The 70,432-nt window shown below is 48.5% G+C and overlaps 1 protein-coding gene and 1 non-coding gene across 3 annotated transcripts in view; one reads left to right on the top strand and one right to left on the bottom strand.

The window, feature by feature from the left end:
- Nucleotides 1–55, bottom strand: part of LOC118151956 (small nucleolar RNA SNORA40) — a 129-nt gene extending 74 nt beyond the window's left edge. The window contains exon 1 of the small nucleolar RNA XR_004740348.1: nucleotides 1–55. This exon is cut by the window's left edge and continues 74 nt beyond it. This is a non-coding gene — a small nucleolar RNA (small nucleolar RNA SNORA40).
- A 16,468-nt stretch (nucleotides 56–16,523) lies between these two features.
- On the top strand, nucleotides 16,524–57,537 carry TENT4A (terminal nucleotidyltransferase 4A). Of its 2 annotated transcripts, none has more exons than XM_035291795.3 (13): nucleotides 16,524–17,758; nucleotides 37,673–37,796; nucleotides 38,798–38,844; nucleotides 39,795–39,915; nucleotides 42,513–42,620; nucleotides 43,779–43,907; nucleotides 46,260–46,473; nucleotides 48,665–48,791; nucleotides 50,129–50,229; nucleotides 50,907–51,079; nucleotides 51,604–51,759; nucleotides 53,432–53,596; nucleotides 55,257–57,537. In XM_035291795.3, the coding sequence occupies exons 1-13, from the start codon at nucleotides 17,037–17,039 to the stop codon at nucleotides 55,446–55,448; spliced, it is 2,379 nt and encodes a 792-aa protein (XP_035147686.3). In that variant the 5' UTR covers nucleotides 16,524–17,036; the 3' UTR covers nucleotides 55,449–57,537. The 2 variants fall into 2 exon arrangements, with proteins under 2 accessions (XP_035147686.3, XP_035147685.3); XM_035291794.3 differs by having other exon boundaries at nucleotides 55,254–57,537.
- Nucleotides 57,538–70,432: the final 12,895 nt, after the last annotated feature.

Genomic DNA, 70,432 nt, shown 5'->3' with positions numbered 1-70,432 from the left:
ACACCTATTCATAAGACTTTTGTCCACAAGTTAAACAAAAACATACCTAAGTGCAGTTTTTTACTTTTTAATAATGGCCATTCTGGTTGGGGTAAGGTAGTATCTCACTGTAGTTTTAATTTGCAATTCCCTGATGATTAGTGATGTTGAGCACTTTTTTCTATATTTATTGGTTGCATGTATGTCTTGAGAATTGTCCATTCATGGCATTTGTTCACTTTTTAATGGGATTTTTTTTGATGATTTGTTTGAGTTTCTTATAGAGTGTAAATATGAGTTCCTTGTCAGATGCATACTTCGCAAATATTTCTCCCATTATGTATGCTGTCTGCTTACTCTGTTGATGATTTCTTTTGTTGTGGAGATGCTCTTTAGTTTCATCAAATCCCATTTATTTATTTTGGTTTCTGTTACTTTGCTTTTGATGTCTTAGTCTTCAATTCTTTGCTTAGGCCAATGTGCAGAAGAGTTTTTTTCTAGGTTTTCTCCTGGAATATTTTTATGGTTTCATGTCTGAGATTCAAGTCTTCAATCCATTTAGAGTTAATTTTCGTATATGGTAAGAGATAGAGATCCAGTTTCATTCTTGTGAATGTGGCTGATTTTCCCAGCATCATTTATTGAATAGGGTGTCCTTTCCACAGTTTATGTTTTGTGTGCTTTGTCAAAGATAATTGCTTGCAAGTATTTGGCTTTATTTATGGGTCTTTATTCTGTTCCATGGGTCTATGTATCTACTTTTATACTAGTAACATGCTGTTTTGGTTACTATAACCCTTGTCATATAATTTGAAGTCAGGTAATGTGATGCCTCCAAAGTTGTTCTTTTCAGTTAGTATTGTTTTAGATATTCAGGCTCTTTTTGTAGTTTCATATAAATTTTAGGATTGTTTTTCTAATTCTGTAAAAAATGGTGTTGGTAGGAATTGCACTGAATCTGTAGATTGCTTTAGGCAGTATGGCCATTTTCACAGTATTGACTCCCGTACTCTGTGAGCATGCAACATTCTACTGCTTGTATTATCTATTACTTCCCTCACCAGTATGTTGTAGTCCTTCTTGTAGACATATTTCACCTCTTTGAGTATATTCCTAGCTATTTTGTATTTATTGTAAAAGGGACTGGGTTTTTTATTTTATTCTCAGCTTGGTCATTGTTGGTGGATAGCATTGCTCTGGATTTGTATACATTGCTTTTATAACCTGAGAGTTTACTGAATCTATTTATGAGATCTAGGAGTCTTTAGGGTTTTCTAGGTAGAGAATTATATCATCAATAAACAGATAGTTTTGACTTCCTCCTTTCCAATTTGAATGTCCTTTTTTTCTTTATTTTTCCTGATTGCTCTGGCTAGGACTTCCTGTATTAATTCTCACATATACGGAACACAAGTTGATAGAATCCATTTGTAGAATCTAAAAATGTAATATAATACTTTTACATTTATAGAACTCCACTGGGGTTTTGTTTTTGAACTTACCAAAATTATCCTGATTTATCTAGAACAATACATTTGTTTGAATATACAAGATTTTTTTTTTTTGGTAAAATAACATTTAATTTTGGAGGAGGAGTACACTCTTACTAGATATTAAACATATAAATTTACAATCTAATAATCAAATAATCAACGTAATGACCAGTATGTTGCTGGTCAAGGAGTAAATAGACCAATCACTGGAACTCAACAGAAACTTCAGAAACATATTAAAGTTTCCGCAAGAGTTTGTGATATCATAATCTCAGGAACCGGAGAAATAGTATATTGGAATGCATTATCATTAAAAAACATATTTCTTATCTTACGTCTTGCACAAAATAAATGTAAAGTGTATTAAAGTTTTCTTCCCCTCTCTGGAGACAAGGTCTCGCTCTGTTGCCCAGGCTGGAGAACAGCAGCGTGATCATAGTTCACTGCGGTCTCAAACTCCTCAAGCAGTCTCCCCCCTCAGCCTCTGGAGTAGCTGGAACTACCAGTATGTGCCACCACATCTGGCTAATTTTTTGATTTTTATTTTGTAGAGACGAGTTCTCACTATGTTGCCCAGGCTGGTCTTGAACTCCTGAACTCAAGTGATCCTCCTGTCTCAGCCTCCCAAAGTGCTGAGATTACAGGCATGAGCCACTGCACCTTGTCTGTATTAACATTTTAAATGTGAATTGTAAAGGTAGATGGTGAATATATATATTTGGTTGGGTGAGAAAATTCTAAGCATGACTCACGGTCAGAAAAAGTACTCCATGAATATTTTTCCCCTTCACGGAGGTTGGTTATTATTCTTAAAATGTTATAAACTGTCACTTTATGTTTCATGATCCACTAGTTGGAAACATTTTTTTGCCTTCAAATCTTTCTCTCATAAAAAACTTACATATTTAGAAGATTTTTCCAATAACGGGCTCAAATTTACCATAAATATCACTTTTTCTCCCATGAAATTACAGGTCACATTTTAGTTATCAGGAGACTTTCAGTCCTAAGAAGTTACAATTTGAAATTAAACTTACCTAGTTTTTCAAAACTCCTAACCTAGCAGGATACAAATAATGTGCTAGGGTTCATAGCCATTTCAAAATTTTGAATTCTGGAAATGACTTTCCCTCAGCAGCGTGTTTTGCTTGCTTCAGGCATTTTGCAAATACAATACTTTTAGAACACAGCTTTCTATCGCCCCCAGGGAATAATTTGAGAACCACCTTTATAGCTTGTCATTTTATTGTTTAGACTTGAAATGGATTCATCTGTCTGTCAGTAATCAAGCCTTTAACTAATACTGTAATTATGGCCATTTATGCATGTATTTCTTATGACACTCCAAACCTCACAAACTCCTTCTTAGGAATTAGTGTAAAAGAAAGACGTGGAAATTCCTCCCATCTCCCTCCAATAGCTGTGTGCCTTCTGGAAAACATGTGCTGTGATCTGTGTCTCTAAAATATGCTGAGTGCAGTGTCCAGAAAAGAGTCAGCTTCTCTGGGAAAAACGTTAGCCAAGATCCCTCTCTAAGTGTATGATGAAAAGCATCATTCCAGTTGAAAAGCGCAAGTCCCATTCGAAAGGAATGAAAGGGAATTTTACAAAGATGATGTGATCGGGCTGAAGAGGAAGACAAGTAAACCGAATTACCTTCTTGTGCCCTATGTGACAGTTTCTTTGAAAGTTTTAGGGCCATGAATATGACTTTCCTAACTAAGCAACCTATTTCAATTTTTTTTTCGCCTCGTGAGGTAAGGCCTCGCTCTGTCACCCGGGCTGGAGTGCAGTGGTTGCAAACAACTCACGGCGGCCGTGACCTCCTGGGCTCAGGCGATCCTCCCGCAAAGCTGGGGTTACAGGTGCACACTACCATGCCTGGCCTATTTAAAAAAATTTTTTATAGACACAGGGTTTTGCTATATTGGCCAAGCTGGTCTCATAATCCTGGCCTCAAGTGATCCTCCTGCTTTAGCCTCCCAAAGTGCTGGGATGAGCCACCACACAAAGCCAGTCTTTTAATTTTTACTTAGTAACTGCTTATGTTTTCAAACAAATGTGAAAACCTAAGTCTTTTGTGCTGTACGCTGGTCTCTTCCTGAATGTGGTTAGGCTCCGAGCCCAGCATCCTTGGCATTGAGTGGTTGCTCCTTAAATATTTACAGTCCTGAATACTTTTCTTGTCCCCAGGCTCACTCTTTTGCTGTTTGGAGCATTCGGAAGTGAATAATGTCTCTCTCAGTCTAGTCTGAGGCTTTTGCGGAGAGTTTCTGTCCTGTGATGCTGGACACGCCCATTGTACTTCCCCTCCTGGGAAGTACGAAGGAGCAGAGAGGCAGGGTGGTGAATTCACACCACGCCGGCCCGCGTGCACTGATGGCCTCCTGCCTGCAGGCCATGGAGCTGGGTCCAGTGAAGGGCTCGGATTCTGGGAGGCCAGGCTCCTGCAGGGACAAAGCCTAGAGTCCACTGGGGCTGCTGAGCAAAAGGGTGAAAATTAAAAAGTGTGAGAGCGAATGCAATTAAAGGCAATAAGAAAAGCCCTATTATTCACTTTCATAATCACCATCGTAATTTTCACACTTTTTACAAATTTCTCTCTCCTCATTTCATTATTTTAAGGGTGATGTGGACAGGAAAGCCTGTCAGAGGTTTTGGTTGGACCCGGGTCTGGAAGGCTGCGACTGTGCTGGGAGAGGCAAAAGTGATGTTGGGGGGCGTCCAGGAAACAGTGCACCCTGAGCCACAGGTCAGAGATAACGCAGCCCGTAGCTTGTGCAGGACTCTGGGCAAACCAGCTCTGGTAGGTTCCGGGCTTCAGCAAGTGGATGAGTGGCTGAAAAATCAGGCTGGTCTGGAGATGGAGGTCTAGGGTTAGGGAGTGTCAGTGGCTTTATTTTTATTCAGTCAACAACTATGCTTTGGACATGGCTGTCTGCCAGGCCCTCTGCTGAGCTTTTCCATACAAGAGTGGACAGAGTTGGCGTCATCCCTGTCCGCAGGTACAAGGTAGCTAGTGCAGAGACATAAGTGAGTAAACCTGCAGTGATGTGACCAATGTCACAACAGAGGGGCTCCCCAAGGACAGCTGAGCCAGATGCCAGGGGCGACGGGGTGGCTTGAGCGGCTCCTGGATGGCTTTTCCGGACAGAGAGGGCAGCCCTCAGGCCCTGCAGCATGGAAGCCGGCTGCAGCCGAGGGTCTGGAGGGGCTCGGGTAGCTGGGGGGAGAGTGCCAGCAAGGTGGTGACAACACTAGAATGTAGAGCGGGAGGAGAGAGTGGGATCGTGACAAATGGACCCAACGGAGGTGTCCAGGCAGGGGCTGGACCACTGACGGTGAGGAAGAGGCTGTGGAAAACACCCCTGAATGAAAAACCGTGCAATGCATGTGACCATTTGTGTCAATGGTGCATCTTTTCTGCTGTTTCCAGTCTGTAGAAACTCCTTTATTACAGAACAGTTGCGAAGAACACAAAGCCAACATCCCTCTGAGGGACGCACATTCTACCCGCTGCTCACTCTGTTAGTAACGCTGACGGTTTTTACACAGAACATTGAACGTCTGCTCTGAAAACCTTGCCTTTGTGCCTGCTCTCAGGTACAGGAACGGTGCTGGAGCCATGGGAGGTGGCCGACCCTGAGTCCTCATTCTGAGCCCATGATGGGAAGCACCCTGGGGCTGGACTCCTGCCATCCATTGCTGGCTACGTGCCCTGCACCCACCACATGGGGAGAACCACAGACAGAGTCATTGAATAACTGAATATTAAATGCACAGGAGATGAATTTAACCATCTAAGAACCAAGAGGGAGCTGGACACAAAGACAGGACAAAATTTTTGAGAGTGTTGAAATGGTTTTTTTTTTTCCTCTTGTTTCTGGACATCTTGAGGTCAGAATATCCAATGCTCTCAAGGATTTTTATCATAAAAAGCAATCACCTTGTTAGTGGCTGTGTTTAAAGCTGGCCAGACCGAGGCAGTAAACAGTACTCCATTTATTAGCGTAGGGGCTGCAAACCTGAGCACCAACTGGGACCACCCTGCGTGGACTGGGCCATGGTGAGAGGCAGAGGGGCGTGGTGTGTGGGAGATGCATTCTTGGTCTAAAGGACTCTTGAGGATGATATTACAACCTCCCTTCCTGTTGCATTAAGACTTCAAGAAAAGAAATGAAACAGAGCCCCCATTTGTTCTCCAGTGCTGTCTGTCTGTCTTCTCGGTCAGAGGCCCACACAGCCCACCTCACCACGTGGCTTGCAGGGCCTCCCTGGTATTGCGTTGGCTAATGATATGGAATTTGGTCTGACACTGCTATATCCAGCAGAATCTTGAGGGCCATGTGCAGTTTCACCATGTCTCCCCTTCCTTTGCCATGTGACTGAGATGGGCACTACTCCAGCCTGAGTGCCCAAACATGGGAGCCAAGATGTGGCATAGCCTGGGAGGAGAGCTGCCACCAATGTCCTATGTCATTCCTATGAGCCGCTGAGGTGTTGGGGTTGTGTGTTACTGCAGCATAAATAAGCAAGAGCTAACTAATAAATAGATTAACATTTAAACATTAGAAAACAGAGTGGGCTGAACAAAGCATGCCCTGGGCCCGCATGCTCTTTCATACATCATGACCACTTCCCATCATCCAGAGGGGTGCATGGGATCTTCCACAATGCCAGGCAGGCTGCCCCTTTCCTTTCCTTCCCCCTCACCTCGCCTTACCTTGCCTCTCCCTGCCCCGCCCTGCCTTGCCTCTCTTTTTCCAGGCAGGGCCTTGCTCTGTTGCCCAGGATGAAGTGCAGTGATGCCATCATAACCTACCACAGCCTCGCCCTCCTGTGCCCAAATGCTTCTCCCAGTGCAGATTACTAAGTACCTGGGAACGTAGCGTGCACCACTACACCTGACTCATTTTTTAAAAAATAGAGATGGGTTCTTCCTATGTTGCCAGGGTGGTCTCCAACTTCTGGGCAACATAGCAAGACCCCATCTCTATTAAAAAAAAAAAAAAAAAGGAGGCTGGATATGGTGGCCTATGCCTGTAATCCCAGCACTTTGGGAGGCTGAGGTAGGGAGATCACCTGAGGTCAGGAGTTTTTGACTGGCCTGGCCAACATGGTAAAACTCTGCCTCTACTAAAAATACAAATAAATTAGCCAGGCATGGTGGTGCACATCTGTAATTCCAGCTACTCAGAAGGCTGAGACAGGAGAATCACTTGAACCCTGCCTCAGCCTCCTGAGGCAGAGGTTGCAGTGAGCTGAGATTGCACTGCTGAACTCCAGCCTGGGTGACAGAGTGAGACTCTGTCTCAAAAAACCAAAAACACAACAAAAAAAGGAAAAAGTGACCCTCTGCCTCAGCCTCTGAGCCTGGCCTAAGACGTGTTCCCAAGACAGGCAGGGACCAGTATGCACTGTCCTTTTCAAGGCATCTGCAGGGAGAAGTAAGTGCGCCGCAGGCAGCCTCCTGCAGTAACACACCTCCAAAGCAAACCCCTTTGTGTAGGTGGATGCGTTCTCCTGGCCCCACTCCTTTGAATACCAACATTTTGAACTACAATTGCAAACCAGAGTCCGGATCCAGGGTTGAGGTCCTCAAATACTCCCATGGAAGAGCCCATGTTCTCCCAGCTACATGGAGGCATTTCACAGCTAAAACCACTCTTCCAATTCAAAGAAGGAAATGAGTGGACAACAGCCGTGAATAGTGACCTCTCCTGTATTTTTCCCCAAACAGCGGTTTTGTGGTCATGCCTTTGTTGGTACTGAAACACTTTTCGCAACGGATGATTATGCACGTGAGGAAAAGCTCGGAAGTGGACTCCCTGGTCACTCGCTCATTTTCAGGGCTGCCACCATGTGAGTCTGGTGCTTCTCCCCACTCCTGCCTGCCCCGGCCTTTGTGCTGCTGTGGCCTTTGTGATTTTAGCCAGCAGCTGTGTAATGGCTAACATTCAGAAGGAAGTGGCTAACATTCAGAGGGAAAGTAAAATTACAAGCAGCACTCTTCTCAACAAACAGCTCACTGTGTCCTAGTGAGGGCACCAGCTGTCACCTACCCCTGTCCTTCTGGTGGCACAGAATTCACTGGAAAGGTCTCGGCCAGGCAGGCTCTGTGTCCAGCCTCTGTCTTGTCTCTAAGGGCGGCCTGTGCCTCCCGGGCTGCCTGGCAGGGCCTGTGAGGCCTCCCTGTCATGAGAAAAGAATCCACAGGTCTGTAAACTTGCTATTTTTAGGCCTCAGTGGACTTGTGCCAGTTTCCTGAGTGTAGTAATTACCCAAATATTTTATTGAATAGGGCCTTGAAAACTTATAACACACACCTCAAACCTATTCAGAAATTTGAACGGGTTTAAAATGCCATGCAGCGAATTCTCATAGACAAATGGCAAGCCCACTTCCCCATCCGCCCCCCGCCCCCACCCCGCAAACCCTCAGGCTGCTCCCACCCTGCTTCTCCACGCTTTCCACACCCATCCCCGCCCGCCCGGGTGAGCTCACCCCATGCAGCTCTGCTACATGCCAGCCAGGCAGGGCTTGCTCCCGGACAGCCTTTTCCAGACCGGTTTCTCTTCTAAATGCAAGCCTCTGTGTCCAGCTCTCTCCTAGGGGTGCACAAGGGATGTTTTCAATTTAGCGTTTCCTAAAGAGGAGTGCTTCCTGTCTCGCCCAGTATCCCCCATCTCAGGAAATAAGACTTTCATCCATGGCTGAGGCCACTGACCCAAACCGATGCTTTGCTCACTCTTCGCCCCCCTCCCTACTCAGGCCCCATGGCAGGCTCCACTTCAAAATCCATGTTGCATCCCAATCCACGCTGCACCCCATTTAACCCCCGCCTCCCAAATCTCCTCCTGCGCGACTGCCATACCTCCTAACCGGGCTCCTGTCCCAATGGGTCCCTGCCCAGTACTGTTCCGCAGGGCATGCAAGAGTATGTCAATTTGACCTTGATCGCCTGACTAAAAAATCTCCAGGTCTTCACCTTCTTACCCAGGGGGAAGGAAAGCCTGGCCTGAGATGAAGGCACACAAGTCTGTGGTTTCCTTTCTGAGGCCCGAGAGGCTGGGCTTGCCTCTGGTTTTTGTGTCACGTATAGAAGATATGACCAAGTGCATAGGTTAGCAATTATTGGGACTAGCGATGCCCCCAGCCTACCCTCAAAGTCCAGGCCTGAACAATAGAATAAAACAGACACCCAGAGGGTTTGGCAGGGAATAGAGAATGATTAGAGAAATAGAAAAATTAATTAGCTCATTAGAACTGGGAGCAGGGCAGCCATTGTCTTCCATTAATGGAGAAGTTGGAGCGCAAACCAAGAACAGAAAGCATGGAGCAGAAGCCACCGACTGCCTCCTCCCTCAATTAGAGGATGCAATAAGAGGAGCAGAAGACTTAAAGAAAATTCCACCTTCTTTAAGAATCAAGGAGAAATAACAGCGGGCAGGTGGCATACACAGAACAGGTCCGCCGTGCCGGTCAGTCTCGTAAGCACTTCAAGGACATGCCTGCTTTTCATCTTCACGCAATCCCAAGTACAAGTTACCACAATTTGTCCCCATTCCGAGGCCAGCAAGGTTAATCAGTTTGCCTGAGGCCACACAGCCAGGAAACGGCAGAATGATGGTAAGTCAGGCAAATTGGTTCTACAGCCCCTGTTCTTAACAAAAACAGAAATCTAAATTTGAGAATGGGTTGTACACCCTGTTGAAAGACTCTTAAAAGAGAAAATCCAGCAAACTTCCCCTGAGATGGACGGTCTGAGTTTATTTTCATTTCCCAGAACTGTTTATCTGCGGGGAGCCATGCTTAGTAAACCCTTTCCCTTGGTGCCAGTGAGGCTTGGTGCTGGGCTGCCAGTGACCTCAGTTAGGGGCATGGCAAACTTGGTGATTTGAGCTGCAGGAAGTGTCTGGGGTGGCGGTGCCTGCAGTCTGGTGTGTGGTCATGTACACACTCAGGAAGGCTTCTGGTTATTGCTTTAGGCCCAAGGTAGGGAGCCAGGAGAAAGAAAGGAAGAGGTCTTTATTAGATAAGAAACGAATATTGAAAAGGGAGGATTTTTTCTGTTTCACTTTCATGTTATTCAATCTTTTACATTGTAAATTATATTCATTTAAAAAAATAAAGAAAAGGAAACATTTCTCCAATACATGGAATGCAGGTCACACGTTAAACTGGGCAGTGAGTGTTAAGCTACACACTGATTTTTAAATGAACGCATCTTACTTGCTAAGGCAGTGGCTCCTGTATTCACCATCTAAGGCATCCTGTTCCGAATTCCTTGGTGGAAACCTGGAAGCTCTCTGGTTTTTCCTCTCTCCGTCCTCCACGTTGAATCAGTTATAGAGCCGCAATGATGTTACCTCCTAAACATGTTATGGTAAAGTCAGTGTGGTGCGTTTGCCAGACCCCGCTCCTTTTTGTTCTGGTTCTCAGCAGGGCTACGTATTCCAGCCTCCCTCAGGTTAGATGGGGCCACATATCTGAGTTCTGGCCACGAAGATAGGCGTGTGAGTGATGTGCTGGCCACCCCCCCAGGCCTGAACCCTGATCCTCCAGCAGGATGCTCCATCCTATTTCTTCCCTTCACCCCTTTGCTGACCCTCTGCAGAAAACTAGCTGAAAACTCCAGGGCCTAAGGGAATGGCAGAACTTTTGCATGAAAGGGCCAGGATCCCTGACTGACTTTCTGGGGCAGAGTTCTCCTTCCCCAAACCCTAGGCCATGGCAGGCCCACAGCGGACTGGGAAGTGAATAAGAAATAGACTCCTAACACATCATGCCAGTCCGATTTGAGATTGTTTCTTACAGCAACTATAATGACTGATCCTAATTTATTTTCTCCTAAATAATTTTTTCCATGCCTAATACTGTCCATAACATTCCATAGCATTACTGATTTTACATTCCTCTCCACCAGCCATCCCCCAACCTTTATCTCCATCTTTAATCTTGCCTTCTCATAACTGCATCTGTTAAGACAAAGTGAACTTTTCTTAAAACGCATGTCAGACCATACCCCTCTTCGGGGTACAGCTTTAACTGGTACCCGCAAAACTGCTGTCACGTGGCACACTCTACCTGTGCCTGGCCTTGGTCCACAACCTCACATTCGATTTCTGCTGCCATGCATGGGCCCTGGCCACTGAGAGCCCAAGGCATTTCTGTACTCAGGGCTGCTTCTCTGGCCATTCCTCGTCCTGGAAAGTCCTTCCTCTGTTAGGCTAATTCTCTGCATCTTCTGGGATCAGTCCAGCAACACCTCTGGGTCCCCTTCCTCTGTCTCCCACAAGTACCCTGCACACATGTGTACGTCACACACATCTCCATCTGTTGTGCTGAGAGCTTCTTTGGGCCCTCACTCAGAGACTGAATTTGTCATCTGTGCGTGCTTGACCCTGGGACCCAGCAACTACCCCCAGTCTTGACGGTCCACAGTGTCTCCAGATATTGCCACATGTCCCTGGGAGACACAGTCAGCTCTGGTTGACAATCCTGCTCCAGAGTGATTGGAAGAAGAGGCTATTTCTTGTGGGTTGCACTCTCCTGGTGGGGATACTCTATTCAAGGTTGAAAACTGAATTTCATCAGAACATTGTAGCCTCTGTAGTAGGCCAGAAAGTGTCCTTCCAAAATTTACATTCACCCAGAACCTCAGAAGAAGGCCTTATTGGAAACAGGGTCTTCGCAAGCTCTCAGAACCAGACTCGTACACACTGAATTCAGAAGAGACTGCGGGCAGCAGACATTGGCGCTATATGAGACCCACTCTCGGCTTCTTTACTAACAGACCCAGTTCCTTTCAGCATAGTCATAAGCCCAGCATAAACAGTGGCTCACGATTGGTTTAGGTCATTCATGATCATTTTGTGTCTCATCCTGTGTCTCAGTTTCTCAGACTTTCTTGCACTCGGGGTGGCCTTAAAACCAGCTCTAGTCAACAAGATTTGAGGACAAATCTAATGCAAGTTTTCTTGGAAAAAGTTTCCTTTTCTGATACAAAGGGTCCCAGACAGAAGACACTGTCCTTCTCCCCCCACCTCCTTTCTGTGGACATGAGGGCTGGAGCCGCAGCAGCCATTAGGTAAAGGCCAGGGGAATGTCACACAGGTCAGCTCGGACATCCTGGGGCACTGGGCCACCATGCCAATGGCTCTCTCTTGCTGGATTTCTTATTATGGGAGCAAAATAACTTTTCTGTTTTATTGAAGCCTCTGTAGTACCTTGGACATTATGCAACCTGCTAGTGCCCACCCAGAACTTCAGAACAAGACCTTATTTGGAAATAGGGTCTTTGCAGGTGTAATTAGTTAAGAATCTTCAGATGAAATTATCCTGGATTTAGAATAGGCCCCAAATCCAATGACTGGTGTCTTTATAAGAAGAGAAGGCACAGAGAGACACACAAGGGAGGATGTCATGTGATAACAGAGGTAGAGGTTAGCATAATTCACTCCCCATTCTCCCCCTTCCACTGCCCCATTTGCCTTGCAATGTGATGTGGCTCCTTCCATCAAGAGGTGGAGGCTTCTTTCCCACCCCGACTTGTCAAGGCCTTGCCACTTGCTTTGGCTCATAGAATGGTAAGGACGTGATGGCATGTCAGTTCTGAGCCTTGTGCGTGTCTGCTTGCATTCTTGTTCTCAGCCACCTGAGAACAAGCCTGGGTCAGCCTACTGGATAACAAGAGACTCATGGCCCTGTCAACTCTGGTGCCCCAGCTGCCGGCCAGGCTACTGTAGCTCAGCCAGCCTTCACCTGATGGGCCAGCTGAGTGCAGCAAGATCAGCTGTGTTTGACCCAGAGCAGCAAAACCATTTAGTTGATTTGTAGACTTGTGAGCAATACCAAACACTTATTTTAAGTCTTGAGCTTGGGGTGGTTTCTTACCCAGCAGTAGCTCACTAATACATACACACTTTGTTTTGGTTACCCATTTGGCACCTGTGGGCAATTGAATTTGGGAACCCTGATTTAGGTAGAGGTTTTCAAACTTCACTGTGTTTTAGAATTTCTCAGAAAATTTACTTAAAATAGAGATTCCTGGGCTTGCTCCTAGAGAGTTTCAGTAGATTGGGTGAGCTCCAGGTGTCTGCATTTTAACCAGCATTGCTAATTCTGGCATGGGTAGCCCATGGAATACACTTTGTAAGCCATTTTTTTCCCACAGGAACAAATCACTAAAAACTTAATAATATCTCTAATATTACTCTTCCTCCAACATCAGAAGACAGAGAAGAGTGGGTTTTGGCCCAAAAGGGGAATGGGAAATTGATAAACAAAGAGAAAGATCTCCCTTGCCCAGCATCTCAAAAACTGCATTTTATGCTCAGTATGTTTCTTGATTGCATTAAGAAATATACTGCAGCTGGGTGCAGTGGCTCAGGTCTGTAATCCCAGCACTTTGGGAGGCTGAGGCAGGTGGCTCACTGGAGGTCAGCCTGGCCAACATGCTGAAATCTCGTCTCTACTACAAATACAAACATTAGTAGGGTGTGGTGGTGCACACCTACAACTCCAGCTACTCAGGGTGCTGAGGCAGGAGTACAGCTTGATTCTCAGCCTGGAAGCGGAAGTTGCAGCGAGCCAGGATTGCATCACTACATTCTAGCCTGGAAAATTTTATATATACATATATATGTATATATAGGTAAACATATATATATATGTATGTATATATGTGTATATATATATATATATATACAGCTTTTAATTTACATAAAGATATTCATGATCGCATAAATAACAAAACCTTGGCTTTGATTACAAAATGTTGTGTGGTGGCTGGTGAACCAAATTAAGGAGGACTAGCTAGAAGCAAATTGCAAAGACAGAGCATGAGGCAATCAAGAAAAACTTGAAGTACGTAAACAATGACAACCTGTGGAACAGATCCTGGAAGCTGGACAAGGGCAAGTGCCCGTGCCCATTCCCACTGGGCCAATGAATCAGTTGCCAGTCATTCTGCCAATGTTCACTGAGGACTAACGTGTCAGACAGTCCTTGAGCTGGTGCACAGCAGGCAGAGGCCATTCCTATCCTCGCTTTATGGGGCTTGCATTCTAATGGGGTGTGGGGGGGACACAGATGGTGAATGAGATAAAATGTATATGAGGTGGTAATAGTGGCCCCCAAAAAGGTATGTTCAAGTCCTAACCCTGAGTGCCTGAGAACGTGACCTTATTTGGAAACAAACTCCTTGCAGATGTAATCAGGTTAGGAGGAAGACACGAGGGTGGCCCTAATCCAATGCCACTGGTGTCTTTCTGAGAAGAGACAGAGACACAAGGAAAACGCCATGGGATGATGATGCCAGAAAACAGAGCTGTCCATTTTAAAGCAGCGTCTCCTAGCTGGTTTCCCACATTCCACACAGCTGCATCTACAAGCCAAGGACAGACACAAGGAAAACGTCATGTGATGATGTGCCAGAGAGTGGGGTGATGCACCAACAAGCCAAGGAATGCCACGGTTTGCCAGCAATACCAGAAGCTGAGAGGAAAGCATGGGACAGCCTTCAGAGAACACATGGCCTTGCTGACAACTTCATTTTGTACTTTCAGCCTCTAGGACTGTGAGAGTGTGTTTGTTGTTTTAAGCCACCCAGTTTGTGATGTTTTGTTACGCAGCTCCAGGTAACTAATGGAGATGAGTGCTAAGAGAAAAAGCAAACAGGGAAGGGGAACAAGGGGTGCTCAGAGTTATTTATGCCTTTTAAAGAGCCCCCTGGACGTCCTCACTGAGATGGAAAGCGGGGAGTGCATGCCAGGCAGATGGAACAGCACGTGCAAAGGCACTGAGGCAGGAGTGTGCCAGCTGTGCGTTTGGCTGGCACAGTTTGGGTTAGGGAAAGCGCTGGGAGGTGAGGTTGGGGTAAAAAGGGGAAGGACCGGGAGATAAGGAACTTGCAGGTCATAGTAAGGTTGTTCCATTTTGCTGAGTGAGAAAGGAAGCCACTGGAGGGTTTTGAGCAGAAGAGTGGCATGAGTTTTTCTTTTTTAAAGTTCTGGGATACACGTGTAGGACATGCAAGTTTGTTACATAGGTAAACGTGTGCCATGGTGGTTTGCTGCACCTGTCAACCCATCACCTAGGCATTAAGCCCTACATGCATTAGCTACGTATCCTGATGCTCCCTCTCCCTCCAGCCCCCAACAGGTCCCAGTGTGTGTTGTTCCCCTCCCTGTGCCTGTGTGTTCTCGTTGTTCACCTCCCACTTATTACTGAGAACATGCAGTGTTTGGTTTTACGTTCCTGTGTTCGTTTGCTTAGGATAGTGGCTTCCAGCTCCACCCATATCCCCGCAAAGGACATGATCTCATTCCTTTTTATGGCTGCATAGTATTCTAAGAGTGGCATGAACCGATTTTTAACAGTAACGTCTTTTTCCTTTTTTAAAAAGGATCACACAAGCAGCTGTGCGGAATGTGGGAGGCCCTTTAGGAGGCACTGCTTTAAAATGCGCGGGTGGAAGGAAGGGAAGTAGAGAGGGGTGGAGGGAGGAGGAGGGGTAGCAGTTGGGTTCTGGATGTTTCTGGCAGTGGAGCCAAGAGGATGTGTTCATTAGGGACAGAGAGGAGCCAGGTATGACCAAGGATTTTGGACTGAGCCACTGGAAGCAAAGAGCTCCAGAATAATGGATGTTTGACTTGTGCGTGATTTTTCCGTCGTTTACTGAATGCACGTTCTAATCCTTGCTCATGATTTCCACCTGTACAACATTCATTTTTATTATTAAACACCGCCACTTGCCCCAAAGCCTTTGTATGCAATACACGGACCTTGATATTTGGAGGGTCAATCGCTTAGTAATGTCTACTCATCTGTGCCAGAGACGAGGGGGCATTTACAACACTCCGGTAAGCAGGCCCAGTCCCGTTCTACCTAAAAGGCTTGGAGCCCGGGCGCCCCTGGGCTAAGGCAGTTTCAGGGACGCCCCGAGGACAGGGCGGCAGCCGCCGGGTCGCCCAGGCTCGCAGGGCACCGCGATCAACCACAACGACGCTGGCGTTTGCTTTGGACCTCACGGGATGTGTGGTTGGCGCTGCATTCCGAACAGTGCCACGGACGACCCGGCTTCCATGGCGCTCGGGACACCCGGATGGCAAACCGCAGGCTGCGGGCGGCGAGCAGTTTCCCAGCCTCCGGCCCGCTCCGTGCAGCTGGAAAAATCCAAGCCCGGGCCGCGACGCGCCGCCCGCGAGCCGTTACTTTCATGGCGAGCACTGCCCATTTTTCCCAGGGAGTTAACTTGGAAATTTTCACTTCACTTTTCGCCAAGAAAATCATTTAAAAAAGCAAACCAAACGCCTGTAAGCAGACTCGCTAGGGAGAAGGTCTCCGCCGCGCGTCCTTCCCGGCTCCGGAGAGGCAGAACCAGCCGCCGGGCGCTGCCTGCGGGCCGCTCACCCGCGAGGTGCAGGGAGCACGTGGGTCGGCGCGCGGACCCCAGTCGCAGCGTGACCCGCTGCATAGCCCTTCGGCTGAGAGATCTGGGGCGGGATCTGCGACCCAGGCCCGCTCTTGCGTCAGGGGGAAGGGCCCGCCAGCTGGGGAAGCGCCTGCGGTGGCGTCCGCTGCCCCGCCCGGCTGCACGGAAACTTCCACCGGCGTCGGCGACGGCCGCGCCCATGCGCACGCGCAGCAAGGTCAGGCGGCAGCAGGAGACCCCGGCCCTAGCACGCATGTCTGCACGCCCTGGTCTGCGCGCCGCGGCGGATCTTCCAGCGGCTGCCTCTTCCACCCAACCCCGGCCTAGTCTGGAAGGGCTCATGCCGCCGCCGCTCTCTCCAGCCCCTCCCAGTCGCGTAGCCTCTGACGCCGTCCCCACCCTGCCCGCGCCCGACGGGGCCCCAGCGCGCAGGCGCGGTAACTACGGCGGCGGTGTCTAGTGAGGATTTGAAATCGGCCGCGCGTGCGTACTGGCGACACGGCCCGGCGAGGGAGGCCCCGCTTCCTACAGCGCCCCCGTCCCCGCCCCCGCCCCTCATTGGAGCGGAGGCGGCGGCGGCCCCCACCTTCCTCCGGGCTGTCTCCGCGGAGAGCGTCTTTTCACCGCCACCACCGCCGCCGCCGCCGCAAGAGCGCGGAGCCAGCGGCGCGAGCGTGACTGAGGGCTGGGCGCACGGGCGGCGGCGCCCCCGGCGGATCCCTCAGCAGAGCGGCGCCTGGGCCCGCCCCCTCGGCCCCGCCGCCCGCCCCTCTCCGATGGCCTCTCCCCGCGGCCCAAGTGGAACGCCGCCGCCGCCGCGGCCCCCGCGCCCGCCCCGCGCCGCGTGAAGCGGGAGCTCGGAGACCGCAGCCGCCTGCCGGGACGCGCCAAGCGCCGGAGCCGCCCGCCGCGGCCTGCCGGGGCCCATCACCGCCGCCGCGTCCCCACGCCGGAGCCCGACGGGAGCGCGGCGCGAGCAGGAGGCCGGGGCTCGGCCCGCCCGCCGCCGCCAGCCCAGACCCGTCCGTCCGTCCGTCCGTGCGCGCGCGGCCGGGCCTCGGGGCGCGGCGGGGGCGGGGCCGCGGCGGGGCGGGCGGGCGCGCGGGCCCCGCGGGGGCGGTGCGTGGATGGATCCGCGCGTGGCCTGGATCCAGCCCGAGCAGAAGGGGCCGGCCAATGCCCTGTGGATGCAGATCTGGGAGACCTCGCAGGGCGTGGGCCGCGGCGGCTCGGGCTTCGCGTCCTACTTCTGCCTCAACTCGCCGGCGCTGGACACGGCGGCCGCGGCGGGGGCGGCCGGGCGGGGCGGCGGCGGCGGCCTGGGCCCCGCGCTGCCCGCCGCGTCGCCCCCGCCACCCACCCCCGGCCCCGCCGCGCCGGCCGCGCTACCCCCCGCGCTGCTGACGGCGCTGGGGCCCGCGGCCGAGGGCGCGCGGCGCCTGCACAAGTCGCCGTCGCTGTCGTCCTCGTCGTCGTCCTCGTCCAACGCGGAGTCGGGCACCGAGAGCCCCGGCTGCTCCTCTTCGTCCTCCAGCAGCGCCTCCCTGGGCCGGCCGGGCGGCGGCCGCAGCGGCGCCTTCTTCAACTTCGCCGACGGCGCGCCCAGTGCCCCCGGCACGGCAAACGGGCACCCCGGGCCTCGCGGCCCCGCGCCCGCCGGCTCCCCGCCGCAGCACCAGTTCCACCCGGGCCGCCGGAAACGCGAGAACAAGGCCAGTACCTACGGCCTCAACTACCTGCTGTCCGGCAGCCGCGCGGCCGCGCTCAGCGGAGGGGGCGGCCCCGGGGCCCAAGCGCCGCGGCCCGGGACCCCGTGGAAGAGCCGCGCGTACAGCCCGGGCATCCAGGGGTGAGTGCGCGGGGCGGCCAAGGGTGCCGGGGGCGGGGGCCGCGGTCCTGTCCGGAGCGCCGGGTGCAAACACCCGCTCCGGGCTCCCGGGCTCCGTGTGGAGGATGGATGTTGAAGGCCAAGGCCCCACTCTGCACCGAAAGTTTTTTTTATTTTTATTTTTAAATATCAAACTCCTTTATAATGGAGTGACTTGCCCAGATCCTACAAGTAACAGTGCAAGAAAAGGGTGCTGAATAGAGGACCTGCAGTTATTTGCCTTTTCTGTTGTTGACGCTGGAAAGGGAAATCGACTCTCTCCCCTTCCACCCACCTCCAGGCAAGCGGGGAACTCCTTGTCAAAGTGCGGCACAGATAAGTGTGGCTGGAGTTTCATGTAAGTTGCAGCATAATTTAGCGTTGCCAGGAACTCAGATCACATCGAAAGTAAATATTAACTTCTTTTTTGTTTCTTTTTCTTTCTTTCTTTTTTTTTTTTTTTTTTGAGAAATTTCCTTTAAAAGATAATTGAGTTTTTGGTAGTGTTACGATTTAACCATCAGTAAACTTAGAGGAAATTTTTTTGCGGGGGCTGTTTGTATGGTTTAATTTCGTGCTGCAATGAACACAAAAAGCATCATCTATATTTTATAAAAATTGGCTTTATTCAAAGAAAATAAAAACAGATTTGTCATACATGCTATTCTTTGGAAGATGCCATTTTTATTTTAAGTATTTCCACATCCTCCTGGAGGGAATTAGAGGTTCTACTTAAATTTAGTGCACCTACAGACGGCAAGGAATGAAAGGAAAGGTGGTGTGTGGGGTTGGAATTGTCCCAGGTGAGGCTGCTCAGGTGTGATGCTATTTACACAGCCCCCTTGTCATTTTGGGCTTTTCTGAGCGTCTGAAAATAATTTATATTAGGTTGTGTGTCAGTATTTTAAGACTTAAATGATGTTTTCCTTACACTTTTTTTTTTGTCAATTTAAAAAACAAAGATTTGTCGGAGTATGAGGTTACGGGCATTGGAGTCCTACAAATACCCGCAATTGCTAGGTGTTGCAGTTCCTCCTTACAGTACACTTTTTCTTATAACTTTCTGTGTGTTGGCTTAAGTTGATGTTTGTTTAAAGCGTGTGATGCACTGTAATAGCTGCCTGTTCTGTAACTTATTTCACCTGGTTTGGGCTCCAGGTGTTACTTTCTAAATTCCCCGAAGCCTAAACTTGCACTGCAGACTCTGGTGGGAGTGCAGCCTCCTCTTCTCTCTCCCTCCGGTTCTTTTTTGTAGAAGTTTATGAGAGCAGGTGGTTGGGAGCAGTTTTTTCTTGATGTAGAGCGGTACATACCTAAGGACTCGCTTGGGTGGATTTTTACTTTTACAGCCTGTTATGTAACTGGAATAGACTCCGTGTCTCTTGGCGCTAGAAAGAATAGGAAGACTCATGGTCTCTGCCAGTCTTGGGTTGTACCTCTGCCCTTGGAGAGCAGCAGCGCATCAGGCCCCATGCACCTCCCTTGGGGTCCCCAAGATCCTCCTGGTAACTCTAGTCAGCCTCAGTAGGTAGCGTTGCTTTTGTTAGTGAATGAGCCCACTGGGCTAGGATCTGGGGTTTTCTGGGGTAGGGACAGCATGGGAGACAAAATCTCGTAATCTTGACCCACCCTGGAACTTGCCCACAAGCCCCCCTGCCTAGTGCACAAGAGACTGCTCCGTTGTGCAGTCTCCTCTCACCTTCATCCCTCACGTCCAGTCACTCATCGATGTTGTTTGGCCCTTTGAATCTCTCCACACCTTATCCTCCACCCTCAGGCAGGCTCTTGCCACCTCTGTGGAGATTGCTCAAGCAGCCAGAGGTACCTTTGATGCACTTTGGCCCTGCCTGGGTCCTTTCCCATCCCTGCCAATGGGGCGATCTTTTCAGCCAGCAAGTCTGGTCAGGTTCCCCTTCACCCTCTGATGGCACCTCCCCCATCTCCAGTCCCCCACATTAACGACTAAAGCCTAAAACTCAGCGACACCTCCAGGGCTCTGCTGCTCTGATGGCCCTGGGTCCTGGCCCCTGGCCCCAGCCCTTGTCCACCTAGTAGAATCCAGCTGTAAGGCAGTATGATGTAGGGCATAAGAGAGCGCTCTGAAGTCTGCCATGAGCTCTGATTTCATAATGCAGACCTGCTTTGAACCTTCCTTTTCCCCTTTGCCTATCTGGGTGGTGTGTACCATGCTTCCAGTATAGCCCTGGGTGCATCCACTTGCTGCCACCTCTGCCCATAGGGGCCTGTGAGGATTACTTGCTATGTGCCTAGAAGGGCAGGGTGACCTCTGCTTGGTAAGCTACTGAGCTGCTCTTTCAGAAGGAAAAGGAAGTAGTAAACCTGAGCAGTGGTGGAGTTGGGCTTGTGATTAGAGGAAGCAGGGTGACCCTGGTGATCATTTCCACATGGCCCATTGGTCCTATATGAACTAATCTTTTGGTATCAAGAAGTAGTTCTGTCTGGAACTTGCTTCTGGCCACCAGCTTACCCAGAGTGTTGGGAAAGGCCACCAAAAAGTTTCATTTGGGACTTAGAGAAGGAAATAACTGCGTTAAAGACACACCTGGCCTGGCCAATAGTAAAAGGACCTTGTTGCTGAAAAGCTGCTTGGAGTTGTGGCACAATCCCAGTATGTGCACTTCTGAAAATGCAGTGTGCAGTCCTCAGGGGAGGGTGAGCCTGCTGTGGCATATCGGCTGAACCCAGTTGGGTTTTTGCCTGGTAGCCCATGTGGCAACCCACACTATTTGTCCTTTTCTAGGGAGGAGTTTTCTGCCCTTGGAAACTTTGCTTGGCGGCTTGGTCTTGTGAGACTGCCAGTCTGCCTCAAGTAGGATGAAGAAAAAGCAGGTGAAAGAGGACAGGGATTGGTGCAAGAACCTTCAGAGGAGAGGAGGTGAAACGCTAGTTTTGGCTCTGGTCTTATTACATTATTTGATTGAAATCCCAAACCTTTGTTTTGGCAGTGGTGTGCTTAGCGTGAGCCGTGCTGTTGACCTGGGCTTTTGACCTACGGACATTGGCAGGTGTGTGGACAGGCCCTGGGCCCTTTGCATTCCAGCCTCTGACTGCTGTCACTGGCGCATGCTCTCATCTGACCCAGCAGTGCTTTGGGCTGTTATTATTTTGCCATGGTTCTTCTAGCAGCTTTGGAAACCTTCAGGTTAAAAGTCCTGTTTAAGTGACAGTGGGAGTGTGGCTGTCGGTTATTTGATCACGTCCTTACTAGTGTGTTACAGAGACCCAGGAATAGTGTAATTGAATGAAAATCCGTGATGGTGTCCCGGGCCTTGAACAGCTTCTATTCAGTTTGGCCTTTCGAAGGCTGTGCCATCTCAGGTGTTCCTGCAGTGTGCAGCAGGTGTATGCACCTTCCTCTGCAGGTTTCTTGATGTTATTTAATCTCACTTTCTAATATCTTCCATTAACTCAAAGGATATTCTCTTCTTAAAATCTGAGAGAGACCGACAAATGTCGGCATCGGGATGTGGTCAGCGGTGCCCCAGGAGCCCCTGGTGAGCGTCATTTCCAACTTGGGGCATGTTTGTTTTCGATACTTTCCTGAAGGCATCAGAGCTTGGAGGCGCAACCAGCATCCCACCCTTCCTGCAGCCTGACTTCACTGACATAAAGTAGAGCAGGTGTGACCTGCCTGAAACATCCTTGTGATGCTGGGTAGGGCCTGCTGCGGAGTGGGGAGGCATCACTCTAGGGGCCTCTCCCTCGCATTTCTTCCTTTGCATGTCCAGGATGCATGGGAGAGATTCTCGCAAAACCTGCCTCAAAGGGCAGCGGTGACACGTGTGGGTCTTGCTTTCTGGGTTTCACTCTCAGAGTCCCAGAGGTATAAGCTTGTGGAGAGAAGCATGGATGATCACACTAAGCAGCTGATACTTGATCCTGTACTGTTGGAGGCAGAGTTAATTTCATAAATGAACTCTTCCAGCACTCCTTTCATTTAGTAATAACATCGCTTGTTCCTGCCCATTGTTCCATGGCCCAGCTCCACAAGGTGAAACTGAAAATCGAGTGCGAGACGCTGGCTTGCTGGGGTTGAGGAAAGTTGTGCTGGAGAACTGCTTGCACCGCATGTTTTGCCACTGCTGGACGAGGACTGGCCAGGTCAGGACAGCTGACACTTGGAGAAGGGCTGCCCAGGAGGGTACGACAGACTCTTTGGAAAAGGAGGGTCAGAGGATTAAACTGGCTGGGAATGAGAGGCCTGCAATCCTTTCACGAACAAATAACTTCATGCTCATACTGTGGAAGTCAGAGTGAAGTGGGCTCTGTCTTGCTGCTGTGACCATTTGATGGAACAACATAGTTTGCTTTTTCTCAGGAATAATTCATAACTCATGTTTGTGATGTAATTTTTAAAAGTAATTTTAAGTAAGTATTTTAAAGTAAAAAGTTCTAAGATTTGTGTCTAAAGGTAAAGTCTCAAACTTCCCTTGGTCACTATTTAACATGCGATTTTAATCTTCATTTTAAAGGGATTCATGTAAGCATCCTGTGGGAGAAGAGTTAGTAGTTATCCTTGGAAAATAAGGATTTTTATGCCTCGGTTAGGTCATAGGGTTTAGGATCTGATTTTGTAGTTGTGGAGTAAAAAAGGTCGTTATTTAAGAAAAAAATCCTTGATACTCAAATTTAGAAACTTGATTTTTGAGGATTCAACCAGAATTTGGACTAATGGTGGGGGGGGGTAGCAGAGTCAGACCACCCAGACTTGAAGAAGATTGAAGAAGCCACAGTGTTGCTGTGGAGAGGCCCTTTCAAGGTGTTGCTGGCTTGCCAATGGTGTCTCTTCTCTGCAGTGAATTGGATGGCAAGCCTCGCCCTCTCTGAAACATGCCACTGCAAATCTGCCTTGGGAGCCAGGCACCTCAGGGAGGGCAGGCAGGTGGTCTTGGTCAGTGCTGACAGGGGTCCAAGACCCCTAACCTCGTGTAAATATGTGCCCGAGTGAGGTGGCAGGATGCCTTTTCTCTCAACACTGGGGGTATACACTAATACAACATCCCATTTTTGAGATTTTTGTGTTGTAGTAGTTCTCTGTTGCTGTGTAGCAAGTTAGCATAAACTCAGAGCCTTAGAAGAACACTCATGGTCTTGCGGGCTGTGTGTCAGATCAGGGATGGCGGGTCTGGGTTCTCTGCTCAGGCTTTTGCAAGGCTACAGTCAAGATGTTAGCCCCCTGTGTTCTAACATCTACCTCCTCTTACCAGCGCATTCCTGTTATTGTCAGAATTCAGTTCATTGCAGGACCGAAGGCCTTAATTGCTTACTAGCTGGCAGCAGGGGAAGTGGGCAGGGCTCTCTCAGCTTCTTAAGGCCACCTGCATTCCATCTGCAAACCAGCAAGATACTTTCAGTCTCCCTGAAGTTTCCCACCAGCTGAAGGAAGTCCCCTGCTTCTATGGGTTTGTGTGATTGGGTCAGGCTTCTGCGGATAACCTGCCTACCTTAAAGGTCATGTAGTCATACAACATGATCATGGTGTGATAACCTCACCAGAGCCACAGGTTCCAAGAAGAAGTGTGTAGGACCTTGAGGGGAGGAGGCTCTGTTGTGGGTAGACTTCCCCTGCTGTGCAGTCGGTTGACGAGGAGGTTGTGGTTGTTCTTGTCCAACACTTTTCCCCTGACTGGACTCCAGCTCATCACAATGACTCTTAGAGATTGCTGGCTCCGTCCTCTGGCTTGGTGGTTACTACTAAACTCAAGCAGCCACCATAACCAGGAGAGCCGTGGGAACCTTTCTGTACTGCTCTCAGATGGACGTTCTTTAAAATACGTCATTTAAGAAAAGTTTGCAGTAAAGTCATGTGAATACAAGAAAATACGGTGATTGCTAAGTTCTGTTCATGAGGTATCCTGTTCATGAGGTGTCCTGTGTCCGCTAGCTTAGGAAAGGTGTCATTCCTATGCAGGTGGCGGTTGATGACTCACCCAAGAGTCACCTTTGGAACACAGTTCTAAGGTCGTAGCAGTCCTCTTTGCTTTGCAGAAGATGTGGGCAACACTTGTCCTGCCAGCCCAGGTTTGTAGGAATGTTGGCTTCCCCAGAACCTTGGCTTCAGAGCACAGGGCCTCCTTTAGGAGGGACAAGAAAACTGCCACCCAGTTCTCCCTCTGTCCCTTCCTGAGCCCGCTCTGGTTTTTTTGTCTTTGACTCTCGTGGGGTTATTGCTGCTCCTATAAAGCTGACCCCACTGCCCTCCTGAGTCTCCTCAGGGAAGGAAAAGCTGTATGAGGAGCTGTATTATAGCCCACACTGAGTACCATTTTCCAAAGAAAGAACAGCAGAAAGAGGATCTGCCAGCTCAGGCGAGCAGGTGGGGGATGGCACGTCGATGGAGTATTCATAAACCAAATGCTGAGGGAAACTTTTGTTGTTTGTCTTAGAATCTAAAAAAATAAAGTCTGCTGCAGTTTATCTGCTTCCTTCCTGGAGAGTGACCAAACTAGTTTTGTTTTACAACGTAGAATGCAAAAGCAGAAAACACTCAAGAAAACTCTGCATTTGAAAACATCATTTCGTTTTAACTGCTCTTTGTTTCTTACTCTAAAAATTAATACCTATGAAAAGTTAGCCTGGAGAAGTATAGAGATGAATTGTCCACCATCGGGCCACCTAGCAGGTGCCCTGTGAGCCTGTCCCTCGTGTCCTGGACTCTGGTGATGTGCACTTCGTTGCTGGCAGTGAGCCAGGGGGTGGGCCCCATCTGGGCCTGGTTCGGGTGGACCTCTGCAGGAGTTTGTCCATCTCTCGGCTGACAGGGCGGGCTGGATGGGAGCAGCTCTGAGGGTCCCTGTTGGCAGAGAATGTATTTGATTGTCAGCAACACGCCTTTTCTTGTGGGCTTGTGATCTTGTTCTTTCCTAAATCAGCTGCTCTGCATAACCAGTTAGGCTCTCCCGTGGCTTAAGGTTGGAATTAGTTTCCCAAATGCTAGGATGTGGGAGTTAGGTGGTTTCTGTCCTTTGATGTTTGAAAGAGATTTCAGATCATTGCAACGTTTCTGGAATCCTGTCGATCTGAAGCAGTGGCTAGGGTGGAGTAGTTTAAGGGAAATGAAAAGTCAAATTATTTCGATGTTTCTGCTTCAGACCTGCTGGCCACAGTCCATTGCGCAGCATTGGGAGCCACATGCTGGCTCTCGAGAGCCTAGCTCGGTCACCCCATGTCATACTCACAGGTGTGACTGTGGCTGGTTTTGTCTCGGGTTCTAACTTGAGCCTCAGTTTCCCCACCTGTGAAGCAGGAGCCTGTGGCACCCACCTCAGAGGGCATATTTAAGATTTGGAAGCATTCTGTGAACTGTCATGTGAGAAATTAAAAAGGCCACTGCTGCCCTTTTCTCCTCCCTTTAAGGAAATTGAAACCAAAAATTAAGTCTTTCTTGTTGCCAGCTGGACGCGAAAAGCATTTTTCTTGGTTTTTGAAAATACAACTTTTGCTTTTAGACCAAAATGAAAACTGCTAAAGACGGAAAGTTCTGAGTCTTTGGAGGGGTGTGAAAGATACCTTTCTATTTAAAAAAAATGTTTAACAGTGCCTCAGTAATGTCTGTTATAGTTTTTTTTTTTGAACTGTTCTGAAGGTGCATCAGCACTGATCTACAGCTTTAAATAAGAATCTCATCTCCCCAGAGTTAAGGGTACACTTGATGTACTTTGTCAGGGCTGTGTGTGCTGCTCTGTGTCACTCGTTTAAAGTTGGTTAAGGTTTTTTTATTCCGTACACATAGTAGAAGGAGTGGATGAAGTGTTTTCTGCACTCTTTGCAGCTTCTAACACAGCGTTCTGTGTAGAGTGAAGGAAAACAAAATGAAGGGCCAGGGCACTGTAAGGAGGCAACTAGAACAGTGCTGTTCAGTGGAACTTCCTGTAGAGATGGAATAATTCCATTTTTGCACTAATACAGTAGCCACTGTCCATATGTGACTTTTGAGCGCTTGAAATGTGACAAATGCAACTGAGAAGCTGAATTTTATTTACTTTTAATTAAAATTTAAATGGCCATATATTTGGATAGCTCAGAACTGCAGCACCTTCAGACTCTTTTTGAAACTGTTTGATACGGTAACTGATGCTGAAATAAATCGAAACTCACAACAGTCAAAGTGTGTTACTCAGCAAGTTACCACTGTGAAAGCTCTGGAAATTGTTTGAGTTTCCAGTGCAAATCCTTTTCAAAAAGCCGCTGTTAGAATAGCACATGAAGCACAAAATAGGTTCATAGCAGAGCACCACACAAACGGAGCAGCTGTTGTGACCTGAAGCGTCTACTCCAGCATGCAGGTGATGGGTCTCTCAGCTTTTTTGCATTTTTGCATGTGGGTTAATGATGGTGCAGACGGTCACTTCCTTCCTGGTCCCCAGCACCACTGTGGCTCATGTGCGTGGGGCTCTTTTGGCTTAGCTCTCTCCATGAGTTTGCTCCTTGGGTTCCCAGAGCTGACCCATGAAGTAGGTGATATTATCCCTGTTTTGTACACAGAAGACTGAAGCCTTGACAGGCTGATGTGATCTGGCAAAAGGTGCTGCACTTGGAAATGTCAGTTCAGGGCTGACATCTGGGCACTTTCCTCCTGAAAGTGTTCAGTTGAACAAGACATCGCCAGCATGCGGAGCTGGAACCTAGCAACTCATTCTAGGGACGTGGTTCGGATATGTTAGTAGAGGGCCTTTCACTTTGTTTACCTAAAGAGATCAGATTCAGATGTGGTGGGGTACTTTGACAGCCACCATGGGACAGAGTCGACAGCTCTGGGTTTGGGAGTGTCGGGAGGATTTCGGCGGGAAGCCAGTCTTGCATGGTAGTGCGCTTGGGGTTTGTGCTTTCTCGAGGTGTTGCAGAGCTGGCCTGGAGGGAGGCTGCAGTGCAGAGCGGGATTTCCGTCACCTGGAGTCGTCTTAGAAGTTGCACTCTCTGAGAAGTGGAGCATCTGATGAGCTGTTTACTCGCTGTTGGCCATTGAAAGACAAAGCAGGACTGGGAGCACAGCTGCCTCAAAGTCAGCACTGCTGTGTGGGGGCTTGACATGCAGTCTCGCAATCCTGGACAAGAACTCATTTTCAAGAGAGAAAAATTAAGCATTAAGAGATCCAAGCATCTTGCCCAAGGCGCTCCTAGAAAATAAAGGCACTGGTGCCCAGATGGCAGCCTGTGTGTGCTCAAACCCAGGCTCCTTCCCACTTCCCTGAAGACAGGACGCTGGTGTGATGGAGTGAAGAGCGACGCAAGGTCTCTATGAATTGGCAGAGATGGGCCTGTGGAGCAACATGGTAGAGTGTATTTTGGTTATAGGCATCTTCTCTGAACTTATGGAAAACATTATAAAAAATGAACAACTATAAAATGATGGCCAAAAATTAGAAGAGGATACCTTGCATGCCCTGTGAAACGCAAAGAAATTCTAAAGTGTCATTACAAGTTACCTCATGGGAGAAAGCTAAAGGGGAATCTGTCTAGAGTTTGTGGTTCTGACTCACAAGAGACATGTTCATGCTGAAGTACAAGCGTGATGGGTGGAAGGATAGCGCACCGAGACACACTCAAAAGGATGGGAACCTGTGGGAATCTCCAGGGAGATGAAGGCGCGGAAGGAACTGAAGCTTGCAGATTTGTTGAGTGAAGAGGGTGTTTTAGGATTGGTTTTAGAATAAAGCCATAAGGCCTGTGATGGGGAAGATGACTTGCTGTTCACAGAGCCACCCTTAACTGGTGGGGACCTCAGCTTTTCCTTTGCTGCCGTCAAGCAGGTGGTATACAGTCCTCGCCACATAGTAATCACTCCTGGCCTGACTTGAGACCTCACCCTTTATGCAGTGTCTCCGCCACCCTCCTGGGAGAGGCTGTTCTCGGCAGAGGTGGCGGGGGTCACACAGCTGGTAGGTGCAGAGCCGGCGTTGGAATCCAGGTAGTCTCAGCCACTGAAAATGTTGAGCAAAGCAAGATTGGCCAAAGGGGTAAGCTAATGAAGAGGAAAACAGTTATGCTGAGTTCCAGTCTCTGGGTCCACAGAAGTGTTGTCTGGCTTCTCAGGAGAGATGCCGATGCTATCTGAGGGCCTGCTCAGTCTCCGAATGATTCAGAGACTCCAGAGATGGACAGCTGATGCCCTGATTTTCCCAAGAGGATTCTGAGGGCGACTTCTCTCAACCGAACAGGAAGACCTGGTGCTGTCACCACCAGTTGGAGAGAGGCTCCTTTGTGAGGCTGGGGGCCACCTGGGGTGTGTGCCCTCTTACACTGCCATTTGCTGATTGCTTTAAAGCTAGATAGAGGTTGTTTCTAAGAGTGCTTTGTGCTAACTTAAAAATAATGACATTGTTTTTTAAAAACTGATTCATGGTTTGTTTTTTAAAGCTCTGAAGTCACTCAGTCCCACCACCCAGAAGCACAATTAGGTGACTGCCACTGTAGGACCCCTCTAGGGTCCTGTACACGGACACATGGATTGGTCAGCAGAAATACTTACATTAAAAGTCTTATCTTTACATAAAATTAGCTGAATTATTTTGCTTGAAAGCGACAAATGTCCAACTTCAGTTGGAAATACTAGTTTCTAAGAGATACTGCTGAGACTAAGAACATAAAACATGGTGAAAAGCCTAAGTGGCTAAGCGCAGAAGCATCAGAGTAAAAGCTTTGATGAAGTCTTGGTTTACTTGGGCTGTGTAGGTTGGAGCCCAGCGTTAGGTTTCTCCCCTCCTGCAGTGTGTGGTGGTGTTTCTATGTCCGTGAACCTTCAGCATTCACAGTTGGTGCGTATGTATGACCACTACTGCGGGGAGCCCTGATTGAGGACCAGCCCCTGTGCTGAGCACCTGCCAGTGAGGATTCATTAAGTCCTCATCACAGCACCATGTTGGGGAGCCACGTCATCATCAGACCTCAGGCACTTTGGGCTCCTGAAGGGTCTGCAGTCTCCCTCCCTGCCTGGGAAACCAGGATTTGCAGCACATTCCACAGACCTCACACTCACTACCAGCAGGCTTCCCAGGACTGCTTCCCGAGATTTCTAAGTTCCTGACGTGGTTCACGCTTCTGGTGAGTTTCTTTGAGGCGACACCCCCAGCATTACCTCTGGTCAGCTCTGTGGGATCAGCCCTGTGCTCCTGCGGGGCATCCTGCAATGTCCTCTGGCTGTGACCCGTGCTGTGCCACCTCAACCTGGCTGGCATCCACTGTCCTCCGCTGTGTTTGCAGATAGGAGCCGCTGTCGGTGCCTTTTTGTCATATGCATTGAGTGGTCAAAGTTCCCGAATAAGAACTGATTGAGGGTGCACACCTTGAAGCTGCCATGTGCCTGGGTCGCAGGTGACTGGGCCACTCTTTGCTTCAGAACCCATGCATGTTGCCTGTTCCCTCTGGCTTGGAGGGTTGTGTGCAGTTAGAGGGGAGACCCAGTCCCCCGGGATGGGCAGTTGCCTTTGGTTGCCCAACTGTCCTGAGCACCCTCCCTCCAGCGCCCTACTGCTACCTCAGTTCCATGAGATCCGGTGCAGACTGAGGTTGGCCTTAGTGTGGGAGGTGCTTCTCTTAAGTCTTGGATACTTTGTTACTGGTGCCATATTCCCATGGGTGGTAGTGTCTGTCCCGCCTGGCCCAGCCTCCCTGGGGTGATCTTAGCTCTCTTAGTATATGGGCTCTACCTGGTCCCCAACTTGCCACCCTAGCGCAGTCGCTTCTTCAGGGCCTCTTGTACCACTCCTTGTCGCCATCTACCCTGTGCTTTCTTGATGATAATTTTCCGAATAATTGGAGTTATATTTACAACTTCTCACTCTTTATGAAAGGACTGGCCTATTTCGGTGTTGCGTTCCTTCCTGAGTGTGGTTTCCAGCTCAGTGGCTCAGAGTTCAGGTTGAAGACGGGTCCTGGTTGTGTGTGGTCTCAGGCCAGTTACCATATGTCTAATGAATACTTAGTTTTGTCATCTGAAAAATGAAAATAGTAGCATTTGCCTCAGAGACTATTTGGGACGATCTAGTGTGCATGCTGGTCATGTGGATATTGTGTAGTGTCCCAGGATATTCATGTTTTTAGCCTCTTGGCTCTTATTTTGTATTGTCGCCGCAAAAGATGATGCTCACTTGTCTTTCATGCAGTGTAAGCATATCTGGAAAGACAACAAAGTATAGCTGTTTCCATTTCAAAAGCGATCAGATGCTTGAGCTAGCAAACAAGGCCTGCGCTAGCTTCCAGCTGCAGTTCCACAGCTTCACAGCAGGCGTGCTTCCCTCGGAGCACCCAGAGGTGGCCTTCGGTAGTCAGCAGTTGTGCTATGGCTGCACTGCCAGGCTGGATGGCAGGTGGCTCAGAGCCAGCAGCTGGGGCTCACGAAGTGCCTTCTTGGTCTCTCCTCAATCTCTTGCAGAGTCTGTGGGTCCTCGATTGCACTGTGGGGTGCCTCAGACTCCAGTGTTGGGAGACTGAACCCCTTGGTGTTTTTCTGCCCTGAGCTGGGTTGAGGACGTGTTAAGCAGGTAGGGTAGCTCCCCTGGATTTGCCCTGGGTGGTACCTGTGGCGTGGGGTGCTTCTGAGTAGTTCTGGCCTCACTGCTTGAGTATCTGCTCACTCGGTTTGTGAAATGCAGGGCTTCATCCTGGTCTGGTGCCTCATTTTCTTCTCAGCAGTGGGTTTAGAACCAATGCGGAATCCCAAGTTAAGTATTTTTTCTGTGGCTTAATTACTACAGGCTTCTGGTACCTAAGCCCTTTCTTTCTTTCTGTTCTGAGGAGAAGAGAAGATTGTGGCATTTCTCCTCTGAGCAGTCCCAGGACCTTTTCATGGGATTTGCAGTGTGCTTGGGTTTGCTCTACCTGGGTGAAGAGTGTTGTGCCCCCCGGCACTTGCAAAGGCACCCTCTGGTCACCATTCAGTGAGGCTGACTGGCCCTGGGACATCACCTGCTCCAGGATTTTATGTGGCTCATTCCAGGAGGGATGTGGGAGGGAAGGGGAAAGAAGGCTTACATTTGCTGTGAGTGGAATTCATGTAGATCTGAGTTCTGCATTGATTCCTACGCTAGAGAGCCCTTCTGCCCTGGCTGTTTTGTGAATGTTAGTCGGTCTTAACTTTAACATTTTTGGTTGAGTTGGCATTGGCCGTCTCAGGAGGCTCACAGCTCATGCTCGTTTTCCAGGAGAGTGTGCCCCCTCCTCTTTCTGTAGCTGTCAGGTGCCCCCTCCCTCTGAAGCATATTCTCCTGGGGACTTGCCTGGCCTTGTCTTTAACTGAGCCGGCAGCTTCATTCACAGCCCCTGTGTAGAAAGATAGGCACACGGATAGGTCCCTGCCCAGAGTGGGAGGAACTGAGGCAGGCTCCAAAAGCAGCTTACTGGCAGCCCTAGAAAATGAAGGGTTTCATTCACAGTTTCAGTGCTTTTTCTTCTTTCCAGCCTTGATTTTAAAAAAGCAGCCTTGAAGACCTGCTTCTGGGTTTTCTAATTTGTGCAGGTATTAGTTTCCTTGTAACATAATTAAAAATAAATAAAAATGATTTATAATTAGCTCATTTACTGTATCAGTAAATGGATGCTTTAAAGAGGATCATCGATCCCCCAAAATAGTAGGAGCAGTGCAGTCATTTCCTCATTATGCTCTACTTGTGATTTGCTCAGCAACCTGCTCTTCCTAGTTAAAGTGAAATACTAATCCGGACCCCATCAGTGCAACGCGGTGGTTTCTGAAGCAGTTGTTTTGGTGTAATCGCATCAATGCATGTTATAAAAGCTACAAAATTGCAGTAGCTAACTCCAGATATTTTCACTAAGGCATTTTGTTTTTTAAGCAAAAATGCATAGTGAACATTGTGGAGCTGAGGAGAGGAACTTTGATTTCTGAGAAACCACTAGTTTTAAGGCTTTTGAAGGAAGAGTTGGAGAAGGAGAGGGAGAGAATAAATTAACAGTTAATGACAGTTTCCAGTGTTTTCTGTCGCATTTTAGGTTGTAATGGAAAAGACTGGGAACTGAATTAACATGCAGTTTGCTAAAATCACTTTTTCCCTAGCATTCAGAATTGATGAGATTAATAGGGCATTAAAGGTAAACTGAGGCACATAATTAACATGGGCAGAGCTGCAGAACTGAGTGTTGAGAGTTCTGAAATTTCAGTGAGTTGGGAAGACTGGAAGCGCCAGTTCTTCAGAGTGTGGCTCATACTCAGTGGCTTTAAGGTGCTGAAACAACTTTTTTTTTTTTTGAGATGGGGTCTTGCACCATTGCCCAGGCTGTAGTGCAGTGGTTAATCAACACTCACTGTAGCTTCAAATCCTGGGGCTCAGCCTATCCTCCCACATCAGCCTCCTGACTAGCTGGGACCACAGGCTTAGGCCAACCCTCCTGGCTAAAATTTCTTGTAATCAAATCAGAGGAAGGCATCTTCATTTTTGTGACATTTCCTTTCCCTTAAACATTGAATGAAATCTGACCTTTGACCATCACTTTGCTTAAAAAGAAGCTATTGGATTTGAAATCTAGGGGAACGTCCTAGACAGGCAAACCCATGGCATGCTCCTGTGTGTTCCCCACACAGAGTCTGGCGTTATGGAGTATTTGGTGTGTTTTCTTTGGCTCCTCTGTTCTTTCTAAAGTGCTTTGTTTTATATACACTGTCCTGGCTTCAGGGCTATGGCCTTTGCCTTTGTGCCCCTTAGCTCCTTTGTCCTTTATACCTACTGCGGTGCAGCTGCCTGTCCTCCTTGGGTTGACTACGAAGAAGTCACCTTTGAACAACTTAGAAATTGTGTTTTGTGGGGAAGGCAGGGCAGAGCTTTGGGGTTGAGATGGGGGAGGAGCCAGCTCTGCCCTGGGAGGGATAGGAAGCGCCCCGGCCTGAGTGAGGCAGAGGACGGTGGAGTTGCTTCACCTCTTTGGCCTCAGCTTCAAAAGCATTCAGTCCACTCTGGCTTTGGCTTTAATTCAAATTTAGACAAAGTTGAAAACCAGTTAATCCCATTAGGTCATCTTCTAAAGCATCTCTAAAGCAGAAAATCATCCCCTGAAATGGGTCACCTGTTTTCATCAATAGCTTTATTAGCTATGGAATAATAGAGTTTTGTTCTCTAACTGTAGGATCCTTCTTTTGCTCTTGGAATAACTCAGTAAGTTGGGTCTCATAAATATGTACAGCAAGCATATACCAGATACCAAAATACAAAAACATTGCCGATCTTGCTTTTTAGTACTAAAAGCAGAAAATCGGGAATTTACTAAATTGAGAAGTTAGTAATTACCTTTCTATGGGTTTGAACTCTTACAAGGTAGTGATTATAAATGAGAGTGATCTTTTGTTTTTCAGTGAACTTTATTCTCTAATTTTTAGTGAAAATGTACACTAGGAAATAATATCTCAGAATTCTGTTTTCTAGTAGCTTCCTGATTACAGTGAAAATTCACTGAAAAACTCTGCTGTCACCATTTCCTTTTTTCTTCAGATAATCAGACACTGAATTATTTGGGGCTTGCTCCATGGCAATTGTCAGGAAGCTGCCCTGCTCTGTGTGGGGCAGGAGCCTTGCCAGTGTCCCAGGATTTCACTTCATGGAGACAAGTGTCAGAGGCTTGCTTCATTCATAGATCCCGCTCCTTTTCTACACCACAGCCAACTCCAAATGGTGACAAAGTCTAAGATGAGGCTGAAAGTCACCACCATGGAGCAGTGGAAAGCTTTGCTCCCGGTTCTGGGTGCAGTGTTCCAGGCGTTGTGTCCTTTGGCCCCACCTCAGTTGGTCTGTTTAGCTCCTCAGCTGAGAATGAGATTTGTATCATCATACAGGAGTTTCTGGGGCTACTAACAGCCCTCAGCTGGAGAGCAGCAGCCTAATGTGATCTCCTTCCCCAGAAAGCCTCCTGAGAAAGCCCTCCCAGGCACTTCTCAGGTCTCACTGGTGCCTGAGGCTGCAGGGAGGATAGTCAGGCTGACTTTTGGTTGGCACTGCTTCCCGAGGTATTGCAAGCCTTTCCCTTGGGGAGGGGACTGATGGCATGTCTTGGGGGCAGCAGGGTCCTGGAGCTGCCTAGGGTTGTCACTGTGTCCTACTTGCTTTGAGATGCCACCTCCGATCCACTGTAGAGGGGTTTATTGTTTGATGGTCAATGTGTAGAACTTTCTCCGATTTGGAGACTGAACACTAGTGAGCAGAACTGAAATTGAGCTCTAAAAGGTATTGATGACTGGTCTGTGGATGGGAGACTTCAGTGTGGTTTTATGTAGACGTCTTGCCAGCTGTAAATTCCCTGGAGGTTTGGTATGTCAGAACATAAGAATAAATTTATTTTGCTGAGTAGGAATGATTAAAAGTTTTCATTGATATACTCTGCAGCAGACTTTTGGAGAATTGAACCAGTGGATATATTGAGTATTTGAAGTCATAGATGAGGAAAGGAGGTGTGTTGTAACTGACACTGGCGGCGTGGCCTGTGGTCAGCGGGGTTTATCTGTGAAGGTATGTCTGCAGCTTCCTCAGACAGTGAAAAGTCCTGGCAATGTTAGTATTGAATGAGATCATCCAAAATGCTTAGTGACTGTTGAGACTTTAAAGGGATAGATAGTTGGCCATTTAAGTGGTTTCTGCTAACAAATCAAGTTATTCAGTGCAGAGGTAAAATATTTTCAGAATGTTAATTTTAGATGGTATCTTAAGAGAATGCACATGAGCAGTGACAACAAGGTCAGCATAATACCTTAGCAAAACTTGGTGAATTTATTCCATGCACAGCAAGCACTGTTCTGGGCACTGGAGATGGAGCAATGAACAGTTGGGTCCATCCACAGATGGCCTCCAGAATCGTCCAGCTGCAGGGAGGCTGAGGGGCTGGGGAGGCCACTGGGTGGGCACGGCAAGGCGGTGTCCTCATGTGGGTAGGTTTGGCTGGGCTGCTCTTACTGTGCACTTTTCCTCAGTTTGGTCAGTGTTCCACCTGGCCCCCACCTGTTGCGCTCTGAGGGCCTCACAAAGAGCCAAGCAGAAGACAGCTTGGGGGCTTTTCCTGGCCAGCCCAGAGGTCGTTATGATGACGGTTGGTACTGCCCCGAGGCCATCATCAGGCTCCCACTCATCCTTGTGGGCAGTTCTAGAGTCATGTGGCACCTGGCTGGTCCCCGCTGTCTTGGAAGAAGGACCCTGGGGCGCTTCGCCGGGCCGCCTTGTGCGACTCCCTCATCTCAGAGGCATGGCTGGGCTGGTCCCTCAGCAGTGTTCCTTCTGTTCTGAGAAGGCAAAACAAAAACATTCTTGGCTCTTATTATCTAATATTTGTTACAGCAGTTGCTCACTTTTAGGTCCATTTTGTTAAATATTTCAGACAGGTGCGGCTATTAATGTGTCTTATTGTTTGGACACAATGCCAACATCCATAGACCTGTGTTCCCCTGAGCACCACTTCTGCTAAGAGCATGGGCAGGCCACTCTTTGTCATTAATCTCTCCTGATTTAGGGGAGGAATACCTAGCCACCCTCTCTTACATCTGCGAGTGAACGGACATTTGACAAAAACAGATACCATGTTATGCAAATTTTGTGTGTCTGCGGCAGACTGCAGCAGGTGCTACCTCCATGCTCTTCCTCTCCTGGAGGGTGGAGCATGACTTGATAGTCAGGGATGCCCCTGAAGGTGGAGAGTGTGGCTGTACAGGTCCTGAAACCTATTTAATGTTACTGTTACTTCAGGTACAGCTTAGAGTTGACAGTACATTGTACTCTGCAGGTGGAAACCTGGAGTGGCATTTTGGCAAATTGGAACAACCTGTTTACAGTATGCTTTAATGAGTTAAATTTGGGGGATGTGGATAGAGTTTTAGCATGCTAGCTTTGGCTTTCTCCCATGACTTTGGGCCAATTATTTAATAATTTCAAGCCCTCATCTTTATTAGAATCTCTCTAAATTTCCCTATTCCTGTTACTATCCTCACAACAGGACTGCAAGGTGCAGGAGGCCACGTGGTGTAGTGGTTTAGGTGGACAGACTTCCCAGTGCTGTTCTCATGGATAGCCCAGTACTGTCTCCACCCTCCTTGTACCCCTACTCACCAGCCCCAACAGCTGCCACAAGCTCTGCAATGACAGTGATAATGACTGGTGAAGGTGAAGAAGTCCACCCAAGACACTCTTGCTGATGGAGAGAGACTGGCCTATGGCTCTTCCCTGGTGTGGATGTTAACCTGCTAACTTGGCATATCTAGTCCTGCTTACTTTACTAAGTGGTAGGAAATTTTAGATAACACCTCAGACTTTAAAAAGGCCTCCTGAGCTGGAAGAAAAGATAGTTAAATGCCTAGTATGTAGTTGGTGTTCAGTAATTGTTGAAAAGATAGAAGCTTTACTTCCAAGTTCTTGTAGTTTGATCAGTTTGGAAAAAAATATTTTAATGTTGCGTGGTCCTTTTAGGATTCATTAACAGCTGGACTGGTGGCTGTCTGAATTGGGACCATGCTTGGGGTGAGGTTTTTTTCTTATTTTTAAAAATTAAACGTGATAGATAAAATTAGGCTCCAGGGAGGGCCTGATTTGCAGGTGCTTTGTGAGCAAGGGTGCCCAGCATGTATTTGCTGCTACTGAAGTCTCGCCTTAAACCCTCTATGGATGGTTTGGAATGCTTACTCCAAATGACTTTTTTGGCGGGGTGGGAAGTGGCGATATTCCAGGTGAGAGACAGTTGAAATTAACCTTACTCAAGAGCTGAACCGTAGGCTGATGCAGGTCCACTCAGCTTTGGACTCACCACTGGGAGGTCATGTAAGAGGCGCTGCATGCTTCCACTTGGCCAGCTGCTGGCTGGCCCTGTTTTGTCTTCTGTTGCTTTATTAATCAAACTTAGGATGGAAGTAGGTGAATTTGATTCGTTGTAATTCCTAGGATTCTTAGAATGGAAGCAGGCCAGTTTGATTTGTTACAATTCCTAGGATTGGATAATTTGCCTTCCCCTCTCTCCATCTTTAATTAATCCCTTAAAAGAGAATGAGGGCACTTTTCCCACAGTCATTGGTGTAAGCGCTGGCTTTAACTCCTGACAGCCTGGTGCCACTGGCCACAGGGCTGACCTCAGCTCTTGGAGCCCCCGGGGTGAAAGGAGATCAGCACCTTTGAGGTGGTGGCATGAGGCATCTTCCAGGCCGTGCTCCTGGTGCTTGCAAACACTGCTTTGGAGCTTGTTTAAGAGAGAGAGGCCCTACTTACTTGGGTCACACAGGCATTTGGGTGTTAACCTCCTTGTTGGCCTCTTAAGGAGAAAATACTTGAGTACTGAATTAGATCAGCTTTCTGCCTCCAGGGACCCTGTTTCTCTCTGCCGAGACTGTGGTGGGTGAAACTTGGATTTAGTGGATGGTCACCAGGTAGCTTGGGCAGACTTGGGCTGCTGGGACCCTGAGGACTCACAGGCCTTTTTTGCTGTTCACGTGTTCCTTCCCCACATCTTGGCCCATCTCAGGCCCTTCCATGCTCCTTAGTGTGAGGCACTCAGGGAGGTGCCAGTGGGCTTGGGGCACACACTGGAGCTGGGTCCTGCCCTCAGAACTGTGCCTGACTGTGCCACATTCATGGGAAAGCTGCTTTCACACTTCCTGGATGGACTGCTCTCATTTTTCCCATGGAAAGTCCCTGAGGTGATTTTTGTCGGATACGTCTTCAAAGGCCAGTTGTAAATTTATTAATGTTTGGTATTGACAAAATTCAGTTGTTCAGTGGTACCAAGTCATACCAAGTCATACTGTGTAATTTTGTTGGACACAATTTTCATTTCATTTTATACTTCAGAGGAGAAATGAAACTGAATTTGAGTGGTCAGGAATATGTTTGAGTGTTATCCTGATGTAAAAACAGGAAATGTGAGGAAGTTTCATTGTGACTCTAGTATGTTTTCTCTTTTGTCCATTAGACTACATGAGGAAATAATTGACTTTTATAACTTCATGTCCCCTTGTCCTGAAGAAGCAGCTATGAGAAGAGAGGTGGTGAAACGGATTGAAACTGTGGTTAAAGACCTTTGGCCGACGGCTGATGTGAGTATGTGTTTTGGGGTTCTGTGCTGCATGTCACCTGCAAGTAAATGTAAATGCCTTGTGGTTATGATGTGTAGGTTGGGTCCACACAGACCTGTTTCTCGTTAGCCCAAGGCAGCAGTTCCTCAGGTGTGGTTTGAGAAGGCCAGCGTGGCCTGGAATGTTAGGAATGCGTGGCTCTCAGTCCACCTGCACCTGCTGCCTCAGACAACTGAGGTGGCTGGCCATCTGCGTGATGCACTGGTGTATGCTCAAGTGCCAGGACCGTCGGCTAAGGGGTTTGTTTTTCTGGGGGGGGATAATGTGATTGTTTCTCTTAAATTCACCTTAAATTTAGAAATTTCACCTGTCCCCTACTCCTGCTTCCCCTCTTCCACCACACATGGTAGCATATAATGTGTTCATTTTTGTAAAACTGTCACACGCCACTCTTGCAATGCAGGAACAAGTGCTTTTTGACATGTGCAGTGGGACCTTCTGGAATGCTTGGTGCAGGTGGTGTAAAGCCTGCCCCTGGGGCTGGGCTCAGTGGACCAGTGGGGCTGGCTCTGCCCAGCTGTGAGGGGCATGTGTGTTCTTGGTGGGTAGTGGGCAAGGACAACCCAGTTTCTTCTCCTTTTTAAAAATGATACATATTTTCGGCTTTGAACTTTAGAGCCCTAGGACAGAGCCCTGCTCCGCCCCTTAGCTGTGGGTTTAAGAAGAGGTTGGAGGGTTTGAAGCTAGCTCTGAAAAGTCCTCAGCTTTGAGGGTGTTATAGGCTGAGGACAAAACTTGTTTCTCCTCTTAATTTTGAGTTTCAAAACATTCCTTTTTGGGGCATGTCTTTAACTTAAAGGGAATTTTCTGATTGATTGTTACGCAGTCCCCTCTATCAGTTTCCAAGGTGGTTTTATGTTTTACCCAGGGATATAGTGAGAGCTTTCTTTTCGTAAGAAATAGTGGTAGTGTGACTGCTTGGATTGTGGTAAACATTTAAAGGCAATCACTCTTTCTTTCAGGTACAGATATTTGGCAGCTTTAGTACAGGTCTCTACCTTCCAACTAGGTGAGTACCTGACTGCAGGGGATGGGCTAGTGTCTGTGCTTATTTTGGGGCTGGGATGTGTCTGTGCAATATTAAGGGCTACAAATAGATTCTTTGTAATTGAGTCTAAGGTTAGAAATGCCAGCTAAAAGAAAAGACCGTGGTTACAGAGGGAAAATTGGCAGAAAGTAAGATTTAATTTAGTGTTATGATGAATTTATTGCTTTGCGTTTTTTCTCTCACACTTAATTTGTTGGGGTGCAAAAATGCTGGATGCTGGAAATGTGAAGAAGACAAGTGGGAGGACTGTGGGAAGCCAACGCAATAGAAAACATTCTGCTGATATTTTAGGACGTGTGTTTGAAAAATTGATCTTATGTTTTAATGAAGATTCAAGCAAAATTCTGTTTAAATAGTATTTTCTAAGGATCTTTACCTGATAGAAAAATGATAGTGTTTTCTCATTAAGGATTCTTGATATCCAAATAAATTTCCTGTGCACTGTCTCATTAAAAGTTTAACTTCTGTTAATCCACTGCTAGTTAGCGTTTGGAGGCCGAAGAAGCTATCATCTCAGGATTTGGGGGTTGATGTTGGCAGGGACAGTGGGTCATTGAACAGGTTCAGGGTCTACAGGAATGATCCGTTGTAGGTAGTGCCAGCGTAGGTACCGGGACAGTGGGGCTTCAGCCTGGTGTGGGGGCAGGCGTTTTCATCTGAATTCCCTCACCCACCTAGCGCCGTTGGTCAAATAATTTAATCTTCTTGCTTTCCATTTTATTCTATACATGTGGAAGTCCTCCTGTAGATCATGAACTGCATTTCACCTCCTTAGGGCCGTAGCCTAGTGAGATTGTGTCTTGGCATTTGGGGAAGATGTAGGCAGACGTGCCTTGGTGCTTTTCCTCCCCACACGAGTGTGTAGGCTGTTGCGAGGGGAGCAGTGGCTGACGTGCATTTTCTTCTCTCAGTGACATAGACCTGGTGGTCTTCGGGAAATGGGAGCGTCCTCCTTTACAGCTGCTGGAGCAAGCCCTGCGGAAGCACAACGTGGCTGAGCCGTGTTCCATCAAAGTCCTTGACAAGGCTACGGTGAGTACCTGGCTTCGGCCCCTCACCCAGCAGGAGCCTTGTCACAGCCCACGTGGCCGCAGGATGTGCCTGTGTCACGAGCTTGTGGTAATTTACCCAGTTGTTGGCTACAGTTTTGAGGATTAATCTACTTCTGGCGTAGACAGGTGTGTTATGTTTTGTGTTACAGTCATGATCTCCTGTTTAGTGACACTCTGAACCTTTCGGATCGTGAGCCCATTAAACTGTGCTTGGAATGAAAATAGATGATTGTGTCTCCTTGTGTTAGAGTGAATGGGAAAGGAGGTTCATATCTGAAATGGAACACTGACATGCAGGTGCTGCCCATTTGGGAGTGTGTGGCTCGGTGACTAAACCATAGTTTTTATGATTCCCATTTGCTAAGTTGAATTCAAGAGGAACAACCTAGCAGTTCCTTTTGTCGTTCCAAAAAATGTACATATATGAAAAGCCTCTTACCTTTGGGGGAAGTTTGAAGATGAGACTGTTTCTGGTTGAGGTTTATGTCAATCCAAGATGATAAGCCCCTCAGGGACTGTGAGGTGCTTGCTTGTTGTATGGCCGTTCTTGGCTCACCTGTGCCACCGGCTAGCATTTCATTTTAAAATTTGTGCTTCAGCTTAAGTGGTGCATGATTTACATGCTCCTAGTGTTTAGCAGAGTGTAAGTTAAGGCAGGAGCCTCCTGCCTATGTGGTGTTAGGGGAGGGGACATTCAGGTTTTCTCATTGTCAGGTGCTTTTGATTGGGGCTAGGGGAGAGTTTTAAAACATGATATATACACTGAAAAGTGCAGACGTACCAGGTGCACCTTTTGGTGAAAGTTAACGAAGTACACTTGCCCACGTCACCGTCATGTGGGCCGGAGTGAGCGGGCAACACCAGAGGGCCCCTCCAGGCCCAGGTTCCAGAAGAGGCTGTTGGCTCTTCTCGTTAGCCCGAGACAAGCTCTGGCTGGCCACTTTCTCAAATGCTTGCAGGCCTTATTGCACTTAGCTCTCCCAGCCACTCTCATCAGCAGACTCGGATGCTGTTCACATTTTACAGGTGAGGAAACTGAGGTGTAAAGAGGTGAGGTAGCCCAAGGTTCGAGGCAGCACCTGTGTTTAGCCCAGGCCACTGCTGTCTGCTGCTGCTCTGTGAGTGCCAGGGGGCAGCTGGGAGGTGGGTGGGAATACTGACAGGCGACCTCCTTTGGAGTAGGGGAGCCGAGGTCTGGCTGTCCTGAGGGCACACAGTAGATTGAGCAGTTGTTACCATAACTGCTGAGTCCCGGTGACCTCATTACTGTGGCGTGTTGGCTACTAAGAACCTTTTCCTCTGCTGCCTGAGGTCCAATGTAGACTGTTGGGAGAGCCTGAAGCCTGCCACTGCTCCTTTCCCAGGCCTGTTGTGGGCATGAGAGCCCAGGGGGAGGGCTGTGTTTAAGGAGAAAGCTTGTCTGTTCCAAACAATAACCCCAAACTGAATGTTACTGAGTTACTCCCATCTCCAGGATTTGGGGTTCCTGTCAGTGAGTGTGTGCAAGTGTAGGGCGCGAGAGTGCCAGGAGCCATTGTGGGGAGGAGTCCATGAGATGGAAAGGAAGCTGCTTCTTGAACTCTGGGTGTCGGGGAAGACATAGCCATTGAGTGTTGGCTTCTTCCGAAGCAGTTTCTGATGAGTACTTTGGGAATGTATTTTGTTTCTCTGCCTTCTTAGAACGTATTGGCCTCAGGGCTTACCCTGCCTGGTGGTCGTGGTGGTGTCCAGGTGACTCTGGCCCCACTGGCCTGCCCTTACACGCTGAGTCCTTGTTGTTTGCCCTCAAGTGCAGACTTTAAAGCCCAGAATAGATGTGTACTGAATGCAGTGTCCCTGCTTTGCCGTTTCATTAGACCCTGATTGTTCGGGTTAAAGGAACTCCTTTTTTAATTTTTTAAGGCTGAAGGAAACACTGCCTTTATCTTCTGGAAGAACATAGTTTTAGCAGTGGGGTGGAGGGTGGGGTGTGAGTATGTTTAGACAGTTGCTGGAGCAGCTTTTGAACGCCTTTTAGTGACAGCTTGTTGATGAGAGAGTATTTAGAAAAAATAGCCATTTATTTGCTGAATTTTTTAGGGGGAAAATTTTTTTAGTAAAATTGTCTTAAAGAGTGAAAACCCAAAGTAGAACTGTTTGGAGAAACAATAATAATATAACGCACAGTTTAAAAAATGGCTTTGAAGTTACAGTGAATGATTTAAACAATTCTACCGAATAGAAGTGGGGGGCCAAGCACCTCTCCCCACCCTAGCACACAGGTTGGGTGTGGCAGGGACTCAGACTCCTGTTCCCTGTTGGCTCCCTCCCCTCCCCTGCCCTCCCCTCTCTGATGCTTGGTCATCTCTGGTGCCGATCCAGGGCTGCAGGGGCTGGGCAGAGCATGGGCCCTGGCTGTGAGGGGCTGGGGCCTGGGGGTCCTGGGTTCAGGGACTGCTGATACTGACACATGTTCTCTGACCCCCTTTCATTACTAAGAAAAAGCCCCACCTCTCTGTACAGCTTTGGCAGCATTTTCATGCCTGACTGTGGAGAGTCCTGCATATTAAAGCATTTTTTACAATAAAATCTTTACAGGTACCAATAATAAAGCTCACAGATCAGGAGACTGAAGTGAAAGTTGACATCAGCTTTAACATGGAGACGGGCGTCCGGGCAGCGGAGTTCATCAAGAATTACATGAAGGTACTTTGCTTGGCGGCCCAGCGTGGCGAGAGCGCAGGACTGGAGTGCTTATGCGCGGCAGCCTTGCTCCTGCAGATGCTTACAGCTTTCAGCTGCACACAGGAGTCTTTCGTAATACAGCCTACACAGAATTATTTCTCCTACAGTATTGTTTCTAGAGATACGTTGCAATAGCTGTTTTTAAAATTTGCTTGTTTTGAGTAACCATTTTATAAAGTTGACAATTATTTTAGAGAGCTTTGTTAAAATATTTTTTCTAGTTATTACAAAGAGACTTTGCTTCTAGCTCAGTGTGCCTCATTTACAGGTGTTGGCCAAGGGTCCACTGGAAGTTGATAAATGATGATGTGGCTTAGGTACAATCACTTTGGGTGGTCCTAGTGCCTGAGGATGGGCAGAGAGACTTGGTTGATCTGACAGATTTGGGACTGAGCAGGTGCATGGTTTTAAATGGTGGTCGTGACTTCTGTTTCAGTAGAGCCTGTGCGGTCCTTAGCAAGGGCAGCCGTACACCTGCGTGGTCGTGAACTCTGTTACTGTAGAGATGTGCAGTCCTCAGCAGGGCAAATCCTGTTACGGTAAAGGCCACACAGTCCTTAGCAGGGGCAGACCCACCCCCTGCAGTCCGGTCCTGTCTTGTTCCATTTTCAAGGGCCTTGCCCTACAGGCTCCCTCTTTCCCCCTTGTCACCTGGGCTGAAGGAGTGTGTCTGCCCCCAGCACAACATGAACAGCAGTAGCCAGGCTTTCCCTCCCTCCCGCCATCTCCTGCCACTCTGATTGGCACCCTCACTCCGCTCGCCTGCTCGGGAGGCCCCCACTGTCGTCACAGCCTGCGTAGCAAGCACATAAATACTTGCGTGAACGCGCTGGCCACTCCCTGAGCTCCTTTGTGCCTGTGCTCCTTTCTTCATGGCGGGGCTGCACCCCTGTTGAGTTGTATCCTGGGGAGGGTGCCACAGTCTCGATTTTCAAAAATCCCTCAGGAAATTAATTCTTAGCATCCCCCAACCAAAGTTTGAGATTGAGTGGCTGAAAGCCTTCAGATGGGCAAGAGGATTGATGAAACGTTCCTTTTTATTATATGTAATTTGCTATGGGAAATCGCTTTGAAAGTATGCTAATTACTCAGTAAATCTTTTTCTTTTGAAATTTACAGAAATATTCATTGCTGCCTTACTTGATTTTAGTATTGAAACAGTTCCTTCTGCAGAGGGACCTGAATGAAGTTTTTACAGGTGGAATTAGCTCATACAGCCTAATTTTAATGGCCATTAGCTTTCTACAGGTACGTATGCTTTCTTGAGACTGTTTCTGTTGAGACGTGTAAGAATAGACTCTTCCAACCAGTTACCTCGTGGGCTCCAGCAACCTTTGCTCTCCTTGAACTATTGTGTTTTAATTCGGTAGAGGTTGATTTTTCTGATTCTTGTAATCAAACCTTCTAGATCAGTGCATCTTTCTGGATGCTCCTCTGCAGCTCACTTTGTACTGGGTGTGACTGTTAGGGCGGGGGTGCCCATCTGGCTCTGTGAGTCCAGAGTGCACGTCAGTCCAAGCCCAAGAAATCCTCTATATTTAGAAATGTCCATTTCATGGTAAACAATGAACATTTCTTGGTGCTTGTTTGTGATTTATGTAGAAAAAATTTGTCTCAGAATGCAGTTGAGTACCACGTATGAGAAAAGAATTTACAAGAGAGCCTTTTCAGACCGATGAAACATTATTTTGTCTTAAATTATATATGGTCCTTATTTTGTTGAGTTACATGGAAAATTTATCAATTGAAAACCCACGGTAAGTGTTTAAGAAAAATATTATCAAATGCTGTGTTGGATTGAAAAACTATACTTAACTTTTTAAACACATAAAACTGTCTCCAATTGAAACAGTAATTATTCCATTTACATTTTCTTGAGTGAAGAATTCTGTTCTTTGCAAAATCATGCCTATATCATTTAGCTACATAACTGTAATTCTCCATGTTTAGCATTAATACTGTATTTGTGATTATGCTTAGCGAGCTGTTTATGTCTATGATTTGTAATGTTCTCGTCATGAATGGTCTAATAGTAGAATGCTGGGTAACCACCTGTGACGATTGCAGCTTCCTTGGTCTGTCTTCGCAGAGATGCTTTAAGAGTGGTGACAATGGAATTCTATGTCTGTTTTTTTATAGTTGTAGTCACACTGTCCTGTCTTCACTTTCCTCTCTGGCATGTGGCCCGCCCTTCCATAGTTTTTGGACATTATTTTGAGCTAAACACAGGTTTCTGTTCTTTACTGATATACTCCTGACTTGAACTATTTCGGTGGCCTTGTAACAGCTGCTACTTAATACTTTGATCATGCATGTGCCATGTGCCAGGCCTGGGCCCAGGGCTGCCACCTGCTCAGGGGGCCCTTTCAGTGATCCTGTGACCCCACAGGAGGCCACCATAGCATGGGTGGGATTGCTGTGTTCACTGCCACATCCCTGTGCCTTGTCCAGTGCCCATAGCCCATCCTGTCTCAGCACTGCGACTGTGCAGCATCTGAGTTTCTTGACTGAGTGAGGGGAAGAGGCCCATCCTGGCACCAGACAGGCTTTTGGATATGTGATTCTGGCTAAAAGACAAGGAATAAGGAAGGGAATAAAGGTGAGGCCAGAATCGGAATCCTCTTGTGTAGTGGAAGCATGCAGATAACTCCAGGATTCTTCTGAACGCTAAAAACATCTGTAGGCTTTTGAGCTGTAGCTTCTCCTGGCACTCTGTGTTATAAATATTTTCAAGCACCGTGCTTCTCTGAGGGCTTTCTCTCATGTGGCCTTGACCATCCCTTTCCAGTTGTCACTGTATGATAACAATTCTCTGTGATGGTGATGGCCATCTCTGCACGATCCGGCAAGGGGCCAGGTGCCACCGTGGCTACTGAGTATTGCAGTGTGGCCGGTGAGAGCAACAGACTGGATTTTTAAATAATTTGTTTTAATTCATTTAAATAGACTTGTGGGCCGTGCAGGTATGGACAGCTGAGAGGTGTGGTGGACAGTGGTTTATTTGGGAACATGCGCAGCACCTGCTTTTGAAGATGGTGTGGCACTGAACTGAGAGTGGTGCTGATGTGTGTGACAAGCAGGATGGAAGCTTGCTGTAAATATTATGATCCAATACTAATTATCTGTACACAGCTGAAATCAGTCCTTTCACTTTCTGGCTTTATGTGATACTGCAATACTGTTTGGTCTAACACTGACCCCTGTTGGTTGTACTTCAGCATTACAAAATTAGGATGATGAGAATCTGAAATTGCATCTACCATCCGGGTGACTAAGCTTTGCAGAATATGATCAACTTACTTGCCGTTATTTGGCAACTGTGGTTAATCACTTATCTGTGTTTGCAGGAAGTTTGCTGTGTGGGTTACCAATTTCAAAAATTAAACTACAGTAAAATTCAGATTAGGCCGTTGTATTCCTTTTGAACACTCCTCGTTGAAGAGGCTGCTGTTGAGGCTTCCTCATGGCGCTGGTGAATGGGTGGGCGCCACTCACTGGTGTTTCCTGGAAGAGGCTGCTAGACAGTGGACTTTGTTGCATGCTATTTTCTTTAGAACATGCCATGAATCCATACAACTTGTGGGTGCATTGCTTTTACAGTTGCATCCAAGAATTGATGCCCGGAGAGCTGATGAAAACCTTGGAATGCTTCTTGTAGAATTTTTTGAACTCTATGGAAGAAATTTTAATTACTTGAAAACCGGTATTAGAATCAAAGAAGGAGGTGCCTATATTGCCAAAGAAGAGATCATGAAAGCCATGACCAGTGGGTACAGACCGTCGATGCTGTGCATTGAGGACCCCCTGCTGCCAGGTGAGGGTGCCTCCAGCTGCACTGCTGGGAGCCAGGCCAGCCTTGGGGGTGTGCTGGTGACAGGGGGCTGTGTCTGGACCCTAAGAGCCCCGAGCAGTTCATTTGCTTTTGGTGCGGGTTTCACTTATACCAACAAGTTAGTAATGATACTTTCAGAAATCCTTATTTACTGCTTATAATTAACTTTTGTCTTTTCCCCTGTTTACAGTCTATAATTAAGCAGAATTAAGGAAAATCTTTTATTCTGGTTATAGAAGTATTACATACTCACCTCAACCATTTGTTTCACAGAAATATGTAATAGAGAAAAACGTCGGATGCCACCGTCTCCTCTCATTTGGACGTGTATTTCTCCACTTTTTCCCTAGATGGATGTTCATGTGTATTATTGCCATCTTGTTGAATGTATCCCAGGACACAGACACGTTTGTCACTGGGCTTTTGACTTCATGCTTACCTTCGACCCTTACTTTGCGGGTGGAGGTTGCATTTTGTTGTGAGGATTGCCGCATGGAAGAGTCTACAGCTGGGCGCCAGGCGTCTTGGTTTTATTCCCATTGGCGTATTTAAGGATATGTATGTTCCCATTGCTTTGTTGACAGCCTTTTAAAATCTTGGCCTATCTGATAAGACCACGTGTTATGCTTTTTAATACACATTTCTTTAATGATTAGTGGGTTAAACACATTGTTATTTATGAATTCCACAAATGTTGATTGAGCGTCTGTTAGCTGAGATACCATTCTTATGTTGGTGATAAAATCAGTGACAGGTGACAGAATAGGTGGTGGAGAGACCAACTGCAGGTGCATGGCTTTGGGCCTTCCCCTCTGTGTGGCTCCGTATGCTGTCTGCCCAGTCGCTGGCTGCCCTCTCCTGCTGTGTGCAAGGCCTGTGTGTGTCAGGGAAGCCTTTCTTGTCTCACATGTCATATTTTTTTCCAGTTTGTTGTTTGCATTTGTATTTTTTTATTCAGCTCCTGTACATATTTAAAAAAAAACAACCTCAGATTTAATGATTATTTTTGTTTTGGCTTCTAGGATGTGAGATTTATTTATTTCCTAAAAGTAATCTCAAGGAAAACTGTTGTGTTTTGTGTTTGTAGATGGTATGATTTACATAGGCTCGCGAGTGGTTTTCTTGGTAGCACGGTGTGGCAGTGTCTCGCCGATGTTTTTATTGGAGATATTTCCATTGTTTTCAAGTGTCTGCTGAAAAGTACTCAAAAAACAAAGACCCACGTAATCACTGAGATATGATAAATCTAGAAAAGATAAAATTCCAGTACTTAGAATATATGTCCTTTAAAAAAGTTCATACTTAACCTGATTGTGAAGAATGAGTTCTATGTAAATTAAAATTCCAAACAGTGCTTTTCTTTTCTTTTCTTTTTGAGACGGAGTTTCGCTCTTATTACCCAGGCTGGAGTGCAATGGCGTGATCTCGGCTCACCGCAACCTCTGCCTCCTGGGTTCAGGCAATTCTCCTGCCTCAGCCTCCTGAGTAGCTGGGATTACAGGCACGCGCCACCATGCCCAGCTAATTTTTTGTATTTTTAGTAGAGACGGGGTTTCACCATCAAACAGTGCTTTTCTTATGAAAATTAAGCTCTTGAGTGACTTCCTTTGACGTGCTGTCCCAGTTTTCCACACATGAGCATTCACGTTCTGTTCTAAAGGATTTCCTTCCTGTAGGTTCCAGAAGTGTTGATTGAGTTGTGATGCCCTCAACTCAAGGGTGAGCTGACCTTTCTCCCTGTCTTGTTGGGGCACCGTGAGGCCCCTGATTCTCAGATCCTCGATCACAGTGGGTCGGTGCTACTGATCCGCACCATGTAGCTTTTGGCTTCCTTGTGTTTCTGCCACCTGGAGGGTTGGCTTTTTGTGAGCTCGTTCCGTCTGTGAATGGTAGCTGCCTCCTTGGGGTGGACCGTGACCACGTGGGCGATGATGATGCAGACCAGATCCCTTGGCACTCACAGACTGCCCTGTGCCATGGTGATTAACAGGGCACTTGCCAGTGCCCATTGCCATGTGTGCCCGTGGTATTCGCTTATCTGGGCTTTGCTGGTAGGGTCTGGAAGAGTTTCACTGGTGAGGACCTGCTTTAGAGTAACTTGTATGAGAAGGTCTGAAACATGTGGATGATGGTATGTGTGTGGGGAGAGTCTGAAACATCCTTTCCGCTGCAGGGAATGATGTTGGCCGGAGCTCCTATGGCGCCATGCAGGTGAAGCAGGTCTTCGACTATGCCTACATAGTGCTCAGCCACGCCGTGTCGCCGCTGGCCAGGTCCTATCCAAACAGAGATGCTGAAAGGTAATGGGATGCGTGTCTGTCGGCTCAGCGTGCCTGTGGGATGGTAGTTACCCATTTACTTGTCATTTACCTCCATGAAATTTATGAAGGGATGTTCTGTCATATTTTGGTAGAATTTGGAAATGTTGGTGAAGAAAGGCCTTCTAGGAATGTGGGATGGTGTGGGGGATTCATCCATGGTTGAGAGTCGAAAATTCCTTCTTTTTTTTTTTTTTTTTTTTTCCTTAAGACAGAGTCTTGCTCTGTTGCCCAGGATGGAGTTGGAGTGTAGTAGTGCCATCTCAGCTAACTATAACCTCCGCCTCCCTGGTTCAAGCGAATCTCATGCCTCAGTCTCCTGAATAGCTGGAATTACAGGTGCCACTACTACGCCTGGCTAATTTTTTTGAATTTTTGGTAGAGATGGGGTTTCACCATGTTGACAAGGCTGGTCTTGAACTTGCAGCCTCAGGTGATCTGCCCACCTCTGCCTCCCTGTTGAGATTACAGGCGTCAGCCATTGTGCCCAGCTGAAAATTTCTTTTTTGGAGATTTGACATTTTCTTTAGGGTCTTTTGTTTTGGGGAGGTGATTTCTGGCTTTTAAAACTTCGGAACATGATGCTTTTTCTCTAGGGAGCCTTCAAATCATAAACATGAAGGTATCTGAGCACCCAGTCCCTGCCATCTTCTCTTATGTACACTCATCCCTTGTTCTACCTTTTGGGGCATTTTTAGAGTCCCAGAGTATAGCCCAAGTATTTACTTCTGACTTAGATCATGCTGTGGTGGTGGAGGTGATGGGATTGGAGCGGGTAGGTGATGAGGTAGGAATGGGAAGGAAGAGTAACGTTGTCCAGAGTGGAAGTGGAAACGGTTTGATACTTCTGTTCCATGGTGGATGATGGAATAAACAGATTTTGAGGCTTGGCTCACCAGCTGCAGGCGCTGGTGGTGCTGGAGCTCTGTGTGGTCCTGTGCCGCTGTCTGTTCGCTGTTTTCAGGCGGAGCTCTGGGCCTCATCTAGGGCGCTTATCTCAGTACCGTGTCTCCATTCTCGCCTGTGCAGTGGGAAGTGGGAAGTGAAATGTCAGCACAGTGTGGGCGGGAAGGCCACGCTCCCCTACTTAGAACTGCGTTTCACATTGGTCTTCTGTAGGTAGATGCACTGCGATCCCAGGGTATGCTTGAGTTGAGTCATTAGAAGTCATATGTATTTGTAAAGGTATTTTAGCTGCTTTCCTACTGTCCTTCGCCTAGCGAGGTGATCTGTTAGGGGTGTAAGGTAGTGCTCGAGAGTGGCTCTCAGCTCCCTGACACCTGTTGTACTCTGTTATCTCCAACAATGTCCCTTTGCAGTACTTTAGGGAGAATCATCAAAGTGACTCAGGAGGTGATTGACTACCGGAGGTGGATCAAAGAGAAGTGGGGCAGCAAAGCCCACCCGTCGCCAGGGCTGGGTGAGAGATTAATCCATTTGTATTCTTCCTAACCACTCACTGGCGTGTTCATGCAGAAGTCTCTCTTTATTCCTTTGTGGTAAATTGGTCAAATTAAGAAAATAGCTAGTTTTTCTGATGAGCATTAATGAGAAACATGGTAAGATCTAGAGCAGCACTGTCCAGTAGAAACAATGTAATGCATGCCGCACATAGAATTTCAGAGTTTCTAGGGCCATGTCAAAAATGAGAAAGAAACAGGTGAAATAATTTTAATGTATTTTATTCAACTCAATTAAAAATATTACCATTTCAACATGTAATCAGCATAAAAATTATTGAGATATTTTATAGTTGTTTTTTATACTAAGTCTTTGAAATCCGGTGTGTATGTATTTGTACTTAGAGTACATCCTAATTAGGATGCTAAATTTTCATAAAAAATACTTTGTCTAGATTTAGATTTTAGAAAGTTCACAATTGAAGATGATTTATATATTCCCAAGTTGTTACAAAGATGTTTAATGTTTTCCAGCAACTAATTAAATGTAATTTTAAAAATTAAGCAAAACCTAATGTTGGGTTTGTCCGTCATGTTAGCAGCCTTCCCGGCTCAGCAGTACCCATGGCTGATGCTGCCCTGACACCACACCACAGTTCTCAGGAGTTACTAACCAAGGCTTTGTTTCCCTTCACAGACAACAGGATCAAGATCAAGGAGCGAATAGCCACTTGCAATGGGGAGCAGACACAGAGCCGGGAGCCCGAGTCCCCCTATGGCCAGCGCTTGACGTTGTCACTCTCCAGCCCCCAGCTCCTGTCTTCGGGCTCCTCGGCCTCCTCTGTGTCTTCACTTTCTGGGAGTGATGTTGTGAGTGCCCTCCCTTCCTCCGTGTGTCTGTTGGACAGTTTGTGTCTCTGGTAAATGTCCATAGCAGCGAGCTTAAAATTTCCCCCATTGTTTTGCTCAGGTTTTGTTTCTGTGTATGTGTGTGTCGAGGGGCACCCCGTGATGTCTGCACCAGCCTTCCTTTCCCCCACCACGAACCTTGAGAATGTCTTTGTGGCTCATGTGGCTGTCCAGGGCAGCCATCCTTTTCACAGTTTAACTACGGTGGGCTTTCTTAAATAGTTTTTAAAAAATCTGTTTGGAGATTTAAAAAAAAAAAATCTAAATCCAACTCTCTCTTCTGTATTTTCTTTAATATTCTTTTTCAGTTTTGAAATTACTTGAAGGAAGTCTGGGTAGATTTGGACTGCCTGTTCAGAACTTAGACTTACTTGAATAACCTTTCATAGCCAGCCTGGATGTAGGCATTTGTTTTCATAGCTTTAAGGAAGTAGTAGTGCACCTTTGTGGTATAGCTCTTACTGTTTTTTTGTACCGGGTTCAAGGATTCAGACACACCGCCCTGCACAACGCCCAGTGTTTACCAGTTCAGTCTGCAAGCGCCAGCTCCTCTCATGGCCGGCTTACCCACCGCCTTGCCAATGCCCAGTGGCAAACCTCAGCCCACTTCCAGAACATTGATCATGACAACCAACAATCAGGTACGTGGCCCTCTGGTGCCTTCCCTGGTGCAGCCCCTGGGAACAGCATCTGAGCTGTGATATGCACTAGAGGAGACTGGTGGACTTTGACTTAGAAGAATAACTTTTTGAGTCTTCTGTAGGTTGGCCGTTGCTATCTTGTTCTAGGAAATCCTCTCTTTTTCGTGGTATTGAGATCCGCCATGTACAGTTTCAGCAGCGAGACTTTGGTTCTTGAGTGCTGCCGTGGCTTTTCACAGGGGCCAGGTCAGCTGCCTTCCTGCACGTTTCCTCACTGCCCAGCATGAGACCACTGTCTTGGGTCATCTTGAGAGAGCGACTCAGTTGTGGCCCACTTAGCCGGGTGCCACACTTGGCCCACCAGGCACTTGCCCCACTCCCCTCTCAGAATCTCAATGTTGAGACTTTTAAAAAGTTTTAATGTAAAATTATTAGACTTTTTAAATGTTTTTAATTAGGCATAATTTCTAAGGCTTTTTCTGTTAGAATATGTTGTCTGTTTTTAAAATTTAGATAAAGTTAGAAATCTAAAGGAGAATTTTGTAAATACTAAATTTTGTGTCTACTTCAAATTATATATCAGTTGAACATGTGTGGGTATAAAACGCAACATGTTAATTGACTTAAAACCATTTTCTGAAATGTGGGGTATAATTTGAGCATAAAACAATGTAGGTACACACAAAAGGATTTTGACTGATTTCTTGGAGCTTTGCACTTGCTCTGGGGAGGACATTCTCACAGGATCCACCCTGAGACTGGTGGAGCTTCTGGAATGCTGGCTCTGTAATGGCCTACAGAGTTGATGAACAGCGCCAGCCACGGCCCAGCCAGACACTGGCATGTGTCCTACAAGCCTCTCATTGCTGCATAAGTGCACAATTATGAGGCAATTATTTACACTCTGAAAATGAATTCTACCACAGATAAACTTGCTTGCCTTTTTATGGTCGTCACGTTGGCTCTGATGTCCTCGGCCGTGTGTCACAAAGGTGTTTGTTTTAACCACCCACAAGCCCTGGGGCTTCGAGAGCCCAGTGCGGCAGCGTGTGTGGTTCAAGTGTGGAGTCTAGGGATGCTGAGTGTTTGTAGGTATCTCAGAAGACACTTGGCCATAGTCGCTCTCCGGAGGTTGTTGGAGTAAATGCATAGGATGCCAAGATGCAGCCAGGTCAGTGCTGCAAGTCTGAGAAAAAGGGTTCTCCTTAGCGCGTCTGCTGCTGACAGTAACAGGGGATGCAGACATGGAAATCCCCCAGGACCTAGACAGCAGACGGGGAAGGAACTGCCGACCGCCCCATGGCCCATCAGGCTCTGATCCCTGTTCAGCCTGTGAGTAGGGGATTCACCACGGGGCTCTCTGCAGAAATCCGAGTGACAGTTGTTATTCTGGTGGCTCTAATGTTTTGAATTGTTTGATCTTCAATGAGTTTTAAACTTTATGACTTGATTACTGGGCATACTTTATATTGCAGTTGCTGTTTCAGAACATAAGGTATTTCCACTTCAAAGCACAATATTGTTAGGTTATAGTGAAACAGCCTGCTTCATGGAGCCCGCATGCAGCTGCGGTATTTACGAGCTGCCCTTGGCAGTGCTGAGCTTTAGAACATGGATGGTTTTCCTCTGATTGATTTGGTACCCATGGCTGGCCCTGTCGTTTTATTCCTAGACCAGGTTTACTATACCTCCACCGACCCTAGGAGTTGCTCCTGTGCCCTGCAGACAAGCTGGTGTCGAAGGAACTGCGACTTTGAAAGCCGTCCACCACATGTCTTCCCCAGCTCTTCCCTCGGCGTCCCCCAACCCGCTCTCGAGCCCTCATCTGTATCATAAGGTACAGCTCTGTCCCAGCGTGGTCACCTGCCCAAGCTGCCATGTGAGAGGGGGCGCTGAATGTTTTCTCCTCCAAAGAGAATTCCAGAGAGATTATTTGAAAGTGGAATCGGCTTTCTTGTCATTCAGCCTCATCTTTGCTTTTCTTTCCAAACAAAACTTTAAAAAGTTAAATTATTTTAAGATGTAATGTATAGTAGTTTGCCACAAATATCTCTTAATTCCTTTGTTGAATTGATTAGCATAAAACTGAACTTTAAAATAAGGTTTAAAATGAAGATGTTTCTTTTCCCATTTATATACTTCATTTATATGCTAAATACCTTGGTTTTCAAGAAACAAATGATAAAACCAAGAGCAGATCTTGCCATGATGTCCCATGTATGCTGCTGTCATTCCCATGTTTCCTGATCCCTGCCCGGGGTGGGAGCAAGTGTCAGGGTGGGCAGAGCTGTGTGCTGGGCCTCAGCAGGGCCCTGGCATGCCTGCCCTGTGGCTCTTCTCAAGTCTAGCTGTGTGCATGGAGAAAACAGGTCATACTAAGTCCTTGTAGTCTTGAAGTACCTGAATGACTGGGAGAGCCATGATGAGGGTCTTCCAGGTTGGCCTCCATCATGCCTCATATTCCCTTGGACTCTGTGGGTGCTTGGTGTTTTCATCGATGTCCACACTTCTTACTCTGCTCAGCTCCTCCTTTGCTTGTCTACTCCTATTTACCAGTAAGTTTTCTATTCTTGAGGCTTGCCGCTTTGGCTCTGTATCATATAATGGTTGTTTTTAGGAGTTAAGTAATAGAACATTTCTTCTTGGATAGACACATTCAGGGTGAAAGAACAACTTAGCACAAGGGCCCCTTTGTGGCATTTTGACTATCCTTTCCCTGCCTCCTCCTGCTGTTTGTCTTGCTCTGAGGGTTCCGAGAAGCTTCATTCTGCTTGGCTGGGGACTTTGCAGTGCAGGGGATGTGCTTTGGGTGCAGCCGAAGCACAGGCTGCTGAGAGTGAGAGCGCCAGGCCCTGGCATTTGCGACTCGCTCGGTTGCTTCTAGAAGATCACAGTTGGGGGAAGAACATGACAGGGACCTTCTTTCTTTTTTTTGGAGACAGAATCTCACTCTGTCCCCTCGGCTGGAGTGCAGTGGTGTGCTCTTGGCTCACTGCAACCTCTGCCTCCTGGGTTCAAGCAATTCTCATGCCTTGGCCTCCCAAGTAGCTGGAATTACAGGTACCCACCTCCACACTCAGCTAATTTTTGTATTTTTAGTAGAGACGGGGTTTCACCGTGTTGGCCAGGCTGGTCTCATGCTCCTGACCTCAAGTGATGTGCCTACCTCGCCTCCCAAAGTGCTGGGATTACAGGTGTGAGCCACCGGCACCCAACCAGGGACCTTCTTACTTCTGTGGATGAGTAGAACAAGTTAGAAGTGAGGTTCTACTGAATTTGGGTGGTTCGATCCTGGCACATGGTTCTTGCCTTCAGTCAGTCGCAAAAATGCTTTTCTCTCAGAGGGAAGAGTTGGGAAGTCCCAGAGGCTAGGTGTCCCTCCCTCCTCCCTGCGTAACATCACCTCGGTGCCTAATGTGCTCACTGCCCGAGGACATGGCCATTGTGCCTGGTGTCTATGTCTGGCTCCAACACCGCTGTCTCTCTTTCTCCAGCAGCACAACGGCATGAAACTGTCCATGAAGGGCTCTCACGGCCACACCCAAGGCGGCGGCTACAGCTCTGTGGGTAGTGGAGGTGTGCGGCCCCCTGTGGGCAACAGGGGACACCACCAGTATAACCGCACTGGCTGGAGGAGGAAAAAACACACACACACACGGGACAGTCTGCCCGTGAGCCTCAGCAGATAATGGCTCCTGGCTACGTCAGCCTCCCTCACCCCTCCGCAGACTGCCCCACGGCCTCGGCCACCAGCAGGGGAACCGAGACCAGCACCCCGCACGTCAGCCGGGCTCGCGGCACGCCCGCCGCTGATCACTCTGCATGTTTCTTTGTGTGGTGGTCACGTCCATCTTCAAGAACAGCTCGTTGCGCTCATCTGTGAAGCCTTATTAAACGTGGACGTTGTTTTCTGCCTTCCCAGGATTCTTCATTCAGTGCCGAGGCAGGTCGGGCTCAGGAACTGCAGGGACGTGAACATGCACTTGCGCTTTTGCAGTAGCCGCGTCTGTTCCTTCACGGTTTGGTATTTTCATTTCCTGTTTGTCAAAGCAGCAGAGGAGATCAAACCCCGTTCGTGTGTCTTCCCTCCATGGAGAGGCTTGGGAGGTCATTGTTTTACTGCCCTCACATTTTTTTTGAAATTTCAGAACTGTTTTTCTATGTAAATATTGAAAACTTATGATTTGTGCAATAACTCAGATATTTTTTATTTAATTTCATATTTTCACATAAGTTATATTTAAGGGAGGAGGGAATTTTTTTTAAACAAGCTTAGGTCCTTTCCCGAGCTGCATTTTCTAAGTTGGGTCATCGTGTCGGCTGGTTGTCTGACGAGCATCGTTACAAACACCTTGATGAGGGGTTTGGGGTTTTATTTTGATGTCTTTTCTTTTGGTCGGAAGTGAGTGAAGGAGCGGGGCGCCCGATGGGTTTCCGAAGGGCTCGCTCCGGAGCCGCCTGGCGACTGCCCGTGGCCCTGCTGTTGGGCCTCAGGCCGTTGTCTTGCTCTGACCACAGAGTTTTAATGTTTTGGTTTTCAGTTCTTTTAAACTGGACAACAAATCCAGCATTTCAAGTGCCAGAAGTATAACTTTCTAAGGAGAGAAGGGTTGTCACAATGTAAAATCTTTAGGAAAATGTGAACTGGAAAATGCTTCGGTCAGTTTTAGTGACATAGCCTGTGATGATGGGTCTGGTGACTATTATTGCGGACCATGGTACCCAGTTTTAGGAATGTGGAGAAAGGAATTCTGTTGATTCCGTTGAGGAATCTGTAGCGTATGCATTCGTTCTGTTAAGAGCAAATCTAGGAGAAGTGCTTCAGCTGCCCAGTGCGCTGTGGGGAGTGTTTTCATGGATCGTGTCGCAGGAGAGCACAGCCCAGGTTGGGGCCGGATGCTGGCGCCCGACGTCGGAAGCATACAGGTATACTATGCAAGTGTATTCTGCCACAACAGCCACTGTCTTTGTTACCTTTGTGTGAACAAGAATCTGTCCATCCTGCCTAACCCTGAGTTGTGGAGTACCACAGTTGTCCTGGGAGTTGGTCGCATCTTGTAGGCCCTCTGACTTCCTGTTTGTAAAACGGGGGTCTGGTCTTGCTAAACACTACAGGTAGGTTGGTCTTTGAAGTCCACTAGTGGAGAATGTCGAGACAAGATAATTCTTACCATGACACCTGATGGATATGCAGCAGTGGGAGTTCTAGATTGATCTCTGAATGTGATGGACGCCCAGCAAGGACAAGCTTTCAGATGTCTGCGGTCTGCCCTTTTGAAGCAGGACTGGCTCACTCTGTCATTGGAGCTGTCAGCTGCGACTGCAGGTTCGCTAGGCGGCATTCCAGAATAGAGTAGCACACTGCGTCTGCAGTTCTCGATGACCGAAAGTTATCAAAAATATTTAAAATATTTAAATTGTGAACCTATTGATAAAGAATATTTATAAAACTGATCTGTAGGCCTGTACTAATCTCTACACATTAGCAATATTGACTGTAAACCCACATTACGGAAACCACTACGGGGCCGGCGGGGAGTGTCCCGTGGGGTGTGCATTTTAAAGCTCGATTCATAGACCCAGGTACCATGTTCCATTTCCGTCATGGTGAAGCAAATGAATTGGCCTGGCTGCCACTGTGGTCGCGTGCTACAGGTTTGACAAAAAGACATCATGTTTCGATTTTTTTGTGTGTGGACAACAATATGGAAGCTAAAATTGACATATTTTTATGTAAAGTTTTTCTATTCTTTGATTTTTAATAAACTTTGGAAACCAGTTTTGTGTTTGTGTTCAGGTATATGCTTTCAAGGGTAAGAGTGGCTTCCACGTTTTCAGGTTTGAATTTCTAAATGAGGACAATGCTTTAGCCAATTATTCTAAATAAGATTCAGAAGGCGGCAGATGACCCCAGTCCTGTAAAGCATGTTGTGGCAGGTAAGGCAGGAGGAGGCGAACATACAAACAGCCGGGCGTGGCAGCCGACACCGTAATCCTAGCTACGGGAGGCTGACGCATGAGAATTTGCTTGAATCTGGTGCAGGTGGAGGTCGCAGTGAGCTGAGACTGCACCACTGCACTCCAACCTGGGCAACAGAGTGAGATCCTTTGTTAAAAAAAAAAAAGTGGGTGAAGGTTCTAGGCTTTGCATAAGGCCTGTATAACAGTAACAAACCTGCTCTCTGTCTTCACATTCTGATGCTAACAGGAATTCAGTAAAACCGTTGTTTCTGGCAAGCTGCTATGTGATACTGTGTACTTAAGACTGTGGGGGCGGGGCGGGGGGGAAGTTTTAGGTCAACATTGTATGACTTGTAAACAAGACATCCCAAACCACCAAGCAGTCATCATGTAGGTTAAAATGTGACTGACGTTTGGAATTTATTTTGAGACAGTCTCTGTTGCCCAGGCTGGAGTGCAGGGGCGTGATCTTGGCTCACTGCAGACTCCACCTCCCAGGTTCAAGCGATTCTCCTGCCTCAGCCTCCTGAGTAGCTGGAATTAGAGGCACCTACCACCATGCCCGGCTGATTTTTGTATTTGTAGTAGAGACTGGGTTTCACCATGTTGCCCAGGCTGGTCTCAAATTCCTCATCTCAGGTAATCCACCCATCTTGGCCTCCCAAAGTGCTGGGATTACAGGCGTGAGCTACCGTGCGCTACCATGCTCAGCCAGCATTTGGGATTTATAAGGAAATGTACAAGAATTCCAGGCCAGTAAGTGACAGAACTGCATGTCCCAGGGTGTGCAGTCCCTTGAGTGCAAGTTCTAGAGCCATCAGCAGCTCCAGAGTCCTGCCAGTTGTCAGGGTGGGCATTGTGGGTAAAACACGCATTCCTCCCACCTGGAGAAGAGCAGCTCTGTCCTTGTGATCATGCAGAAGCCGCAGACAGCACCGCATGGCAGTGCTGCGGGGAAGACAGCAGGAAGTGGGGTGGAACTCAAAGGCCTTTCCAGGGGGCAGGGCCCTGTGCAGCTCCTGTGGGAGCTGCGGTGGCCAGGGTGGTATGAAGAAATGGGGCAGGCAGGAGCTGAGCCGGGCCTCTGAGGGAACTTCTGGAGGGCTTATAGCCAGGGGGTGTTAGAGGAGGAGCCCAGGACAGTGCTGAGGTGCAGGGCACTGGAAGGGCAGACATGGCTAAGTTAGCCTCTGTTGGAGGCGGGACTGTTGGGTCAGAGGAGGCACTCTGAGCCTGCCCTGGGTTTCCCCATCAGTGGCGATGCTGCCTGTGAGCCACTGGCATCTGCAGGAGGGCTTCCTGGAAGAGGCTTCCAGGAACAGTCACTGGAGCAACTGTGTTGCCAGGGAGCCAGAGGCACCTGACGTGTCAAATGGGTCCCACTCTCACTGGAAGCTGGGAGTACTGGAAGGTAAGTGCCTTCTGATGGCAGAGTGAACCTGTCCAAGCCACTGTGTGACCATCAGCAAGACCACCACATTGTCTTGCTACCCCACGCGCTGGATCTCATGTTAACAGGTAACCCCTCGTGACCAGCTTCTGTACGTTCCTTTTGATTTGCCCAGGATCTTGAGTGCCACCTCTCTTGTGAGACACCCAGAGGGCCCTGTAAATGTTGTGCCCAGCTTGCCTCAGCCTGAGTATGAGCTGTATGCAGGGGAGGTGGTGACGTTTGTTATCCAGACGTGGTCTCATTGTGACTGTGTCACCTGTGATGCCCTAAGCCCCGAGAGCTTGTCAGGTGTGTATCATCCTCCTGCTAACTTGTGAGGTTCTTAGCAATCCTTAGGTGAGTTTGAAGTTAGCTGTTTAGAATGGACAGTGCTTCCTGTTAGACACAGACACACGTCCCAGACACCCCACACTGGGGGTAAGCCTGTGGTTTAAGAATGGCCCAAAAACATATTGCCTGCGTTGTGTCTCCGTGGCCTGTTGGGGAGCGGTCCTGCTAGCCGTGGATTGCAAGGGTAAACCACCCGGTGTCATTCATGGTGAGTCTTAACCCATGACGGTCCTAGAGAAGGACCAGCTAAGGACTTCAGAGGTCTTGAAGTGAGTTTCAGGCAAGGGCAAGAAACCAAGACTTTTCATGGGGTTCTTAGGTAAAGGAGGGTGGTGTGGACCAGTTGCGCTGGGAGGTCGAGTCCTATCCCTGGGAAGCCAAGTAGCTGTGGGGTGAGCTTGCCCGGGGCGCTCTTCTCGCCAGTGTGGATGTGGCGCCCTCTACCTAGGCCTCAGATGGAATGCTTGGAGCTCGTGCAGTGCTCATGGTCCTCAGACGGTGCTGTGGGGTTACTCACACTTGGGTGTGACTCGAGGCAGATTCCTGTCACTCCTGCTCACATTTTATCAAGTCCTGAGTGAGGTTTGTGGTCATGGATGCAGGTGGCTGTGGCGAATCCAGGTCTCAACAGACAGGAAACCTCCATACATCCTGCCGTGTCACTTGGAATTTCCAAGTTGGGAGGAATCCGAAGGACCAGCGAGAGCAACTGAGCCCCGAAAATGAGAAACGAGTCCGGGGACGTGAAGGGCTTCTCAAGCTCACGTGGCATGTCCGCGGGGTCCCTGAGTGCTGGGCCTGGCTCCCACACCGCTGCTCTTTGCAAAGGCCTGCAGCCCCTTTTTGTTCTCTGACAACATCTAGAGAAATTTCTGAGTTCAGGTGGAAAACCGGTGCATACATCATCGAGCCCCTCCAGGTTCTGAAGACGAGGCTTGTGCCCGTGGCTCATGGCAGGGGGAGGCTTTCAGGGACACGATGGCATCACCAGCCGGGTCTGTGTGTGGAAATGGTGATGGTAGAACGACATGGGCTCACGAAACGTGGGAGGCTCCCTGGTGGACTTTTTGTGGCCAGTGTATATAGGATGCTGCCAGCAGAGAGCTGGGGCCTTGGGCCCAAAGGCTGGAGTTAGGAACTGGGGTGCACAGAGCCCTGTAAGGGGTTGGCAAGGCAGCGGGGAAGGGAGTCAGTTTCACTGCACCTCAGGCTGCTGCTTGCTGGGTCAACTGTCCACTAAAATCAGCTCACATAATCAGTACAGCATCTCTGTTTTGGGAAATTCTACCCCAAATCTTTAATTTGATTTAAAAAGCATTCCAGGATCTTGCCTTTGCCTGCCTTTCCAACCTTGCTGCTTGGCAGTTATTTCTGCTAGAAAATAGTTATTTTCCTCTTTGTGTCCCCAGTTGTGAAAGAAAAGTCATCATAATTGATAGTCTTGGGTCTAAGAGAGGGAGCCTTTGCCGGAAGGGAACAAGTGAGCAGGCTGATCACACCCACTTCTGGTCTCCATTCTGCTGCTTCCTGCCTGTGTCCTTGAGCACATCACGGGACTCCTGTGCCCCAGTTTCCTCATCCCCACACTGGGCCCTGTGTGAGTACCTGGACAGCACTGACTCATGTTTTTAGACCTCCTGGTAGGCCCCATGCAGGGAACCAAGCCTGTCAGTTTAAAGAGGAGTGGTGGGAGGAACTCGTTTCAATGACAGGCAAAAGGGAAAATATTCTAATACATGGCTTCCTATTTTCCTTTCCCCTTTTTCTTGCCTTTGAATTTATAATGTTGCTTTTTTGGTATTTAAGATTGTTATTCTGGAGCTTTGGCCATTTTGAAGTAAATCTTTAGTGTCTAATAAATGCTGTCATATGACGTTCTGCTGCAGTGGTTCCCATACTATTTTAGGTAGATATTGCTAGTTACTGACCCAATATCTATTTTCCTTGATTACTTCCAGGATTGCCAGATTTAGAAAACAAAAACACAAAACTCCACGTTAACATTTGAATTTAAGTAGACAATACTTTTTTGGTATATGTTCCAGATACTGCATGGGCAATTTAACTGGGTGTCCTGTTTTTTATCTGGCTCAATTTTGTTTAGATGGCAGGGTGCAGTGCACAGCTGAAAAGATAACTTTAATGAAATCCTTGCAGCTAGGGGTGGTCACAACAGAATGCTTTCCTTTGGAATGAAACTTTTCTAGGAGAAGGATTCTGGGTGGAATTCGAATGCAATGCTTAGAGACACAGCAGCTATGTTGTATCCATGAGGCGGCTAGCTGTGTAGTAAGGCTGACAGAGCAGGAAGCTGGAAAGTTCCCGGAGTCCTGAGGCTTTGGTCCTTCTTTATATGTTCATATATAACATTTACATGAAGGAGACACCCATATCTGTTTTGCCACTGATATTCAGTGCTCTCAGCTGAATATAAGTTTAACTGATACCTTCAGGAAAGGCATATATTAAACAAAATCCCATGTGAAACTCCATATGGGTTGCTTTGGTTAAAGCAATCTGGTAAGCAGGAAAAAGGGGACATAGCTTCATTGCTTGAATTTCTGCTCCACTCCCTCGCCCTTCTCCTGGGTCTTGGGGGACGTCCTGTGGAACCCCTCACTTCCCATGGAACACAGCTTTAAGCCAGCAAACCACCCACTCTTTCCCACTCTTACTTTCCTTTTCATTTTCTCACCCCTTTTGGACACGGGTTGAAGAAGGTACCCTGTCGGTTGCACAAATGACCGCTGGACTATCAGAGCCCTGGATCCCATAGCTGGAGTCGGGAGCTTCCCTGGGACTTGCAACTCCCGGCCCTGGTTGCTGCGCACTGCGGAACCTGCCCGTCGGGAAACAGCAAGGGCGCCTGGTGCGCTCTGGTCATTTGTCTGCCTCCCAATCCAGATAAGGCACAGGCTGGTGACCTCAGTTAGGAAAATCCCGTCCCTGGCCCCTTGGGAACACTGGTTTCACCACTTCCTTACCAAAGTCTGTCACAGACAGGCATCGGGTGAGTTTACAGCCTGAGGACGTAGCCCTGGGACAGCGTGGCTGGACTGAGCTGTGCACAGATGCCTGCTGTGTGCTGTGTCACCTGCCCCTGGACCCGGCATTCGAGGCCTTCTGAGACATTCTGTCCTCTAACTGCTTGCCTCTCCACTGCTCTGTCCTGAGTGGCTTGTTATTTTTTAACATTCAGTCAGTCATATATCAGTAGTTATGTAAACTGTAGAAAGAAATGAATGAAGAAAAATAAAATGGAAAAAGAAAAAAATCTGAAAATATACAAGGTAGAAGCCTACATTGTTTTGTTATTGGATTCAACAGACCTGAAACTATCTTGCAGGAGCCCCTTGGTGCCCACCCGAAGGCCACGCTCGCCAACTGCACCCGGGGCTGTGCTTCCGGCGCCCAAAGCCTCCCTCCATGAGCTGCACCCAGCCACACCGTTTCTCCCACGGCCCACCCAGGGGACCATCGACCCTTTAGTCTTCTTCAGCCGGCCGGCCCCATGGCCCGGGACAGCCCCTAGTCCACCATGGCTCTTTCTTGTGGGAAGTACTCGGAGGCACACATCAGGGCCCTGCTTTTCAGAAGGAAGCGCTGAGACCTGGGTGCCGCCTCTTCCAGGAGCTGTGGATGCAGGAGGGCTCACCTCCAGAGACTCTGAGTTGAACTCCCTCCGGTTAGGAGGGAGCCTGTACACCGCGAGCTCTGAGCACCAGGCACACCTCCCGTGTGGCCAGGATGGGGCCTTTGCTGTTCGTGTGGCCAGGGCTGCCCGGCCAGAGGAACTTAACTCTGCCACCATGCGGATGTAACTGTCTGTGTTTATCAGGTTGTGACCTCTCTTGCTATAGTTGCTCTTCTCTTCTTTTTCCTGTTCTATTTAATTTTTTAAAATGCTGGTGGCCTCAGTCACTAAATTTTTTTTTACCACTGCCCATGAGCAAGACCTGTCATGTGAGACATGCACCAAAGCATGGAGAGGACCAGCCCTGAACCTGCCCCGAACAGGACTTCAGAACTGGGCAGAGCATGGCTCCTTCTGCTGGGTGCCTGGAGCTCCTTTTCAAAGGGGATGGTAAGACAGGATCCACAGTGCTCGACCCTTAGGTAAGAAGGCATCCCTCTGGCCAGAGGTGACACGACATGGGCAGGGTCTCAATGCTGCTTAACACTGTTTTGGGTGCAGAACAAAGGGTGGTTGGAACATTTCTCGTCTGGTCTGCCCCTCTCTACATGTCCTGAATTTCTAGCTTGTTTCAAAGGGGTCAAAGACCCAAGGCTGGTCTGGCACAGAAGGGGTTGTGCCTATGTGTAGGGAGGTGCTGGCACTTCTGTGTCCCCTTGTACGTCCCCAGGGACAGGACAGCCCCCTGCCTGTTGTCTCCCCTCCTCAGTGTCATGTGAGTGGGGACTGGCTGTCCTTTGGAGGACTCCCTCCTCCTCCACCGCTGTCCACCTGCTCTGGTAGCCACCCCTTCCACGTACAGTGTGGCTCTGCATCCCCAACAGGCCCGACGACAGCTCTTCTCTCTAGTGTTGGGCCCCGTATTTGTCAGTTAATTACCTATTCATTATAAGAACGTATTTCTCTTGTGTCATTATTTAACTTTTCAAATGTATCTTCTCAATAAATTGTGAGTATGGGTGTCGGTTCCTCACGGGATACCGCCAGGCACGTAGAAACTGCTTGATGCCATTTCACTGGCTTAAGGACAGGTGGCCATGCTTCTCTGTGCGTCTGGGATTCCAGGCCAAAGGAAGCCAGTAGCAAGCAAAGAGCAGAGCTTCAGTGAGTAAGAACAACATTTAACCATGAAAAAAGCAGCAGGAAAAAGAGTTCAGACTCAAGCATGGGTCTGAATCCATGCTTTATTTTTCCTTTATTAGGGAAAATTGAAATCTAGGTACCTACAGCTGCTCCTTGATTTATATGATATGGTTAGGTCTTGATAAACCCCATGTAAGTCAAAACTACGTTTAATACACCTAACCTAACAAATGTCTACCTTACGTGTGCTCAGAGCACTTACATTAGCATACAGTTGGGCAAAATTATCTAACACAAGCCTATTTTATTATTAACATTGATATGTAATATATGTACGTATTTTAGTATATGTGATAGTTTAATATGTTCATATAATTTGTACAGATCAAATTAGAGTAATTGGGAGATCCATCCATCACCTTAAGTATTTATTTTCTTTATGCTAAAAACATTGGAATTATTCTCTTCCAGATATTCTGAAATATACAATAGATTGTTGTAAACTTGAGTCTCCCTACTGATCAAGAACTACCATGTCATCCAGAAATCTCAAAACTGGGCACGTTATCCAAAAGAAAAGCTATTGAGGAGACATCTGCACACCATGTTCATTCAGCACTGTTGACGACAGCCAAGATGCGGAGTCAACGTGAGTGCCCATCAATGATGAATGGATGAGGAAAATGTGGCGTGGCACTATTCAGCCTTTTACCGCATAGGCAGAGCTGGAGGCCGTTGTGTTAAGCGAAACCAGCCAAGCACAGAAAGGTAAATACTGTATGTTCTCATATGTGAGAGCTAAAGTGGACCTTCTGAAGACAGAGTGGGGCTGGGAAGGACGGGGAGGAGGGGAGAAGGTTGATTAATGGGTTCGCCGTCTCACAGAATTCATTGTATGCTTTACTGAAATGAAATCAGAACGGTTGGATAGGTACTCGAAGTTCTCAAAGTATGGTTTCTACTAAACATGCATGGCTTCCACACCATCACAAAGTTAAAAAATCATTAGGTCAGTCATTCTGTCTGTAATAGACTTTAATATAATGCTAAGGTCCTTCATTTAATTGTAACAATACTCAAGTAACACTGAATTACTCAAGTGTTGCCATCCTGGATAATTTTTGATTTTTGATTTTTTTTTTTAAAAGACAGGGTCTTCTTGCTCTGTCTGGGGTGCAGTGGTGTGATCACAGCTCATAGCAGCCTCACACTCCTAGGCTCAAGCAACCTTCCCACGTCAGCCTCCAGAGTAGCTGGGACTACTGGCATTTGCCACCATGCCCAGTTAATAATTATTTTTTGTAGAGACAGAGTTTTGCCATGTTGTCCAGAGTAGTATCAAACTCTCGGGCTCAAGCAATTCTCCCTCCTCAGCCTCCCCATTGCTGTGAGCCACCACACCCAGCCCCTCTTTGATGTTTTAAAGTGCCTGCTAGCTCATCAGCACAGGAGGAAGGGAACTTGGAGCAATGATGAGACAGATGATTGCCAGCATTCTGCTTCATTTCAGTTCTTAAGTTCCTGGAGCGGGGCTTACTGATGAGTCTGCGTCACCTCGCAGGTGAGCCCGGCCTCCCTCCACTCCTGCACAGCAGGGAGCGCTGCGTGGTGGGCTAGGGTCTGGGGTGGGCACGCTGTGCCCCTCACCCCCGCCACGTGGAGTCTGGCTGAGGGCTCCCTCCCACCTGCCAGTCCTGGCGCTTCGGTTATTCTGGCTGTGCTGCGTAGTCTCACCCTAGAGAAGAAGGGGGCGCTCTTGCCTCAGCCTTGCAGAGTTTCTCTGCGGCCAAACCACCCTGCAAGCCTCCCTGCACCGCCGGCAGCACGCCACTCCAGGTAGGAGGGGAGTCCCTCTAAGACAGGCTGCAAATGAAGTTAGTATTTTTTAAAGCCCCAGGTATTCAGGTTTTAAAAAGCGCAGAGACATGAGGCTGTAGTTTTTTGCTCTATTGAAAAAAAGAAAAAACCTGCAGAATGTTAACTGTGACAATGGGGTTGAAGCTACAGATGCTGCACCTCGGGGTGGTGGGGGGGTGGGGGGGTCTCTCCTGCTCCCTAGGGGAGTCCATTGGCTCCCTCAGAGGGACTCCTAGAGTTGCTGAAACCAGCCTCACACCTGCCCAGCAGAACCTGCATCAAGCTCTGGGACTACATTCTGGTGTGGGCAGGGGATTGGTGGCCACTTTTCATTAGAGTCCCCAATATGCTGGGACAGGAGCCTGATCAGTGGAGGGGCCAGGCCCCCTTAGGATGCCGGTCTGTTCTTTCCTGGAATCTGCCGTGGCTCAGCCTCAGAACCTCAGGAAAGGGAACAGGACGGACAGTGCCTGGGTCCAATTTCCATCTAGCTCCAGCCGAGCTGTGAGTGGAGGCAGTGGCGTGCTGTGTCTGGCCCCTTGGCCTGGGTGGAAGAATGAGACTGACTACCTGGCGTGGTGGGGCCAGATGCAGGCCTGGGTGCAGGGCACTTTGCAAACTGCCTGGTGCTTTGCAGGTGGCCTCTTAGGGAAACATTCCCCTCCAAGCCCAGAGCCCTTAGGGCTTCCTGCCCCTCTACTGTTCCTCCCTTTCTCCTCCCCACCCCACCCCGCGCTCTCTGGCTGCCTGGCATTGACTCACTGGAGGGCCCCTGGCCCACTGCCAGCAGACATTTCCCCATCAATGCCCAGGGCTGAGGAGGTGGCCAAGGAGGTGGCTGAGGCTCTGACTGGGCCAGAGGCTGGAGTCCAGGGCAACTGCAGAGGAGTAGCTGGGTGCCATGCGGCCTCAGGGACATGTCACACACACCTGCCTTGGAAGTCTGGGGGCAAAACAGCACTGAACCCTACAGGAGCCAGCAGGAGGGGGACCCTTCCAGACAGAGAAGCCTCCCAGCCCTGGAGCTGCTTCTCACTCAGGGAACCAGGATGCTGTGTGGGTGGAGCAAATGAGGCCCAGAAGCCAGGGCCATGCCCAGTGACAAGGAGGGTCCCTCCCACCCGTGGGTGAGGCCAGCAGTGGACGGCCAATTAGCCAGCTGTGGGTCCCGGGAGCAGGCTTATTTCGGCTGTTAGTTTTTGGCCATATTAAGAGAACAGCAATTTTGGTGCATGCCCTACCCTAGGCACTCAAAGCCTCCATTAGTGGTGAATGAATATTTCTAATTTTATCAGCGCAAAAGAACACAGAGCTGTCTTCTCTCTCTCTCCACTCTTTAAAGTAATCTTATTTCCTTTCTGCTGTGATTTCACATCCTGCAGCTGGAGGCACCGGTGGGTCTGGACAGGTGGGACTTGCCTCATGTGTTCCAGGCTGTGCTGGGTCCATGGCTACCCTTCCTCCCACGAGCCCTCTGCACTGGTGCTGGGTGATGAGGCAGCAGCTTGGTCCCCAGGTTGCTCTGGTTTGCCCTTATATAGTAGGCCTCTTCTCCAGTGGGCGTGTCAGGTGGTCAGGGGGCAGGGGCTGGGGAGGGGTTAGGCCTTAGCCCCCCGAGGTGTCCTCTGCGGGGAGGTGAGCAGCTTAGCATCTGCCAGCACCTGTCATTCGGCAGGCTTCGGGCTGTAGGGTCTCTAGCTGCCTGCTTCCTGGGCAGGCAGTGTTGGCTGGACATGCAAGAGTCAGATACGGAGGTGGGTGGGTCATGGGGCTGAGATGTTTTGTCCCCCCCAAATATGTTGAAATGTGATCACCAGTGTTGGAAGTGGGCGTGGTAGGAGGTGTTTGGGTCACGAGGGCTGGTGCCTCCTGAATGGTTGGTGCTGTCCTCATGGTCATGAGTTCTCACTGTGAGTTTGTGCAAGTTGTGGTTGTTTAAGAGCCTGGCACCTCCTCCCTCTCTCCGGCTCCTTCCCTAACCCCGGGAGGTGTCTGCTCCCCCTTTGCCTCCTGCCGTGAGGCCTTGCCAGATGCAGATGTTGGTGCCATGCTTCCTGTATAGCCTGCAGAACTGTGAGCCAAAGAAACCTCTTTTCTTGATAAATTACCCCAGTTGCAGGCATTTCTTCACAGCAATGCGAAGGACTAACACGTGGGGCCCACTGAGCTGCCTCACAGCAGGAGGGAAACCCTTTGGCTGTTAGTTGGCCTTGTGGACGTCAGACGGACCTGCAGAATCTAAGAAAACACAGAACGGGCCGGCAGCAAGTGGGCTTTTCCTTCATGCTGTGTATTAGGAGAGGGAGGTCCTAAGTCCTGAGGTCTGCCGGGGTCTGGCGGTGTGGCCCACTCTTCCCTGAGTCATGCCGCTTTTGAGGCTTCCCACCCGTAGGTCAAAGCCTCTTCCTTGAATAGACCAGGGTGCCGGGGACACTGATCCCTGTGGCTGGCGCATCTGAGCATTTGGTGTTCTGCTCATCGGAGATTCTGTGGACACCAGAGGGCAGAATGGGGTCTGCCTGCCTGCCGCAGAGTCCTGTGGGGAGTGGGCTTGAATTACCCTGGAGTCTGCGGAGAGAAGGCTACTGGAGCCTGGCATGCTCTCCTTTATAGTGGCTTTCAGTTCGGTTGGATCTTTTGAAGTCATTGGCCCTGGGGTCAAAGACCATCTCCAGTGTTGGTGATTTTCTCAGGAGGACTCACAGCCCTCATCACACTGTGTTACCCTCACAGCACGGTTCATCACTGTGGAAGGACACGGAGCAAGCCAGCAGGGGGAAGGCATGGGTGGAAGCTCCCAAGGGCCTGTCCCAGTGCAGCCGCAGAGGACAGGATTATTTTCCCCAGTGTCAGGTTATGATAACACTTGTGAGGTGTTAGCTACAGGGAAGCTCTTAGGGACTCAGCACCCAGAGTTTTTACTGGGGCTTGCGGGGAAGCAGGTGTTCAGAGGAAAGCACGTTCGTTAAAAGTGGCTGAGGCGCAGGGAGCCACTCTCACCATCGGGGGGCGCTGGGAACCCTGCAGCCCGCTGCGCAGGGATGGGGGCGCCCTGCTGCATCGGTGAGGCGGGTCGTTTGGCTTCGGGGGCGCTGCCTGTAGAGTGCGGAGGGGAGGGTCCTCCCGATGGTCCCAGGAGTCAAGGCAGCTCTTCATGGTGAATCTAACGCTGGGTCCTGCATTATCACAAGCAGGTGCCTGGCAGCGTTTGCCTAGGGAGGGGAGGAAGGAAGGAATGCGAGGTGGGGCTTCCAGAACCCTCTCTGGGGACGACAGCTCCTCCACGGAGCGGAGCATAGTGAATCCCACAGCTCCACAAGGCCCTCAGCTGGATGGTGAGTTTCAGGCTGCAGCGGCTCACCGTCCCTGTGACCTGATGTGAGGGCCACCAGGGCAGGATTTTTAGATGCTTCTCCTGTGCTGTGTCCCCGGAGGCCTGGACACACAGAGGCTCGGTAAATACTTGCTTGTTGACAACAGCCAGTCCCTAAATAGACCACTGAGACAGGCAGAGAGGGCAGCACTTGGCTTAGCTTGTCCCTCTGTCCTTGGAGCCTGAGGCAAAAGGAGCTTCCCCTCATGCACCAGAGACCCTTCCCTTCTGCGGGAAGAATAAAGGGGTTCCCTGGAGACGCTGTTCTGCTCTGGCACAGAAAGCGGGAAGGATGTGGCTAGCAAGCTTGGCGGGGGCACCACAGGTAGCCTGGGCTTCTGCCCACAGGCTGAACATCCTCCGTGGCCAGGGCCAGCTGGTTTCTGCCCTGTGCTCTTGCCTCTTTGCTCTTCTGTGCGGAGGAAGCTCGATCTGGGAGTGGGGCAAGGGGAGGCTGGTGGCCACAGGAGGGATGCCTGAAACCCAGCCTTTCTTGGTCGGTGGCCCAAGGTGAGGCCACACAGGGTGGTGCTGGCCTGTCCTTGCGGGAGCACATGTAGCTTCTGCTTCATGGGCTTGGAGACTCGGGCCACACTCTGTGTTGTCATCTGCTCTCCTGCTTCCGTGTCCCCAGGGGCTTCTTGCAGGGGTGACAGGGATTCATCCATGGGGTGGAACTCCACCCTCAAGGCCCATGTGGTGCTCCTCTGGCATAGGCTGCCCACCAAGGGAGCTACTGTGGAAGGCGTCTTGTGGGCTCCTGGCGGCTGCTCTGAGCTGTGCAGGCTGTTCTCCATGAGGGGCCTGGCTGAGGGACCCTGGGCTGGAATCCACAGTCTACACCCTGGGCTCGGGCTGTTCTGTCCCAAACAAGGGGCTCCTCCTCCTTTCTCACAAAGGGACCCAGTGGATGAGCAGGGAC

The sequence above is a fragment of the Callithrix jacchus genome, chromosome 2, assembly GCF_049354715.1.
Source record: "Callithrix jacchus isolate 240 chromosome 2, calJac240_pri, whole genome shotgun sequence".
Taxonomy (NCBI): Eukaryota; Metazoa; Chordata; class Mammalia; order Primates; family Cebidae; genus Callithrix; species Callithrix jacchus.
This window is presented reverse-complemented; position numbering and strand designations above follow the sequence as displayed.

Bases quoted from the DNA above. Each gene is read 5' to 3' on its own strand.
- TENT4A (XM_035291794.3), top strand. From the start codon at position 17,037: ATGGATCCGCGCGTGGCCTGGATCCAGCCCGAGCAGAAGGGGCCGGCC. The intron at 42,621-43,778 runs GTACTTTGCTTG...TGAAATTTACAG, and splicing joins TCATCAAGAATTACATGAAG to AAATATTCATTGCTGCCTTA. The intron at 53,597-55,253 runs GTACAGCTCTGT...CTCTTTCTCCAG, and splicing joins GCCCTCATCTGTATCATAAG to CAGCACAACGGCATGAAACT.